At 34.6% G+C, this 72,089-nt stretch overlaps 2 protein-coding genes and 1 long non-coding RNA gene across 5 annotated transcripts; all 3 read right to left on the reverse strand.

The window, feature by feature from the left end:
- Positions 1-12,286: 12,286 nt before the first annotated feature.
- LOC110804579 (purple acid phosphatase 3) lies at positions 12,287-19,408 on the reverse strand. Its single transcript, XM_022010184.2, has 7 exons — positions 19,140-19,408; positions 16,900-17,056; positions 16,011-16,118; positions 15,803-15,930; positions 15,036-15,164; positions 14,564-14,631; positions 12,287-12,735 (listed from the first exon to the last, which is right to left on the reverse strand). The coding sequence occupies exons 1-7, from the start codon at positions 19,314-19,316 to the stop codon at positions 12,522-12,524; spliced, it is 981 nt and encodes a 326-aa protein (XP_021865876.1). The 5' UTR covers positions 19,317-19,408; the 3' UTR covers positions 12,287-12,521.
- A 17,040-nt stretch (positions 19,409-36,448) lies between these two features.
- Positions 36,449-46,124, reverse strand: LOC110804578 (double-stranded RNA-binding protein 3). The gene is made up of 4 exons (XM_022010183.2): positions 45,852-46,124; positions 44,140-44,399; positions 43,021-43,240; positions 36,449-37,783 (listed from the first exon to the last, which is right to left on the reverse strand). Exons 2-4 carry the CDS (start codon positions 44,383-44,385, stop codon positions 36,642-36,644), a joined length of 1,608 nt encoding a protein of 535 aa, XP_021865875.1. The 5' UTR covers positions 44,386-44,399; positions 45,852-46,124; the 3' UTR covers positions 36,449-36,641.
- A 3,338-nt stretch (positions 46,125-49,462) lies between these two features.
- On the reverse strand, positions 49,463-52,220 carry LOC110804580 (uncharacterized). Of its 3 annotated transcripts, XR_008918926.1 has the most exons (4): positions 52,095-52,220; positions 51,823-51,934; positions 51,638-51,705; positions 49,463-50,202 (listed from the first exon to the last, which is right to left on the reverse strand). It is a non-coding gene; the product is annotated as an uncharacterized lncRNA (long non-coding RNA). The 3 variants fall into 3 exon arrangements; XR_008918925.1 differs by lacking the exon at positions 51,823-51,934; XR_008918924.1 differs by having other exon boundaries at positions 51,823-52,220.
- Positions 52,221-72,089: the final 19,869 nt, after the last annotated feature.

Consider the following 72,089-nt stretch of genomic DNA (forward strand, 5'->3'; position numbering starts at 1 on the left):
GCCCTAATTTTATATGGTTATACAAGCACCTTGCGGCAAAAAACACAATAAAAATAAACAAGTAAAAAACTCAATCTTTTACGTTTGTCTTAGTTAATTTGTTATTACATTAATTCCTAAATAGATTTTGTTACATATAAATATGGTTTTTTTTCTTTAGTTTTAAATAATTTTTCTTGCATGTTTTATCAAATGTGCATACTAATCACGTGTAGCGTGTATATAGGATTATGTTTTAATTAACAAATTAGAGAAGAAGGTCATTGAAGTACACTACTACATTTTTGACATTATGCAACGGCTGAACAATGGCTAATGCAACGCCAACCTTCTTACCGTTGCAATAGACGGGGCTAATGCAACAGCTTTTAACTAATGCAACAGCTTCTTTGAACCCGCTGCATTAGATGTAGCTAATGCGACGGTCTTTGCAACGGCCACTATCTAATGCGACGGTCCTTGCATTTTGGCGCAAACATTTTTAATTATGAGTTCCCTCCTCATTTTACCTCAAAATTTAAAACACAGCCAAAAGTATTGAATAACTTTTCCGAAAATTTTAAAATGCCGCCAACTATACCTTTTTCTAGAACATTAGAATTAAAAAAAAATTAAAAAAGAAAATGAGCATACAGATGAGTACTCACACTCACGGACAAAAGAAAAACACAAACCCAATTTCACCTAACCCCCATTCACTCTCAACTCTTAACTCCCAATTTCACCTATACCACCATTCAATTTCACTCTCAACTCTCAAAAGAACCGAAGGCGGCATAGGAAAGAAGGCGGCCGGCGAATTGAAGGAAGGAGAAGGTCGGATCGAACATCACTCAAACGGTAATCTTATAAACTTAAGCCTTATTTAGGGTTTGCTATTTTGGTTCAATTTCATGCCCAATACGTTGAATGGCATGTAATTAGTGTCATGAACTTAATCTTGTTGGTTTTTTCACCTGGGTAGTTTTTAATTGTTGTTTTTAGGTTTTGATTTAATATATGATGTTTGTTTGATATAATTGTTGATGTGGTATAAGCAAAAGGGGGGAAGTTTGATCTTTTAGCCTCTTGATATTTTAGGTTGAATTGCAGTTTAATACTAAATTTGCAAAAGGAATTGCAACGATAAGTACTTAAGTAGTTAAGTACTGGTATTCGTTTTGTGATAATGTCTTTAGGTTCTTCGATTCTAGTTCAAGCCTGCCCAAGGGGAAAGAAAACTTTCTCTTTTTTCGTGTGTGTTTGAGCTTAAGATGTATAATTAATTGGAAATATGAATGAGAAGTTAGGACTTCTTTTTGAAATCTCTAGTTGAAGATCGTCCTTTTAAATATGCTTATAAGGGTTTTGTTAGTGGAGCATAAAGTATAATTTAAGGTTGGGGTGCAAATATACAAATGGTAGTAGGGTCCAACTGGTTTCACATGTTTTGTGTTCAATCAATTAAGTACTCCAAACCTGCTCTAGAGCTGAGGAAGTACTATTAGGTTGCAACAATTATTAGACTAATATGAGTTTCCAACTAGTGGATAGGCTGCCATAAGACCAGATTCATTGCATACTAGTTCCAGGGAGATTTAACAATTCTACAATAGCTGATACAAATCAAAACTTTACAAACCACAAACTAATCTAGGAAACTTACATCTTCTTGAGGCTAATCCAGAAGAAGCGGTTCTATAATAGAAGAAAAATAAGAGGTACATTTTTTTTTGCTTTCGTATGGGTGAACTGGTGATGCAAGCCTGTAGCCTCCTGAACTTTTTATTGTATTTCTTTCGTGTTTTCTTACTCTGGTTGTTATGTGAACTGTTAGTTTGAGCTGAACCTTGGTTTATGAATATTTGTTCATAAATTACCTACTATTGGATAGTGGGACTCATGAGAGTATATATCATATTATTATTTGTTATTATATACTTGGTATATAGAAAAAGCCATTGTTAAACATGTTATTCTAACCTGTACCAGATTGTTTCATGGTTAGTGATTAGTTTTTCTATGTATGTAATTTTGTTATAGGGAAGACAAATTAGATGCATAAGAATAAGAAAAGATGTAAAACACATTCGTTGGGAATCGAACGTGGGACATTTGCCTGTCCCGATTACTTGTATAATCACAAGTACCATTGCATCAGTGGCTTACTTGTGCAATATAAATGCACAGAATATTATATATCAAATAATAAAAGCGACAGTACACTGTGTATATATACACTGTATATATATATATAGTGTATATATATATATATATATATATATATATATATATATATATATATATATATATATATATATATATATATATATATATATATATATATATATATAATGCATTTGTCTGATTTATTTTATGCAACCTGTGACGCAATGTAATTTATTTATTTATTTTGAGTACTTGTTTTAAGGCTACTTCAAATAATGTGACACGGACTTTCAATGTAGATTATCTTATGATTAGAGGCTTTTTTTAACCTGCACAGTACTTACTTAGGTGTATTATATATTACTTTTCTCCATGTCTAAAGCTGACAACATGTTACTGCATCTTAAATTTGTAGGCTATTGTTGGGGTAGCTAGAGTGTCATTTTTCCGCAGAGCTGATTCTTAGTTTGAGGAGATATATGTTTTCTATCTTATAGTGTGGGTATATACATTTGATCATCTTGTGTTGGTTTCCTCCGAAAATTATTGGCTGCTTTTTTGTCGTGTTGGCCTTCTGTTAAAAAGAAAAAAGAAAAAAAATGAGATGTTGTTTGACTACTTCTGTAGATCATGTTTGTGTTTTATGGTTTTGGTAGGATGGTTTTATTGGTTGTTTTTTTGGTGTATGTGTGCATTTTATACTTTACCTTAATTTGTCATGTAGTATAGTAGTATAACTACTACATAGAGTGATACAAATGCACTAATGATCGTTTATAAATTCCCATGTGACTGAAATTCTTTTTGTTGTAGCTTTTGATTAGATTAACTATCTTGATTCTTCCTTTCGGAAAGGGGTGATATAATGAAGGATTGGTGGTTGTTTCCCAAATGGAGTAATGAATATGAGAAAGGAGTAGACCAATACATTGAAAAGGCTTTTGCTACCAAGTCTCAAGGGAACCAAATTTGTTGTCCGTGTGACAGTTGTCATTATCGTTATTGGCGCTATGAGAATGATGTGAGAGATCACCTAGTTTGTAATGGTTTTGTGCCAAGGATGGACAAGTTGTCAGAGTTAGGGACCAACATCGAAACTGAAGGAACGATATTTGATCATGAAGAACAATCGAATACGAATGATTTGAATGACGATGTAGCAGGAATGTTGCATGATGCACAAGATGCTTTTAGAGAGGGGCCAAATGATAAGGCCAAACAGTTTTTTAAGTTGGTAGAAGAAGGCCAGGAGGAATTGTATCCTGGTTGCAAGAAACATTCCAAACTCTCCTTCATGATCCGGCTTTTTATTTATAAGTGTGATGTTCGGTTAAATAATTTTGCTTTTAATTTGTTATTGGAGATTTTTAAGGAGGTGTTGCCTGATGCATCAAAAGTCCCTGCCTCTTTTAATGAAGCAAGCAGAGTTCTTAAAGTTTTGGGCTTGGATTACACTAAGATAGATGCATGCCCCAATGATTGCATGTTGTATTGGGAGGAGCATGCAAATGCAACATGTTGTCATGTTTGTGAGACGCCTAGATGGAAATCGAATGACAAAGAGAATGATGCACAAAAAGAAAATGGAAAGACTCATAAGATTCCTAGAAAGATTCTTAGATACTTTCCGATAAAAAAGCGGTTGCAAAGGTTATTTATGTGTGAAGAAACAGCAAGATATATGACATGGCATGCTAATGGGCGTGAAACGGTTGAGCTTTTACAACATCCATCAGATGGCCAAGCTTGGAAAGACTTTGATTCTGAGTACAAACAGTTTGCTAAGGATCCACGTAATGTCAGGTTGGGGTTAGCCACTGATGGGTTTAGCCCGTTCAATTCAATGAGCATTGTACATAGTACATGGCCAGTTATCTTGATAAATTATAATTTGCCACCATGGATGCTTATGAAGCCTGAGTTTTTGATGCTATCCTTGCTTATTCCCGGCCCTACTTCCCCGGGCAACGATATTGATATATATTTGCAGCTCTTGATCAAAGATTTAAAGGATTTGTGGGAGTATGGGATAGAAACTTATGATGCTTCAAGCAATCAAAGGTTTGACATGCGTGTAGCTTTGATGACTACTGTGAGCGATTTTCCTGCTTATGCAATGTTGTCTGGGTGGAGTACAAAGGGGTATTTTGCATGCCCTTTATGTCATTATGAAACTGATGGTCAGTGGTTAGATTATACTAAAAAGCTTTGCTACAAGCATTTTCGTAGATTTTTGGAATCGACTCACCCTTGGCGTCAAAACAAGAGGGATTTTGATGGAAAGATCGAGGAAAGAAATGAACCTGTTCCTTTGAAGGGAACTGATATTGTGAATCTGTTGCGTGATTTTCCAAATAATTTTGGAAAGAAGGGAGTGAGACAGAGGCGTGATGAAGAAGATCCAAACCCATGGAGAAAGATATCCATATTATTCAAGTTGCCATATTGGAAGCATTGCTCTAATCAACATAATCTTGACGTAATGCATATAGAAAAAAATGTGTTTGATAATGTTATTGGGACATTGTTAGACATCCCCGGAAAGAGCAGGGATCATAAAAATGCTCGTCGAGATTTGTTAGAACTTAAAGTGATGCCAGAGCTTCAACCTATAGTATATGATGACGGCAACAAAGAATTTCCAAGGTCTAGATTCTGGATGTCAGTGGAACAAAAACGTAAGTTCTGCCAGGTTATTAAAAATTTTAAGTTACCTCAAGGGTATGCTTCTAATATTTCTCGGTGTGTGCAAGTTGGAGAAAGAAAAATCACAGGCTACAAGAGCCATGATGCTCATTTTATGATGAATTATCTGCTCCCTATTGCTGTTAAGACAACATTACCAAAAGATGTTGCAGCTCCTTTGATAAGACTTAGTACATTTTTTAAGGGAATTTGGAGTAAAGCCGTAGATCCTCGACATCTTAACAAACTCCATTCTGATATAGTCGAAACTCTTTGTCTGTTAGAAGGTATTTTCCCACCTGCCTTTTTTGATATAATGGTTCATTTACCTGTACATTTGGTGGAACAAATTAAGCTAGGTGGTCCTGTTGGAAATAGGTGTATGTATGGAATTGAGAAGTATCTTTGGCAACTAAAACAGGATGTTCGAAATAAGGGTCGTCCGGAAGGCTCAATGGCAGAGGGATACCGAGCTAAAGAATGTATTGCTTTCATTGCTAGATATTTTAAAAAGGCAAACAATCCTACACATAGAGTTGATAATCATAGCAAATCAAAGTCATTTTTCCCTAAGGTAGGACGTCCTATCAAGGGAAAAGGACGAACCTCCAAGAAAAAGAAGCATCCTGGTTTTATGATTGATCGTACCGTATTGGCTCAAGCGCATCGATATGTCTTATTTAATTGTGATTGTGAAGAAGTCGAGAAATACATCAAGTAAGATAACTAACTTAATGTAGTATCCCCCCCCCTAGTATTTTTTGTCTATTATAGCACCTTATTATGCTAGTATAACATTCTGTTTATGATTACAGCGAGCACCAGATTTCTGTTAGCACTCAACGGAAAAGAAAATGGAATAGTGCTCAGGATCATAGCAAGGATTTCATGGAATGGTTTAGAGATCAAATTGATTTGAAGCTTCGAGAAGGTCAAGACATTATCCCAGACCATATCAAATGGCTTTCGAAAGGGTCTTCTTACGTTGCTAAAAAGTATACGGGGTACTCTGTTAATGGTTATACATTCCATACCATGAAACGCGATGCAAACTGCGTGACTTAGAATTTTGGAGTTACTCTAACTGCTTTAACACATAGCTTTGCGAGTACCAAGGACCAAAATCCTATAGTGGGAGATGTCATTTATTATGGTTCTATACAAGACATAATAGAGATATCTTATCATGGTAATTTCAGTGTAGTCTTGTTTAAATGTGTGTGGTTCCACTCAGAAAATGACGAAGAGCTTATTATGGTTAATATGAATAGGACCATTTACAAAGATGAACCATTTATCTTGGCATCTCAGGCACACCAAGTATTTTTTGTAGAAAATTTAAATAGAGAGGGTTGGCATTATGCTGTCCAAGTCCCTCCTAGAGAACTTCTTGATGGTAATTAAAATATTCTTTCCCTAATACAGGTTCTGATAGATTTCGTGCTCTAACTTAATTTGCATTCTCATTTTGCGCTGTGTTTTTTATATCATGTTCTTATATTTCTATATATTTTTTATAATGTTATGTATATTATTTTATAATGTTCTAACATGTTTTTTTTAATTTGTTTTTGATGTAAAGATGAAAGTGAATAAGCCCAAAGATCGTGTTGCACAGATTCCAGAATATGAGCGACAAAGGCTTGAGAAAATAAGATTTAATGCCGAAAGAATGCAAGCTAAAGGTATAGGATTCTTGGCTAACAAAATACTGGAGAAAAGTCAAGGTTTCAACTTCCCAAGTGGAAAGCTCAATGAAATGATGGAAGAAAATGATGATGAGTCCACATCTGAATATGATGGCAACAATGAAGAGGATGAAAACACTAGCAACACAGAAGCTGAAAATGTCGTTTCTAGAAAGAAAAAGGCCACTAGACAGGTCTGCATTGTTTTTTTTTCTTTTTATTTTAGACTTCCATAGTTTAGACTTCCATGTTTTAGAGAATTACCTTCCATTATATCTTGTCTGTCTATTCCTATTGGTTCTTGATCTTAGGGTTTACATGATGATTTTTATATTCTAGGTTTCAAAGCCCATGACTCGTTCATCAGCTCAGAAACAGAGTATGGCTGAATTTGTGAAGATGAACAATCCAAAACAGCAGCACCAAGTGGAACAAGTTGATGATTCTAACATAAATGGTTCTGTTAGAAAGGTTCAAGAAAAGTATAAGCAGAAGAAGTATCAACAGTGCGACCTCCCTAATTGTGAGAAAGATCAACAAGTTCTCATGTTGAAAAAGAAGCAGAAAAAGGTATATTGTACTCCAGGTTCCATGTCACAATACCTTAAATATAGAAAAAAGAATCCAGAACACAATGAAGTGGATGTAGAGAGTAATCTGGTTTCAAGTAATCTTATTACCACGCCAATGAGAGATGTTGATGATGACTTAGAACTGGATGAAAATGAAAATGATGTTGGATATGTGTCTGAGCGTGACTTTGAGATGGAAATGGAAGCATTGGCTGAGTACGAAAATAAAGGTAAATGTTTCATTTGTATATATGAAATCAATTCCATATTTTTTTTATCCTTGATACAATGAGCTTATAGGATTAATTAAAACTTGAACTGAAAAAGGTAATAAAAGCAAGAAGCATCGAGGTCCAACAAAGCTTACAAAGGTTCATGCACGGACAAGAGAGGAGCGCCAAGCTATTATCTTAAACTCGCTTGGCCAGCCAATTGGACCTACACCTGAAATCGTTGGCGAATTTAAGCTTTTCTTGGGAACTGTGGCGAAGGATCCTGAGCTTGCACCACTTAATTATTGTAGCTTCCCAAGTCTGCCCACACTTGACAGAATATGGGATTATGTCTTGGTATGTTGTAATATTATTCTTTTGCATTAGTATCGTTACTCATACGTACTTTACCTCAATATATTCCTAATTTATTAATTGTTTGTAAAGGAAAAGTATATGGTTCCTACTGCTGGAAAAAAATGGGTAATGGATGCTATCAATAGAAGTTGGTGTTGTTATAAATGCATATTTAAGAAGATCCACTACTATGCATATGACAATGATGAGTTAAAATGGAAATGGAAACCTGACACCATTTCTGTGCCTCAATTTAGAGATCTCTTGAAGTATTGGGAGTGTGAAAAGATTGAGGTATTTAAAGAAGTTTTCTTTTATTAACATGTGTTTCGTGCGAATTATCTTATGTAATTGTAACTTAACTGTTTTTATCACATAGGAGGAAAGTACCATCAATAGAGCAAACCGTCTACTGTTAGATGATATGCACAATTTGGGACGTAAATCATATGCATCTTTACGTTATGAGTTGGTAAATATTGCCCTGATTTCAGATTACTTATATTTCTTGTTTGTTAGCTACATTCATTACATTGACCTGGCTGTGGTTTTAATAGCAACAAGAGGATCCGAATAAGCAAGAACCCTCCCAAGCAAAGGTCTACATAGAATCAAGGAAAAGAACTCATGGAAGAACTTATCTTACAGACAATGAGAAAACTCGACAGTATATTGTGAGTTAATACATTACATTAATATTTATTATGTATTTACTAAGACGATGACTTTATTTTCATGAAATAGGAAAAGATGAATGCCTTGGAGTCTGCACAACATGGAGAAGGTGATAACTCAAAGGATCCTTACTCTCAAGTGATTCCAGAGCCTAAGCGCAAAAGTCGTGTAAGACTTGTTGGAAGTGGTGTAACCAAGAATGATTTGAAAAAGAGAGACAAGGGGTCAAGTCTCATATTTCCAGAGAAGATGAAAGATGTTTTGGTGAAGCAACTTTTACCGAGTTTGGCTACTGCAATTCTATCTCAACTTCAAGAAGCTAATCCCGGAATGAATATTGTGATTCCAGAATCTCTGACTCCGTCGACTCCTAGGGATGCGTCTAGTGCACCGCATCATGTCAGTGAGCAAAATGGACAATCTACTAAATCTGGAGCGACAGTTAGTCAGGTACTAAATTTTCTTTTGTTTCTTTAGCTACTTTTTTATTATAAAATGATTAGTAGTGTCTTATTTGAATAATTAGTAGTATCATAACTTGTGTCAATTTGCCAGAGTATTTTTATGGTTTCATTCAAGTTATTTGGGAGCCTTAGTGACAAATGTTGTCAAACCAAGTTTTATCCTGAGCACTAATCCTAGAATTTTTTAACAGTAATTCTATATGTAATATCATGCTTTACATTCTTTACAGCCTTAGTGACGAATGTTGATCCCAAAGAACAATATTCCTGGTTTTCGATAGCTGATAAATCCCAGCTATGAAACAAGCTTTAAAGACATCCTTCCTGAATTTTGAAACAAGCTTTAAAGACGTCTTTCCTGAATTTTGACCACTTAACTCTCTTCATGTCTTTGATCAGACCACCGAGGTTCCTGAAATTGTACCTAAAACCAATCCAGTTTTGCACCGCTTCAATATATTTCTTGCTATAAACACAATCAAGGAAGTTGTAACCGTGAGACGCAGTCTGCAGCTCTTTATGTTGACTTCTCGAGTTGTACCAATCACCAATAGCTGAAGTATACTTTGAAATTTTGATTCATGGGTGCCTTATGATGTGTTTTTGAGATCATTAATGTGGGGAGTCATATTAACATGCTAACTGGGAGCACTAGGGCTGTATGATCTTAGGCATAGAAGATTTTCATTATGGATTTGTTTCTAGGATCGGAAGGGACTGATATAGTTACGATCAGAAGGTTGTGAAGATTTCTTTTGGCAACCAACATACAAAGAAGCCAAACCTACGCCCTTGCTGCAGTGGCAATATTATGGGCCTCTAACACTAGAAATCACATACCTTTTTACAATAACCAAAGCTAGATTGCAAATATAAAATATCCTGAAATATAGTGGCAATATCTGTTAGGAGGCTTGTAGGCGATTTTAGGCAATTTTAGAGATGTGATTAGAGTAGCGCAATTTGTGATAACTTGTATGCGGTAACAATAATAAAGTTTGAATGAAACTAGCAAGGTAACACCAACTTCGGTTAATTTTTAATTAATTTTGCCTTGTTTTATTGACATTTGTCACTCTTATTGTCTAACTTGTTTACTTCTATGGTGAGAAAGAGGCAAGTAAAGCAGTAATGGCTGTTAATATAGCATGCTAGTGTTAAGCTCTTCATTCTTCCTAGAAATGAATCAGCTAAACGACCATATATTGTTTATCTTGCATTGGGAATTATAAGAATTGGATTGGGTTTCAAATATATGAATTGTGTATGATAGTCTAAATGTATAGTGTTAACTGGAGGCATAGCCCATTTGGTGAAAATCTACCATTGTGGTTATAGAAGGATAATTATTGCATTGTCACAGCTACCCTTGCAGTTTTGTTTTCACATATGATTATGGAAGGTTAAGGCGTAGAATCAAGTCAAAATAGTATACTCTCACATGTTTTGGGAGTTCAACACTTTGTCCTTGTTCAGCTAAGCTAGCTATTCTAGATCTCTAGTTGCTGTTAATGGTTTGTTGTTTTGGTAGCTATTAGCTGTTTTAGTAGTTATTACTGGTTTGTTGTTAGTTGTTGATAATTACTGGTTTGAAAGTATATAAGCTAATTAACATATAATGAACTTTATATGAAAGTCAGTCCATACGTTGCTAAAAAGTACACAGGATACTAGATTTCATGTCATATGGATGTCAGTTCATGATTTTCATGTGTTTATATCTGGTTTATTATGTGACTAGGGAAACAATGTTCATTGCTTTCCTGATGAATGATGAAAACGGAAAATGTACGTCGTGGATATAATACTCACAATAGTGTACTTTTGCTATTAAACTAGTTATAAAAAATAAAACTCACCCTAACACTAACTCACCCTAATGAATTTTTTTTACTTGCAGGTGCAAGGTGAACTAAGTGGAGAAGAAATATAGCTATTTATCAAATGATATAAACAAGGACTCCGTGGCAACTTTCCTTTAGCTAATGTCTGCTAGCTTTAGATGGTTTCAAAAATGTTAAGCTTTTTAATTATATCTTGTTACGAACGCTTGCTAATTTCAGTATTTTGTATTATACCCTTTGGGAAACAAAATATTGTATTACAGATGTTATATCAATGAAGTTCTTTTTGCATTTATAATATGATTCATTTAAATGTGTATATGTCGTTGCATTAGGGGATTGAAGCTTTATTAATTAGTAACAGTATATAATATACCGTTGCAATAGTGTACAGGCGTTGCAATACCTATTGATTAACTTTCCATGATAGACCGTTGCATTAGATGTGACACTAATACAACGGCACTCTTAAATTATAAGAAACCGTTGTAATAGGGCCAAAAGTCGTTGCATTAGACCTTTTGCAACGCCAGCGGATGCAACGGTAGCCAGCCGTTGCAATAGGTCTTATGCAACGGTATTTTAGCCCTATTGCAACGGATTTGAGCGTTGCATAAGCACCAAAATGTAGTAGTGGTATTATTTTAGTTCAGTATGGTCAAACTTTAGTTTAGTAACTTAGCACTTAGGTGTCCAAGTAAGATATCGATAATACCCTTACAAAAATTGTTTAAAAAAATTATAAAACGTTGGAACATTATTTGTGCATATATCAAATCAGGTTTTTGAAAATAACAGCACGCATCGTGTGCATAGAATACTACTCCCTCCGTCCCGGAATACTTGAAACGCTTTCCTTATCGGGCCGTCCCGGATTACTTGAAATGCTTCTAAAAATGGAAACTTTACATAATATTTTATTATTTTCTCACCTTACCTAAGGGCCCACCAACAATCCTACTACCCAAAATAAACATCAAAAAAATTCATGACCCCCACAACATCCCACTATCTATATATATTAAAAAAAATACCCCACTACTAACTACCTTTTAATTAAATAAAAAGTCAATTATAATGAATTAAACTCCGTGCCGGTCAAATGGTTTCAAGTATTCCCGGACGGAGGGAGTAATAAATATATAATGCAGGAATGTTCTAATCTGCCTTAATCAGTTTACATATGGATGATTTAGGATGTTAAGTTGTGTTATACTCATCTTATTAGAATGAAGACATTCTCCATTTTTGCATCGACGCGGCAATTGTTAGGCAAAGAGGAGAGATCATGAATTTGGTTTAAATATCGAACAAACCAATAAGATCTTGACCAGTGGTTAAGACCGAGAATTTGTGTACGATATGTCATATTCGGATTTTTTCTCCCTATTTGTAATTTATATGGCTATGTATCACATTCGCACCAGAAAATAATTATTGAACGACATTGGGCCGAGTGCTTGACTTGAGCAGACATTATCTTTATCATGGGGCAACAAATGAACAAAGTAGTCTTTTTTAAGTAGGGGTGGGGTTTTGCAACATAGTATACTACGGAGTATAATCAAACTTTGGCTAATAAACATCAAATTTACATGTACATCATAATATGATTTGTTACAACACCATCTACAACAATAATGAGAAAATACAGAGGATAGTTTTATTTGCTTTCTTACAACAACAAAACTCAAGACATTACGCATACTTGGGAAAAGAAACTAAACAAGTACATAGTACAATATAATTACATAAGTTTGCTCAATTAAGTTCTCAATTATGTGATACTTACCATCATATTAATTAATCTTATAAAAATGATAGCAGATTAAAGGCACTTCATTTTTGCTCTTAGAGTTAAAATAGATTGATGTTGCTAATATGTGTAGAAGTTCGAGTTTCCCCTGCCCCATTTGTGTAGTACGTTGCCAAATGCGTCGTAAAACGCAACGTCTACTCGAGATCGAGTCACTTCCATTGACATAAAACCTTGGCCATCATAATACAACTTCAATTCCTCTTCATTCCATTGCTTTTCATCGCCTCTCCATGCCTTTGAGCCTCCTCCGCTAGTCAAAAATTGAAGTTTGCTGCATATAGATAAAATAAAAAGGCAAGTTCATTACTGTTTTCCTTTCATTTTCTTAAGGTTTTCAATTGTCCCAAACATGAATAACAAAAAATGGATCACGTATGAAAACCTAACTTATATTTAATTTTAGGTATGTAAGAAGAAATATTATCGAACCAATACTTCTTTTAAGTTAAACCAATCTAGTTTTGCCAGTGCCCGGGGCTACAATGACGTCATGGCAATGGGACATGTGTAGATTCTCAAATGCCCGGGGCTATAATGACGTCATGACAATGGGGCATGTGTAGATTCTCAAACTTGTTAAGAATGGAACCTAAGACCTTGGGTATATAATATGGCCTTAACCACTACTCCAATTTGTTTTTTGTTTATTTTTAGAAACTAGTTATAATATAATTCCTCCATCCCTTAATACTCGTCTCAGTTTGACCGGTACAAAGTTTTAGACAATTTAATTGACTTATTAATTTATTAGGTGGTAATTGGTAGTGAATTATTTTTTTAATATAGTTAGTGGAAAATGTGTCAAATAAAGGGGTGGGGTGTGTTAATTTTTTAATGTTTTTTGATGAAATAAGAATATATGTGGGTCATGGTTAAGTGAGAGACATGATAAAATATTAGTAAAGGTATGTCATTTATAGAAATGGTGCGAGTATTAAGGGACAGCTTTATAAGGAAAGCGAGACGAGTATTAAGGGACGGCTTTATAAGGAAAGCGAGACGAGTATTAAGGGACGGAGGGAGTATCTGAAATTTAGGGGCCTTGTTCCGTCGCTCACCCTGCGCGACCTCAAAACCGCCCCTGAGTTTTGCAAGTCTAATTCATTGAGAATAAATGGAAAAGTAAGAGAAATATCACTAAGCTCCTCGAATCTCGTATTGTACTATCTATAACAGACATACACCAGAGTGACACATGTCACTTCATGGTGCAATATTTTCCCGCCAAAAAACGTTTTTTCTAAAAATATATATATACTCCGTATCAATTCCTTTCTTTTTTATTTTCTATACTTTTTTATAAACGGTTTATTTATGGAAAAAAAAATTAGAATATAAAATATGAAAACTAATAAGTACCACGTAATAATAATTTGCTTAAAATGATTTTGGTAATATTTTAGTCAAATAGATATATTAAATGGAAAAGGTAGCATATTAAATATGTAATACGTATAGGATGAATATTGCATATTAAATGATTAAATGAGTATGTTCAAAATATTATTTATGCATTTGCTTTATGATGAGAAATATACTTCGTATCAGTTAAATAGTCATTTTATAAAAAAAATTAAAAAAAAAAAAACTTTAGAAATCCGGGTGTGCCCATCGATCATCTTTTTTTAAAAAAAAAAAAAAAAATCAAATTCAAATCATTCAATATTTTGAGCTAATAATTTTGTCATTCAAGATATCCCGGAAATAATCAAAAGTTTCGACACTTGGAATATCAAGCACGTATACAGAGAAGCTAATCGAGCAGCAGATTGGATAGCAAATATGGGTCACCTAGTTAGCAGCACCATGTGTATTGAAGCTTGTAATAGTCCCCAGTTAATTTCCATTTTAGATAGTGATTACTTAGGAGAACTCCTCGTGCGGAGGGGCTCCTAATGTACTATTTTTCTTACCTTGTAAAAAAAAAAAAAAAGTTAAGTTTGTCATATAGGTTCAATCAATTTCAAATTGTTTGACATAAAATTAAACTTAGGGCCATTATCTTTCAGATCAAATTTGTCATCGATAGTTGTATTGTCGAATTCAAGGCCCTACATATTAAAGATTAAAGATCAAATAATGACATTGTATAGAGTTACCTGACTGGGCTACTAATGTGTTCCAAGCAGTGGTCATGCCCATTGATGTAAAGATCCACCTTGTTTTCCTGACAATTCATACAAATTTTTAGTATCAAGCTCAATCCTTCAAAACTTCAAGAGAAGTATTAGTCCAATGAGACGGATTCTTAATAACTTATTCCAATTCTGAAGTATGGACTCCGCACTCCGTAATTCTTTGTTACAGAGTTTTTTTTTTTTTTTTGACATCGGCTAAAACTTACAGAAAGAGGATAAAAGAACAAAATAAAAAACAAATCTAATCCGGCTCCAAAGGATGTTGTGCCCACGAATTCCTAGTTGAATTGCTGCTTGGGCCAAGTTACAGAGCTTTTAATGTATTACGTATATGTCACAGTAAATTAGTGTGCAACTGTTTTACTGAAGATTGTGTTTGTGGTAAAAACAGAGATTTTGCTAATACTAGTAGTCCATTAGTCATTAGCATTACCTCAAGAATTGGGAGAAGCTGATCCACAAGCTCTTCAGTGTTACCGTGATGTCCAGCACTCAATATTGGATGATGACCAATCACAAACTTCCACTTGGCAGTTGACTTTTTCAACGACTCGTCCAAATCCTGTTACATAACAACATTATCATATTTTTTTTATAACAACATAATTATGTTAGTTAGTTATACAATGCCTCAAATTGATGATCGATATAAAGGGGCACAAATTCTTATTTACATCGGAGAAAAAGTTAACTCAAAAGGCTTAAAAGTTACATTTATATATGTAAAAGTTTTCTATTTTTTTTTAGTGATAAATATTTTTATTTGAATAATATTTATTTATTTATTTAAAATCCCTAATAATATATAAAATTAATTATTTAACCATTTAAAATGTTTATCTATCAACTTTTTTTTAATAACATAAAAGTTATAAAAAACTAGGTTAAAGTTACAAAAAAAACTGCATAAAAACTATCTTGATATATAATAAATTTATTGTACACCTTATGCGCGCAATACTTTTTTATAAAGGGGTTGAAAAACTGTTGTAATATGAAGATTATGTATGCATCAAATTTTCACATCATGAATTTGAAAGATCGGGATATGATCGACAAGGAAAATTCAACTACCTAAAGACGTGCTATGAACCTCAACCTACCTAGAGTTGATCCCTAGGTTTTGTTAAGATATTATATTTCGTATGTATTTTGATTTAATTGTCGCACCAATAATGTGATTTAGGATTAAATAAATACCTGTAAAAGATTAGAAAGATATCGTTTACGAGGTAATACACCTCTCCAGTCATAAGTATGGCCTTCGTCTTCTATAAAGTATTTGTCTTGGAAGGGTGTTGTATCCACAAAAAAGAAGTCCACAATATCTGCTCAATCAACAAAATTAATTTAATTTCTTAATAAAAGTTTAATTAAAAACAATGTGAGTAAGTATTGCTCAATTCACCTGTTTTGACAACATAAGATCTCAAGGAAAACCATCTGCTGTCTCTTTTTCTAAGAACAGGGCTCAAATGTGCTAAGACATCTCCTCTGTAGTCGTGGTTCCCAAGCACTACAATACCATCAATAAAATGTATTATGAGAATCGAATAGTCATGAAATGCCCAGTCATTTTAAAAATTGACCGTTGATTTTCCTCGGTTCTACCTTCGTTTCATAATGATCTTTACCGTTATTATTTGCACAAATATTAAGATAAATGTGATAAATTGTGTAAAAAGATAGATCTATATAACAAAAAAAAAAAGCAAGAGAAAGTGAGTGGAAATATATAAATTTTGTGGGAGTAAAGGGTAATATGATACATTTTCATGTCCAAAAATAGAATAAATCATAAAGTAAATAACGTTATGAAATAAGATAAAACGGAAAGTGCAAATATCATTTCGAAATGGGAGGTAACAAAAAAAAACATACCCCATTTGTCCCTTAATACTCGCACCGTTTTGACTTTTTCCACTATTCACATAATTCACTTTGACCCTATTTTATTTCTAGTATATGAAAACAAATGTTAGTATATAATATATTGTTGGATTCATCTTAATATATATTTGCAAAATATTAATATTTTTAGAAGTTTTTATAATATGTAGTTAAAGATATTGGTGGTCAAAGTTGTGCATTGACAAGCGTGTACAGTCAAAACGGTGCAAGTATTAAGGGACGGAGGGAGTTAAAATAGTGTAAGATATTGGTAGTCAAAGTTGTACATTGACCCTATGTTGTTCAAGTATTAAGGGACGGGGGGAGTACTTATTTTATTTCATTTTTTTTAGTAAGTACACACAATATTCCATAGTTTAAAGGTAAAGAAAAAAAAAGAAACATACCAGTGTACCAACGCTTCTGTAAGCTGGGGGCAGTATAGACATCGGTAAAGGAGTGTTTAAAAGCTGGATCATGAACTCCAGTAAGCCCATTGTCGTAGAAATTGTCTCCTGTTGATATCATGAAATCCACTTCCAATTTCTCCCCTACTATCCCCATCTGCATGTCAACAATTTTCTTTTAATTAAGCTTGATTTTGTAATAATAATTAAATTATATACCGATATACCATAGCATGTGTGAAAATATGAGATGTACGTGGTATACCAATCAATGAGGTGTTGACCTAGAAATTAAAACCAAGAGTCTAGGTCACTGGTTCAAATTAACATATTCCATTTTAGATGTAAGCTTAAGACATTGTAGATTTGTAGTTATCACATTTTAAAACAGATAATAATGGTTAATTTGTCACATGGGCCGACATGGCCAAGAAGGATTATGCTCTAAGCGTGTGCCCAAGTTTTGGCAAAGGGGAGATAAGGCAAAAAGCTTTTCAGATTAGATGACAACCATTTTGGATTAGATTTGGAATTCTTTATGCCTTGTTTCTCTTCACCTATTTTTTTTATGAAACTTTCTAAAACGTGGAAAATCAACTCCTACTAATACACATGAAACACACTGCGGTCTTACGGATGAAATTTTAATCTATTTATTAAGATCGAGAATTTGTGTATAATATGTCTCAATTTTAAATCCTCGTCCCCTATTTATAATTTAAGTTGAATTTATATCCTCGTACCTTAAAAACCACATGAAACAGGAAAGAAGGCATTTTTAACAATCAACAACATCAATTTATTTTTGGAAAATTTGTCATAAATGACCTTTTAAAACACAAAAATTGTGAGAAATGACCTTTTAAAATAAAGTTGTAAAAGAAGGCCCAATTGAATTTTTTTTGTTGTGAATAAGGACCATAAGCCATATTCCGGTGGGCAACGACTGTTTTCCGGCATTGACCATCACGTGACACGCACGTGTATAACATTTTTTTTTAAAAAAAAGTTTCCCTCCAAGTTTCCCCCACCCCCAACTAACTTATTCAGATCTTTAAAAAAAAAATCGATTTTCTCTCTCCTGCTCTGCTGCTCCTCCACCATTTTCTTCTCCCTTCCAACCACGAATTTCTTCTCCCCAGTTGAAATCAACCAAATTCGCGCAACCCAATTGCTTGTCGGTCATTTTCGTACGAGATAACACTAAAAGCCCTAATTTTTCCCTCAAATTTCTCCAATTTTTTGGTTCTTGAAATTAGGGTTCTTAGTGTTACCTAATTTCAAGAATCGATTTTTTTTTTTTTTTTAAAGATCTGAATAAGTTAGGTGGGGGGTGGGGGAAACATGGAGGGAAACTTTTAAAAAAAATTGTAAAAATTTAAGACACGTGATGGTAACGCCGAAAAACAGTCGTTGACCACCGGAATATGGCTTATAGTCCTTATTCACAACAAAAAAAACCCAATTGGGCCTTCTTTCACAACTTTTTTTTTAAAAGGTCATTTCTCACAATTTTTGTGTTTTAAAAGGTACTTTCTGACAAATTTTCCTTTATTTTTTTAGGTAATCAAAGCACCACCTATTATGGACTCATATAAACATTATTTTGCTTTGAAAAATCACGACCAAATAATTTAATGAATAAATTATTGACAAGTGTAAAGCATGAATAGGGATATAAAACAGTTGGAAAGATATGCAGAAAATGAGATTTAGCTTCTTCTTCCACCCTATAAAACGGTCCATTTTCATTAAATTATTATTCTTACAATAAGATCTGATGTAAATACCACGATATTATGTGGACAAAAAGTTAAATTTACGATTGGAGTTGTTCCATACGCATAAGCAACAAATAGCATCAAGGAATCTACCTTTCAATTATTCTCCTAATTATCCCATTCCATTTAATTAATTATCACTACAATATTAGAAAGAAAAATTCTTCAAAAATATTAAAAATAAATGTACGTACAATATGTTAGAAAGAAAAACCAACCATGAAGATCTTTAAATGGTGGATCGAACCATGAAGATTATTACATAAAAAAATCTATTAATATACGAGTAATCTTCAATTAAACCAAAACAATATTAAATTTTATGAAATTAAAATTGAAATATACGTAGTACAGATTAAGAAATAACATCGAACAAGGTATGAAATAAATTAGTTTGTGTTATTTAAATGTACGCGAAATGACGAATAATCATATATATTAATAAATGAATGTAATTACCTGAGTAGCAACGAGAGATTGATTAAAGGCACCATGTCTTCCCCAATCTCCAATAACCAACAAACTCAGTGACCCATCTTCTTTGGTTGCTTGTTTAAACTTTGGAAGATTAGCGTTAATCACTTCTACATTAAACACCATTAAAATACTAAGTACAATTAACATTAACTTCAACATTTTGTTAAGCTTCTCTCTCTCTCTCCAGAAATGATAGGAGAGAGAAAGAAGATATGTAGTAAGCTTGTTTGCCAAAGAGGAAGGTGAGATGTCTTCCTTTTATAGTCAGCTCCTTGTTTTGTTTAAACTTAATTACTCACTTTGTACTTTAGTAACTTATTAGTCGATATGTTGAGTCGACCAACTTGCTTGTACGTCTTCTTTATGGATTTCTAATGGGAATTAATTTGGGTATTGCCAACTTTATAATATAATTCCTCGGCAAGTTTTATTATACAACTGGTACAATTAGTACTACCTCCATTTCGCAATAGATGTATCATTTATTTTTTTTCACGTATCCCAACATACTTCTTTGAACATTAGTATCTCTAATTGCGTGTAAGTAAAAATTATAAAAAAAATTGATATTTGGAATCTTCACATTGATACGAATTTAACAAGATCTCACTTGACTATGTTTGTTTTTACATAATGTGAAAAAATAATTGTCAAAGTTAGTTAATGAATAGTGTCCAAAAGAGAAACGATGCATCTATTGCGAAACGGATCGAGGAAGTAATATACTTCCTTTGTTCTTATTTACATATAATATAATTGAGTTTCTGAAAGTATTCACACAATCTCTTTTGACTTCATTTTGTGTATACATAAGAAAAAATATAGTCTTGTGGAGTTTTATTAGATCCGTCTAAATAAATATATTTTGAATATAACTTTTTATAATTTTTTCTTATCCATAATGGAAGATATTAATGTTTGAAATCGTGCATTGGTAAACGTGCTTAAATAATTGTGTTATTTAAAAAAACAGAGGAAATATATTTTTTGCTTATTTGAAGGGAAAATGATAAAGAAATTACTCTCTATTGTACCGGCCAACATGCATAAACTCTAATTTCTCCATCTGTCGCCCTACATGTGTTAGGTTATGATACATATGACAAAACATAAATCATGCGGAAAAACCATAAAGCCAGGAAACATATTATTTACACATAATCATTTAGCATAATTCAGATGCATACACTTTGTAGCGTGCCCTCCCTAGCTGCGCCCGAACCGAACAAGAACAAGTCTTTAGGACTCCAAGTGTCGTCCCTCCGTAGATAGTCCACAGCACGTCCGGATCCGCCTTAAGCTTGACCAACTAGAATCGCCCTTAAGGTTACTAGGATTTTCGGCTAATAGGTTGCAAGTGTTTGGCTGATTTTTTGCTTCAAAATCTTACCTTTAGAATACTTCAAATCTCGATGTAAATATGTGACCCTAGGCACCTATTTATAGAGTTTATGGAAAGGAATTATAATCCTACTAGGATATGGATTTATTAATTAGAATCCTATATATTAGAACTCTAAATAATAAATTTAATCTTTTAGGATTAGGATTTAATCAATGCACGAATTCCGATAGGATTAGGATTCGTTACGAACACGAGCGTCGTATGGCCACGAGCATCGCACCACCAGCGCAGGCCTTGCGGCCCACACGAGCAGTCGCTGCTCGCAGCCCATGAGCACGCTCAGCGCGCACGCGCCAAGGCCTTGCTGGGCCTGGCCTTGCGCTGGGCCTGGCGAGGCTGTGGCAGCTCCGTGTTTAGGCGCTCGGCTTGCTGGGCGCGGGTCTGGCTTCGTGATGGGCCTTCGTCTAGCAAGCCTCGTCCGATGCTAATTCGTACGATGCGCTTCCGATTAAATTCCCGGTTCCGAAATTCATTTCCGATACGAACAATATTTAATATTTCCGATTCCGGAATTAATTTCCGTTTCGAACAAATATTTAATATTTCCGTTTCCGAAATTATTTTCCGATACCGATAATATTTCCGATTTTGACAATATTTCCGTTTCCGGCAATATTTCCGATTCCGGTAATATTTCCATTTCCAATAATATTTTCCGATACGTACCATGTTTCCGTTTCCGGCAACATCTACGACTTGGATAATATTTATATTTCCGATACGATCCATATTTCCGTTTCCGGCAATATCATCGTTTCCGGAGTATTCATTTCTTGCTTGTGACGATCTCAGCTCCCACTGAAACCAAGATCCGTCGATTCCGAATATCCATAGATGGAGTATTTAATGCCATTAAATACTTGATCCGTTTACGTACTATTTGTGTGACCCTACGGGTTCAGTCAAGAGTAAGTTGTGGATTAATATCATTAATTCCACTTGAACTGAAGCGGCCTCTAGCTAGGCATTCAGCTCACTTGATCTCACTGAATTATTAACTTGTTAATTAATACTGAACCGCATTTATTAGACTTATTATTATATGCATACTTGGACCAAGGGCACTATTTCCTTCAGTCCCCCACTTGTCCTTAGGGACAAGTGTGCATTTCCTAATTCCTTTGTCGCTCGATGCTTGCTTTTGAACATAAGGTAAGAGTTGTCATCCTTATTATGTCCAGAGGTGTTTCTCGGTTTCAGAGTTCAACTGATCAAATAAACAGATAATCATAGCCTATGATTCATCCGAGCACGGCCATGCATTTTACAGTTTCTAGCTCTCCGAGTGGCCTTGTACGACTTTTAAGCATCTCATCCCGATTTATGGGAGGACAATCCCAATCTTGCGATCTTGAGATTAGACTTCGTTTGATAGGTGATTACCTGAGCGTTGCCTTTATAGCCTCCTTTTACGGTGCGACGGTTGGTCAACGTCAAAGTAACCAGTTCTCAAACAAGTAATCTCAAATCACTCAGGTATTGAGGATTTAGTGTCTAATAATTTTAATGAAATTTACTTATGACAGATTTTCATCTCTTACAGTAAAGTTTCATAGGTCTGTCCGATACTAGTCTTCCCAAAGTAAGTATCTATGCAAATGATTATGACATTGTCATGTCCACATAGTTCAAGAAACAGAACTACTAGTCATCTTGCATTCTAGTCGTCTAACGTTTTCTATGCGTCCAATTTTATAGAAAACTCCGACCAGGGACCATTTTCAACTTTTGACATTCAAGTTCACTTGATAGACATCTCTTAGTCACAGGACTGGTCCTGACAGTCTATCTTGAATATATCGTCAAATTGAAGGGACTCATCATTTAATACTAAACCAAGATTAAATGGAATATGAAAATACATTTCATATATGATAAATGTTCAACCCCAACGTTTTACATCCATGGGACTCAAACCCATCTTTAAAACAGTTCATGGAATTCAAAGCTATGCTTGATTTCCAGTGTTACAATGTGAGTGTTGCTTCTCACTTGTTGCATAGGTTTAGTTATTATGCTTTGCCAATCTTAATATCCTTTTCATCGAATGTTCTTCGAGATAGATGAGAAGATCTTTTGAGTATGTTTATTTTGTTGATCTAGTCTTTCTTGCTACATCAGTGGTTCTACACATTTTTCAATGAAGAACCATCAAGTCAGCAGACATCTTTCTTGCTTCAAGAGTGGTTCTACGCATTTTGCAATGAAGAACCATCAAGCCAGAAGATATGTGATCTACTCAAGGTCGGTGAAGAACTCTTTAACATAAACAACCCTGTTTTATTGCCTTTTAGGCAATAATTACTTTTACTTCAACTGTTTAGGTTGCTAGTGATGCTCTGTTTGTATTTACTTATCCAAGCAGTTCACAGATATGCGGAAGACTTTCCAACTATATCTTGAACATAGAAATTATTATTTTTTAATTTCTCACGCAACAACTCATGGTCTTCAATCCATGTTGCCATTTCAAAACCACGATGCTTTTTAGCTCGTCCTTGTCAATGGTTAACTCCAAAGGAATCTTGCTTGATCCTTTGCCATTGTTTATGCGTGTAGCATCAATATTTAGCATATCTTTATTTCCTTGAATCAAGAACTATTCCTATGTACCTTTTCAAGTACCATAAGTATTCTTGATCTCAATCTAGTTGATCTTCACTTAGATCAATAGAGATTGGTATATGTTCGTCATGCCTAAAGTCATACGATACGTTTTGGCGATCCTCATATTATATCATACATGATAAATTCTTTTGCAGAATAATTCCCAATTGAATTTTATTCATGTAACTTTAGCTCATTCTAGTTTCGGTTGATACTAAATCCAGCTAAATTCTTTGACATATAATATAGGTTAAGAATCTTACTTAGATCCTTTGATGTTTAACTTAGTAAATGCTTATACATAGTTCAAACATCTTTTACTTAGATTTATTCATATGGGTCGAATATCTCCAATGGAGTCTTTCGTGTTTGATTTAGTAAATGCCATTACTTAATCCAGAACAATATTATAAGATCTTTGTGAATGGATCTTAATACTCAGTATGCACTAAGTTTCGCCTTGGTCCGTCATTGATGAATAATTTTCAAATCTAAGTCATTAGCATTTGAATGTTATTTCACAATAGAGAGATGTGTGTATGACACACATAGGACAAATTAAGTTTTATGTACTCCCACTAAACTTCTTATATATCTATAAAAATCATGTATATTTTATGAAACTAAAATACTTATTAGCTTCACTAAAATACAGTTTTAATTCCCAATTTGCTTGCTTAAATATGTACTTAGATTTCATAAGCTAGCATTCATTTCAAGCATTATTTGGATCCACAAAACCTATGACATGCCATGTACATAGTTATTTTTTCAACATTTGATTGAGGAATACGTTTTATCATCCAATTGCCATATGTACCAATATGCAATCATTGCTTGATTTATAGACTTGAGCATTACGATTATGCATGAGGTTTCAACACAATCCATGCCATGAATTTTCTTGTAACCTTTAGCAACTAATCTAGCTTTGTGTGTGAACACAATTCCATGTTTGATGGTTTTTATCCTTAAAACCAATTTTCAACCAACAGGTGTTAACCTATTCTTGCAAATCAACAAAATTTCAATTTTGTCATCAAAACATTGGTTATGTTTTATGGCCTTTAACCAATTAAACATATAGTCTATATATGGCCTCTAACCATTTTAGGGAATCTATATTTCGCCATAGCTTTCTTACAAGTCACAAACTCATTAATCTTTGTGATAATAGTTTGACTGCAAGTTGTAGGTTTCTTCACTATCTAATAGAAGAATCGCATAGTTTCAGTGACTTGAACTCTATGCCTACTTGGGTATAGAACATCAAACAATAGAATATGAATAGTCACTTAAAAGTCCTTTGAATATTCTGTTCTCCTTGAAGCACTTGTAAAGTCTTCTAAGAGATGTCTATTCTTTAAAAGCTACTTCTAAAGTCCTTAAAGAATACGTGTTCGGATTTTCTAAAGAACTTCGAAAAGCCTCCGGATTGTCCGTTTATGTTTGTTGTTCGCCTCGAAGACTTTCGAGGTCTATTTTCTCCTACTTGTCATTTTGGAAACGAATCTCCAAAAGGACATTATTTCGAGCAAACAAACATTATGTTCTCAAAAATTCGTGGTAGAAACAATACCCTTGTGTCTCATTTGAATAAATCACAATGAAACATATATCTATACTTGGGCCTCAGTTTGTTGAATAACAAACGCTAAGCTCCCACTGAGTTTGGCAACTCTCTAGATATATATTATGAAAAGATATTCTGAAATTACTTTTCAATAGCTTTGACGAATTTGGTTTAGTTTGGTGGTAGTTGAGCATTTTGTTTAGAAATTATAGGAAAAGTCTTTATGATCCATCATTGATCGAATCAAGTACTAATCGACTTCGATCATTCCAACTTAGATATACCATATCTTATGGAGCTAGATCGTGAAATTACAACACACAATCATTGATGATCATTCTTGGTATAAGTAATCAACAACATGATCTAACCTAGATCTTTATGATTTCTTGCCAAGTGGATTTTATACTTCTGAATCTTTGAATTAGCCAAACAGATTCAACTTATATCACATTTGAGTAAATAAACCTATATTCACTCAAATCCATGTGAAATAATGAAGTCATAAAATCTTTCTTTAGCTTTGAACTCTATTGTCTAGGCGTTCTAACAATAGTTCATATCTTTTGTTACTTTCAACAAGTAAGACTAGTTGCCTTAAATTGATCTAGAAATCAATCAACTTTCAAAAGTCCATCAAAATAGAGCTTTTGAATGTTAACTTGTTGATATGGTCTAAGCAACAATGCTAAAGGTTAGTGGAACTCAAATCAAGAGATTGATTTGAACCTAGTAAAGTTTTATTGTTAAAGATTTGTTTGTTCTAATCAAGCATATTGACTCAACCCGTAAATGACCATTTCATTCAAATAAACAAACAAACATTGTTTTTGTTCTTCTGAATGTGAGTCTTTCTGTGTTTGAAAACAGAAATTTAGGTATGCTGATTGTGGAACAAAATAGCCATTAAGTTCCAGCCTTTGAAAGGACTTAAAACAAACTAGATGACCCTACAACTAATGTAGCATTGCCATGCTTCATTTCCTACTTGTAGGCCATTAGTGTACACTAGCTTCCATTGTTTGAGTTATTACCGAAGTAAGAACCTCAAGCGGTATATGATACCAAGGAAGTTTGATTGCTAGGTCACTTCTCTTTAAACATTAACTTTTAGGTAGAAACAGAATTGTAAATTGCTTTCATTTGTTCCTTTGTTTTCCTATTTCTTGTACCCTTTCTTATAGTCTTAAGAATTGAATTCTTTCGTGTTGACTTTTATACTTTGTTAGACATGTCCAATGTTACTCCAACAAGGTTCTTACCATTTTAATTTATGTTGAACATTTTGTTTTAACTAGATGATCTTACCAGAAGCTTCTAAAGTTCTCTAAGCATCGATCTATTCGAATGTCTAGGGACTAGACTCATTCGAGAATTAAATGGAAAAAGATATTAGGTTGTTAACCATTGGTTAAGCTGAGCGTTTAAACTCAATGCTTTATGATATCAAAACTACATTTTATTTTGAATGCACAAGCACCAATCGGTTCGCCATTCAATTTTGATACTCGAAAACAACCATAAAAGTCACTAAAAGAAACATACATTTAAGTTGCTCATTTTCTCTCATTTCCGTGAATCGTTTCTTGGATTCATTACCAATCGAGGAAATTTACTGTTACCTTTCTAAAAGGATTTACCGCAGTGCAAGATATTTAATTATAAACAATAATTAAAACATACATTGAAGCATGCAAAGTCTAAACATTTATCATGAATAATAACTTGAAATTAAAGCAATCATGCAATTCAAACAAGTTATTAGCATTTTATTCGAATTTATTGTTCCGGCGGGTGTGAATAAAATGATTCCAAGACCCTAAAACCATTGAAGAATTAAGCACATTATGTATTTTGACTCAATTCTAAAACATTTTAGGTAAGCAAAAGCCTTTTGCTAATAGTCTAGAAACTACTCTTGGTTGATAGGTCTAAGAACTTATTAGGTAAACCTATCGATTTTTCCACGACATAAAAGGGCTCCTTACTTATATCGTTGAGTTTCACCAAAACTAACATGTACTCACAATTATTTGTGTACCTTACCCCTTTAGGACCAATAAGTAACACCTCGCTTAGCGAAAACTATTACTAGATTGATGTAAAGGATATCCAAGTAAGTGTTTATTTTGGCATGGCACCTTTTAACTCAATTTTTAAGTTTGGAACTTAAGGCTCTTACTATGTTGGTTAGATTTTAAGTGAACTAAAATCCTTAATCATGCAACATAATCAAGCCACAATCTCATGCATAATTAAGACATATTTAAAGCAATAAATAACTTAAAGCATGCATAAGATAAATGTGATCTAGTATGGCCCGACTTCATCTTGAAGCTTCAACTTCAAAGTTCGTCATGAAAATGGATTGAAAACTCCGTCTTGAATTTCACCGTGGGAGGCGCCATTTTCTTCAAATAGGATAAGCTATAATTAAACTAATTACAACTATTTGATGGTACGCTGACCATATTTAAATTGAAAAACAAATTTGGTGCATTAGACCAATTACATTCAAATTAATGGTACGCAGACCATATTTTCTATCCTATTTGGGCCATACTAGTCACTCCATAACCTGCAAAACAGTACATATACAATATATACCATTCATCCATTCATTATCATGAATGGCCCACATAGCTGGTTAGTGCATCACATAAATATTTGCAGCAATTAATTAAGGGCACCAATAATCTACCAATTATTCAGTCCTTATTAATTCTAATCAAGTTGTTTAACCTTAAAGGATTTGTAGACCTAATCAAAAGTTTATGACTAAAAATGCTCCCACTTAAACCAATAAATTCATATGCTTTACTAATTTTAAACATAAAAATGTATTTCTAGTCTAACCGGAAACATACAAATTTAATTAAAATTTAAAGCTCATATAAATTTATAATCGAATCCATTAATTTAATTTATTTCAGTTGAATTAAACGAATTTAAATTAATTCAAGATTTAATTTTAGTAAAATAATTAGTATAAATAAAATTTATAATAATTATAATATTCAAAATTAAAATCCGAGAAAACAATTTAAATTACGAATTTTAAAATTAATTAAAATCGTTTCCGAACTGAAAATTAAAATTAAATTCAAAGCGCATCAATCGGGTCAAGATGAGGCCATGGGCTCGCGCCCATGCCCCGTCGAGTCCATGAGGCAGCATCGCCCTTCACGAGTGATCGCACAGCAAGGCACGAGCAGAAGCCACGCGCAAACGCAGCAAGCCGAGCCACGCTTGCGCGCAGCATCGCTCGCTGGCTTCGTAGCGCAACAGCTGCTTGGCGAGGCTGGGCGAGGCAGCGCTCGTTGCTGCGAGGCACCCCTCGCTGCCCGCGCGCGCGCCTGCCACTACTCGCTCGCCTTGCTTCTTCTCCCATCCGCCCATGCATCATCGCAGCACTCGACGCAAGGCAGGGCCATTGCCTTGTGCTCGCGTGCCACTCGTCTTGCTCGCTGCATTCGTACCGCATGGGCGACGAGCTCCCTTGCTCGTTGTCGCATGCCCGCACTATACAACACCCCTTAAGGGTAACATGTAGCTTCCATTGCTTTGTGCGTGCAAGTTTTATGAGCGAATCGCATAAAAAAAAACTTTTATTTCCAAAATTAATGACAAATTAATAAATCATATTAATTTCATAATTTTAGGGCGAAAAATCGAAAATTTATTAATCAATTAATTTCCGATTATCATGGATTCATATCTAGGTCATAATAATTTAAAATTTAACACAAATTAACAATTTTTATGGTGGTTTTTAATCATTGGTACCTAATTAAAATATTAATTAATTATGAAAATCAAATTAATTCTAAATTATTCGAATTTCAACAAATTAATCATAATTACAAATTAGGTTGTATAATTAACAAGGCTAGGCATTCAAACTTGTTAAACATATACAGTAGGTCAATCAAAGATTCAAGATTTATCAACAAGAATCGCAAATATTTAATTTAACATCTTAAATTTACAAACTTTTGCGTTCGAAAAACTAAAACCTCCGAAAAGTCATAGTTAGGCTTCGAATTTGGGAATGCTGGGCCTGGCCTTGCGCTGGGCCTGGCGAGGCTGTGGCAGCTCCGTGTTTGGGCGCTCGGCTTGCTGGGCGCGGGCCTGGCTTCGTGCTGGGCCTTCGTCTAGCAAGCCTCGTCCGATGCTAATTCGTACGATGCGCTTCCGATTAAATTCCCGGTTCCGGAATTCATTTCCGATACGAACAATATTTAATATTTCCGATTCCGAAATTAATTTCCGTTTCGAACAAATATTTAATATTTCCGTTTCCGGAATTATTTTTCAATTCCGATAATATTTCCGATTCTGACAATATTTCCGTTTCCGGCAATATTTCCGATTCCGGTAATATTTCCATTTCCAATAATATTTTCCGATACGTACCATGTTTCCGTTTCCGGCAACATCTACGACTTGGATAATATTTATATTTCCGATACGATCCATATTTTCGTTTCCGACAATATCATCGTTTCCGGAGTATTCATTTCTTGCTTGTGACGATCTCAGCTCCCACTGAAACCAAGATCCGTCGATTCCGAATATCCATAGGTGGAGTATTTAATGCCATTAAATACTTGATCCGTTTACGTACTATTTGTGTGACCCTACGGGTTCAGTCAAGAGTAAGCTGTGGATTAATATCATTAATTCCACTTGAACTGAAGCGGCCTCTAGCTAGGCATTCAGCTCACTTGATCTCACTGAATTATTAACTTGTTAATTAATACTGAACCGCATTTATTAGACTTATTATTATATGCATACTTGGACCAAGGGCACTATTTCCTTCAACATGTTCATCTTATTTCACTAGATGCGCGTTATTCACCTGGACAATTTAAACTTATCTGAAGGTAATTGAATTTAAAAAAACTTAATTACTATAATTATCTGAACTTATTTTATTTATACGTTGTACTACTTAGATAACCCATATTTTCCTAAAATGCGTAGTAATAAGGTGAAAAAATCACACCTTCATAAGCTCATACTACCACCGTTTTAAAATGATCTTTACCCTTCCAGTTTTAGTCTATTTCATAATGATTTTTACATTTGTGCTTTATACTATTTCTGTAGATGAAAATTTACTATCTTACTCTTCTTAGCTCACACCATTTACAAATTTTCACTCAACTTCTCTTACTTAATTTATTAAAAAATTTCTTACACCCACTCACCTTTTCCCACATTTCTCTTACTTTTATCCATACTAGTTGTTGGCCGGCGCGCTAACGCGCGCCGTCCCCCAAGTTAGCAAAAACGAAATTGTGAAAGTATTATTGTCATAATATTTTCGCCTTCTTCGCAAAACAACACAGTTTTGAAATTGTATAAGGCACTAAAGGGAGCGCCATCCTAGTCAAAATAAATATAGGAAACAGTGAAGCTGCCATCTCTTCCAAAGCTGTCATCTCTACTTGATAAGAGGAAACTTGTATGAAACTCTTATCTCTGAAAAACGTTTATAAATAAAAATCTGTCATTATAATTCAGTTAAACTGAAGCACCAGCAAGGATTCTAAACGAATACAACACCAAAAGACCGATCAAAAGTAACAAGCTGGACTGCTGCCCCAATAGCTTATTTTGCAAACCAAAATGCTAACACAATGCCACAACTGGTTCTGGATCTGCCACTGGCTGCAATGAAGTTACTAAATGAGCCTCACTCAGAGCAATGGCCGACATATGACTTGGATGAGTAATTGAATACATCTAAAATTATGGGAGCCCAAATCCCAGCTTCAACTCAATATAGTTTACTCACTGGGTTTTTTTACCAGGACACTAATCTGTATTTGTTCTAGGGGACAACCGATAATGATTGTAGTATCAATCAACATTCAATGCCAATAACAAGGGTTTATCACAAATCTGTTATGCTCAGAGCTTTTAACTATCATATCATGCAACCATAGCTAAGAAAATAGTTGATCCTAAACAAAAGTTCTTGTACACAATGTCAATACTGTTTTATGAGTAACTTGTCATATGTAAGTAACATTATTCCTTAACAATACCAATTGATGAGCACCAAAATTAACAATGTTAATGATAAACTAAAATAATTTTAAAAAAGTAGGACAATTCATTATTCTCTGTACAACAGAAATAGTTATAATTTGGACTGAAACCGTGCATCTGATCATTGCTTCAACTACGAGATCAGTAATGTTATCATTCTAACAAAAAAAAAAGAATTAACTCCAATAAAACTCCAACTGTCATTCAGTAAATCAAATTAAGCAAATAAAACATCCCTCGCATCAAACATTCAACTAACAAAACTTCACCAGCTAAATATAAAACTCTGTATAAATCCTAAATATAAACGTTAAACCTAAAGCTAAACCTAATCTGAAGGAAGCAAGACAAAATGGCTTCAACAGTCCCCTTATAGAATAGAGTATTATAGACTATTCTATAGGGACACCAAAAGGCCATTTACTAAAATGACCTCAACAGTTCCCTAGCTTATAGAATAGAGATGCAAGCAACTGTAGTGTGTCGGAAAAAACATCATACTATATAGCTTCTTGGAATGTGCTTCTCGAAATATTAGTGTAAGCAATTTGTTCCAGAGAATCAAGAAAAATTTTACGGGAGCGTGTGAGGGGACTTAAGTGGTGTATAGAAATAATATTTTTGAAGTTGTAATGAAATCGAAATTGATTAATTATGTAGTGTTGGCTAATGAAATTTTAACTCCCAACTTCCCAATTTTAATAGGGAGTTAAAATTTAATTAGCCAACACTACATAATTAATCAATAATAGTTGTATTACTCCCAACTTTCAAATTTTAATAGGGAGTAATACAACTATTATTGAATTTTTTTTTTTTTTGGGTGTGATTGAACCACACGGGACAATAGAATTACAGATTAATATTGAGGAGGGGATTTCGAGCCTAAGACATATCTTACACATGTTTTTAGTCTTAACCGTTATGTAAAGACCTCATTGGTAATAAAATATTAATTCTTAGTTGTAAAAGAGTTTTATTTCCAAAATTAAAATCCAACCCAATTACCTTATTGTGTGAAAGAGTAGTATTTATTCAAGTTTTTTGTTTTTTTTTAACAATTTTTTTGTTGGTAAATTTCTAATTAATTTTCCTCTTTTGTAACATAAGCCCCCCAGTTAAAATCCGTGAAACAACAAAATGAGTACTTGGATGTAAAAGTTGGTTCTTAGGTTCACTACGTAATTGATAATGAAGTGTGGAGCTCATCACTTCATCAGATGATTCAGATGATAGACTATATCATAATATCAACAATTTCACAATTTCTTTTGGATTGCATGCCTTTTGGCGTATAGTTTCACACATCAAGCAAACCTAACTTGTAATTGAAGCCGCATGTATATGGATCCACCTCTACTCGGACTTTGTAACTTGGATTTAGACTCGGATCGTACTTATGGATTCACTTTAGTTTATTTTGTCTTGGATCGGGTCAACCGGTCAAGCATTTAAACTCACATAAATAGAAGTTTTCAAAAGATTAATACCCCTCCGTCCTACATTACTTATTTTAATAATTTACACTATCGCGCAATTCACTTTGACAATACTTTATTGCTAATATAACAACAAATTTTAGTATGTAATATCTAATATGTTGTTGGCTTTATCTTAATATATATTTTGAAAATATTAACTTTTCTATAATTCTTGCTAATAGGAAGGCAAAATTATTGATAGTCAAAATTATGTATTGACAAGCGTAATCCGCCAAAGTGGTGCAAGAGTATATAAGTACTACTTCCTCCGATTTTTAATACTCGCAACGTTTGGACTTTTAACACTATTCACATATTCTATTTTGACTATTATTAGTGATTTATATGTAAGATAAAATATAGTGTTGTGGGATCTTGTTAAATTCGTCTCAATGTGTATTTTTAAAATATCAACTTTTTGTAATTTTTAATTAAAGAGATTTAAAGATATTAATAATAAAAAATGTGCATCTACATGCGTGAAAATGACAAAAATTACGAGTAAAAATAAACGAAGTAAGTACTCCATATTTAATAATCAAACAATACGAGTATTATATTATAATGTAATTTTATCTAGTATTCCGTTGTTGATGAGATGACAATAGTAAATGGGTTCGAATTGAATTTATTAGATTTACACAAACTCCACCTCTAAAGATTTCCAGTCGAACTTTTTACTTTTTGAATCCGGGTTGAATTCGTCGGACTGAATTGTCATCCATGACTTTTTAAATTATCTTATTTTCACTTTTTTGTTTCGCGAACTTTTGGTATGAGGTACTTCCTTTTTGTTTTAGTCCATCACACTTGGACCGACACAGTTGTCATCTATCATTTGATCATTAAACATCTCTAATTTTCTATTTATAAAAACTATATATGAATAGTTGATATTAAAAAAAAATGTATTATGACAAATTAATCCAGCAAAAGTTTACATGATAACATTTGATATTTATATATTAGTAAAAAATTCAAGTCAAATTTAGTATAAGAATATTGTCAAAGTCAAAATGATGCATATAAACAAAAAAAGGGATTATGAGTTCGAAATGAGTTTATTTAAGAAAAAATTATCAATATCTCAATTCCCTCTTAAACTCATACCTCAAACCTTGACGACTTGTTTGTTTGGAGGGATAATGAGTGGGGATAAGGATTTATTATCTCAATTCCCTCTTACCCCTTGTTTTTTTTTGTAAGGATAAGGGAAAAAACGAAGGATAAGAATGGGGATAAAACCGTCATTTATCCCATCATTTCTATGACTAATGGTGGTATTAGCCTATAACTCTATAAGTAGGGATGTCAGTGGGGCGAGTTTTATAGGAGACCCGCCCCGAATCCGCCCCAAGTAGGCGGTGTTGGAGGGAGGTTTGGCGGGTGATGGGGCGGGGATGGGTATAAAAATCATACCCGCGATGGGTGATGGGGCAGGTGAGGATTTTGTGTTGGACCAGCCCCATCCCCTCCCGCCCCGCCCCGCCCCATCCCCACCCGCCCCGCTTGATACTCGTCAACCCTATCCGAATACCATTCCCTACGTGAATTGAAAAATTTAAAGAACATAAAAAGTTGAACAATTTTTTTTATGTGTTCGGATTGGTTTGTAGTATGTGATATTATGAATTAAGGCAAGACTTTTAATTTAATGTTTTTGAATCTTTTTTTATGGAAGTTACTTTTTTCCATAATGTTGGCGAAATAAGAAAAATAAGGTGGGTATTGACGCGGATATGGGGCGGGGATGAGACGGGGATGGACACCCAGGCGGGTGGTGGGGCGGGGATGGATTTTAGTTTGTACCCGTTGGGGCGGGGATGGGGATGAATTTTGTACCCGCCATGGGTGATGGGGCGGGGATAGGGATAGAAATTTTAGGTGGGGATGGGGATGGAGGGACATACATCAGCATCCGCACCGCCCCGTTGACATCCCTACCTATAAGGGATAGGGTAAGAAAAAAAGATAAAAGACAAATAAATCCTTAATGAAAGATAAAATAGAGGAGATAATAGGAAAGTTAGTAAGGGTATTTTAATAAATTTTCTAGTTATTCCAATTTTATTCCCAACTTATACCAAACAATGGACATGGATTAAAAATGGATGAAATTTCTCCATAATAAATTCCCTATCCTTCACCATATTGTTATCCTTATCTCTATTCCCATCTCATACCAAATGATCAATTAAAGTGTGAGATTTAGAAACTCACACGTTATATTAAGAATCACGTTGGAACACCACTTCATCCTGATTATTCTAATTTTAAACTCATACCACTTAGCGAACATAAATTCCTAATTTAAAACTCATACCACTTAACGAACATAAATCCTAATTTCAAACTTATACCACCTAGCGAACATAATGCTATCTAGATAAGTTAAGAGAAAGGTTATACCATATGAGAAAGAGACAAAATAGAAAGTAAAACACATAGCAAAAGTAGAAAGGTTGGGGATGTGTTGTCAATGTACAAGTATGAGAGACATGTAACATAGAAGCACATGGAGATGGAGTTAGAAAGATATGCTTACTCATTTGATGTTGTCCATGTGATACGTACTCAATTATCCATTTATATCAACTCATTTGGATATTCCATTTAAATTCATGTGAATATACCAATCATTCATTCATGATCTTTCCTGATCCGGACAATTTGGGAATCCTAAAAGGAAATTCAATATTATTGAAAATCACTTATTTGCTTGTTTTTTTTTGAGTGATTTGAGTATGGAGGATTTCTGGAAACTTGTTAAAAAGACAAACTTTCAACTACTTGTTTCAGACATCCAGCTCTGCTTCCCTTTGTCATAGCCTTAATTACCATATTCCTTGTTTGTTTCTCTATTAAGGTCGACGATGGTGTAAGGGGCTAGTCGATATTCAGTTTACTGTTAATACCAAGTATTTGATTAATTAGACTGATTATATTAGTCCAAGATCTTCGAGGTTTCATTCATGGCAATACTCTAATTCGAACAATATTTTCTAGCTATCACTTGTCCCTATTTACTTAAGATGATTAATGATTTGTTTCAAAAGCCAGAGGAAATGTGGAAGTCTTAAGATTTCAAATTGTATTTGTTAGATAATGCCTTGAATCGGTCAAACCCCTTACTGCAACGTCCTAGCACGGGGATCTCGCTGCGCGGTCAGCGAGTCGGTGGGCCTATTTTACGGTATATGTTATTCTGGACTAGGGTTATTTGTTTTAGGTCTATTTTCTGGGCTTTTCCGCATCTGTCTAGAGAGTACTATATAAACTCTTTAGGTCATAACCTAGTAGTATTATGTAACCTGTAATCCTCAAGATCAATAAAACTTTCCTCCCCTCTGCTTGTGGACGTAGCTAACACATTGTTGGTGAACCACGTTAAATTCTCTGCATTTTTTATTACGTTATTTATTCTTTATTTGCATCCGTTATAACAGTATTAATAAAAAATATACGTGAAAATCAACACAACCAAAAGAGTAAACCCGTTTAAATGGTCATTCTTCTTACCCAAAAATAAATAAAATTGTACTTATGACCTTAAAGTCATGAGTTTGATCACTAGCTGTTCGATTTTTGAGGATGATGAATTTCCTTATGGTTCCTCCCTCATTCGCAAGAGTATAGAGCTTTATCTATGTAGTTAGATTGGTTTACTTGTGAGAGTCGCACCACTATACTTAAGTGGATAATAGAAATGAGACGAATGGATAAAATAATAAATATTGGATGATACATGCTTTATTGGTTCCCCTTTGGATAATGTAAATCTTTTACTATCCTTGAAGAAAATAGCCAAGAGTTTTGGAAGAATTTCGATATCTCTTAGATAGACTGGACAACCAAATTTTTAATCAGAACCAAAATAAATTTTGATTTAAAACAAAATTAGAGCCGTCTTGTTTCGAGTGGTTCTGACTCTGAGTAACCGAATACAAGTAAGTTTTGCAAAGCCTCACTAGTTCGATCTTACTCTTCCTACACAACTCATGATTGTTTTCGTGGATCGGTAATGCAGTATCTACAATTTCGTTAGTAATAGATTAACGCTAATTGATCTTCAAAAATCCCCTAATGCAGTAAACAAGATTTTTGAGGCCAATATAACACGAACATATCAAGCAACTGAGAAATAAAAATCACTATTGCAACGAGAGATCGAACACACTGAGCTTCGTTTCTCAGAAACAAAAACAGGGAACAATGATTTGTTTTATTTATCTGAAACATTGCAGTCTCATCGTTTAATCACCAACATACATACATACACAAGTACACTTTCAAAACTGCAAAATTTATAGCAATTCTAACATGCATCTATACTACCTAAATTATATGCCACTATTCTATATTTCGAGATTCTCCAGCTTCGATTTAATAACAGAAACATCACCCGTACTATTATTCCTCATGTCATCACTTGATTCTTCCTTCTGAGGGGAACTTGTCATTCTTCTAGGCGGGGCTGCAGAACATACAGGCACAACTGATCTGATTTGTACAGCAGGTGCAGTAAATGTTGGTCGAAAACCCCCAGCTTGCATTCTTCCATACCTAGGTCTCACCGCAAATGAACCCACACCACCACTTTGCATTCGTGGAGTGGTAATCGGATATCTAAAATTCCTATTGGTAGGTCCCACTGTAACACCTTGTGAGGCTGTTGGCATGGCCATTCCTGTATTTACAGGGTTGTTTGAGGTGGCAGCACGGCTAGATCTAATGTTAGGCGGCATTGAAGATTCAAACATGGGCGGTCCTTTTTCTTGGACTTTCATTGAAGCTGAACTGATGTTTTCAGCTTGAGGCAAACTGTCCTGTTTGGCTTCCTTTTGAAGCTTTTCATCCAATACAAGTTTAGCACCATCATTGCTGAGAACAGGAGATTTTGAGGGCTCAGGTGAACAATGATTAGAAGATTCTTCTTGTTTTTCCTCGTGTAGCTCTTGAACAGCCACCATTGACCTAGCTTTCATAGGATCCCGCACCAAGTGATTCGAGAAATAGAAGGGTGAGTTGGCGGCACACATGGAGATCCCGGGCGAGAGAGGAACGGGTTGTTGTTCCCCAGTCAAGCAGTACGGATGAGGACTTGGCTGCAACATAGAATGCATCCATGGGACAACTTGGTTGGGTGGAGGAAGCCGAGGAACTTGTTGGATAGGAATTTGAAGTGCCATAATACGGCGCTGCTGCTCTGTTGGCTGTCCCTGCAGCCAAATATGATGACTTACCATTTCAGGAGAGATATTGGAAGATATCCAGTTCTGATAACGGATGCCAAACGATGTTGGAGTTGATGGAAATGAATTTCTGCAGGTTGTTGTAGATGCAGGTGACCTATGGTACCCCTTTTGCTGATTACTTTGTGAGGAGTTACTTGGCTCTGCTGGGTTAAGGCTACCAAGAAAGCGAGCAACAACTACTTGTTCCTGCTCTTCGTGACCTCCGGAGATATTGGCAGAAGAAGATGAGCCGCATTGAGACACTGTATAGGAAAATACAAGAGTAAATTCAAGATAAAGAATGTCTACATAATTGTATAATTGCACCAAGTCAAGGTTCAAAACTAAAGAGCAAGGATCCACAACATGTTAATCGAAAACAAATGCCACTCCAATTTTGAAAACAAATGGTGCAAGGATTACCACGTTTTCCGAAAAACAGAAACATCTATCACAGTTTGGACTGAAACAGCACTGAATATATTTCAAGTCAGAACTTGGGATCATTTGACCCTATTTTGGACCGAAACAGCACTGAATATATTACTTACTAGTTCTTCTTATCACAATTTTTGCTGTTGTGGCTTCTCTTTACCTTACCAACGAATGGCTATCACAGTAAAAGAAAACTAGTGATGAAATATCAAGAGCTTCAACGTTGAGAAATAGGATATATCATAATTGAGCAAACTCCAGGGGAGAAGAATGTACAAACGGTTTGCTCCTGGACAAATACATCTCGCAGATCAAAGCATTTGATTCGTACAGAATATCTTAAGCATGTTTCATTTTGTATCTTCTGATAATTTTGAGGCCCAAGTCCATTTTTGTCTGACAGCTCTTAACGCAACCTCAAGTCAGCTACTCGGTTTTCTCACTGTGCCCAATATTTGATTATAAGAAGAGGAAATACCATTAAGACATTAACATGATATCCATCATCAATCATTATGATGGGAAGGAAATCTATATATTACAAATGTGGTGATGACAAATGTCACTCATTGATTGACCTCTCTTTTAATTAAAAAAAATTAATTAAAAAATGTTAATTTAGGTAAAGTATTATTGATTTTATTATACTCCGTAAATCATAATGATTCTTTTGATAATAACATTCTAAAAATGAGCAAAGCTTGTGTAACCTAATCTATACTCTACTACGTAATTCCTTAATCTTTAGATGCAACTCTTTGATTTTTTTAGATGCAAATATTCCATTATTTGGTCGTGGCCTAACCTGAACCCGACTCGACCCACTTCTTGATCATGTATGAAGTATAATATATAGATTTTCAAAGCTTTAAAGCCTACAATCTCAAAATATTAAGACAAAATGTTTGTAGAAGAATATAATCCTAGCAAATATATATGTCTACCATCAATACATTTGACAACTAATGTCACATGTCATATTAAAATATATTTATATCATCGAAAACACAATCAAAAGAATTATTAAAAATTTATGAAAATAACCACAATAAGATAAGTGGTGGGCCGAGAAAGATAAAACGGGTATTAATTATGTGGGTATTGATACCTAAGTGATGGACGAGAATGATAAAGAATAAATTTATATTGTTTCTACTTTTTTTAAGTGTACTAAAAAATCAAAATCCTATAATATGAAAAACAAATAACAAGGTTAGAAATGAGCATATACATACATATAGCTAAGAGAAATTGAAATTTGCATTATAAAACTTATATTAAGTTCGATTTAAAAGTATGTTGATGAATAAGGTAAATTATTGAAAGAGTCGAGTGAGTTAAGAGGGTGGGGTAGAAAATTTTGGAATGAATTTTTGGTCGAATAAAGTGAGTATTTTGGTTTACTAATATACCATATTTGGGGTGGTGGGGCAGAGATGATTTTAGAATTTCTAACTCCATAAGCCATAGACTTTATAATTGTTATACTCCATAAGCCAAATATGATTTTGGAGTATCTTACAAGGGTTTATATTATCATATATTATAAAAAAAATATTATTAATATGTTTGCAAGAACAAAAATGTTTTTTTATAAGTAATTTTAAAGGATTACAATATTAACAAAAGGTATTTTTATAAGTTATCTTACAAGGAGTATATATAAAATTTGTGTAAAATTAAAATTTTAATAAATAATTGTGCATCACACGTGATGATAGGACGAGTTTGGATTTTATATTGGGTTGATGATAAAGATAAACATAGATGATTGACAAATATTGACTAATAAATAGAGATTTGATGTTGGTGACCGGAATAAGGATAACATGAACCTAGATCTTGAATTTATTGGATCGATTTGAGAACACTCACCTATCCTAATTATACTTTTAAATATTTTTATCAATAGTATAACTAATAGAATAAATTTTAACAATAAACTTATGTCAATGTATTCAAAAGTTGGTTTAAAGGCAAAGTGAATTATTAACCGAATATAGGGATGTCATATTGTCAGTTGGGCTGCTTTTTGGGGAGACCTCCCCCAGGGATCAACTCCAATTGGGTGGGGATGAAGGAAAGTTTAGCGGGTGATGGGGATAAAAATGAATTCGCCGTGACGGTGCGATGATGGATTTTAGATTTAACCGTTCACCTCTCTTATCTTTCATCTAATTGATTATGAATATATCAATATTTTTTTTTACTACTAGCCTACATTTACTCCGTATAATGTTTTTCTTATTTACCCAATTATTCTCATCAGACAACCGAATTGTCGAAGACTTTATGATAGTGTTTTAAAATTAAAAACCCTTTTACCGAAAAAAATGTGTTTAGGGGTGGGTTTGAGGCGGATATAGATACACGGGTGGGTAATAAATGGAGCGGGGATGAATTATAGTTCTTATCGTGGGTGGCGAGGATGGGGATGCGAATTTTAGGTGTACGTGTACGGGTACGGTATGGAGGCTCTGCCCCTCCCCATAGTCATATCTAGCTGAATAAAGTAAATACATGAGGTGTGTGTGAAGTGATCAGGTAATGAGGTAGATGTGGCGACCCTATCAAGGTGAAGGGTGAATGGGAATAACTTTACACTTGATACAGGTGATGAACGGGGATAAAAACAATTTTACTTATGTACCCTTATTCGTTTTAATTTTGTTAATAAGTAAAACATCGAATATGGAAATAACAAATGTATCCATCATTAATTTTAATTAGGATAATATTTATAAGCTTTATTTTCATAATAATTGACTACGACTGTAGTTTAGATTTCATATAAATTTATATTTTAGATTATAAATCGTGCATCGCACGGCTACTATACTAGTTATTAACCTAAATGAAGAGTAAACAACAAATTAATCCCCCGCTCCACATGTTCACCACTTGACCCGCAGCTGATTCAGAAATACAAGAGTTTCTAGGCTCTTAACAAGGAGGTACTTGGGAGTTAGGACATTGTACTTGATAACGCCAGCAAGGATGTATTTTTCTCATTTTCTGTACTGAGATTACACTATTTTTGGATAAGCAAAAATGGGAGAAAGTGAGGGGAACAAGCTCCCTTGTTTGGATAAAAGGTTGGGTGAAGAAAGGGGAGAGAGAGGGAGGGGATCGGTTTTCCCTTCCTATTTATTTAACAAACATCATCCCTTCACAATTGGAGAGATTTGGAGGCAAAATAGAACTCACCTTTCCCCTCCCCTTCCTTTCCCTTCTATCTTACTATCCAAACACACTGTTAAGGGTCTGTCTGTTTTTTATATTCACTATAACTGTTATCTTCGTACACATTTCTCAACAGCGCTGCATGTTTAACTATGTGTGGAGAAATAGAAGGGATTGGAAGGGAAGGGGAAGAGGAGGAAGAGGAGGGGAAAGAAAGGGAGGGGGAAGGTGAGCTTCATTTTCCATCCAAATCTCTCCAACTTTGGAGGGAAAATGGATCCCTTCCTCTCCTTCCCTTTCCTTTCCCCAATCTTATATCCAAACGCTTGTTCACCTCCATTTCCCTTTCCTCCCTTTCGTTTTCCCTCCATTTTTGCTTATCCAAACATAAAAGTGATCAGAAGAAAATGTGCACGTGAGTACCCAAAAAAGGGACATCTGATTTATATTTTGTTCGGATAAAGCTCACTTGTTTGGGTATAAAGTGGGAGAACGAAAGGGATGGACCCATTTTCCCTCCAAAATTGGAGAGAATTGGAGGGGAAATGGAGCTCAACTCCCCTCCCCTTCCTCCTCTTTTCCTCCCCTTCTTTCCCTTCTATCTTACTAATTAAACACACTGTTAGGTACTTCAAAGATACATTTTCGTAAAAAATAACCCATTATCTAGACAAATGCAACCCACACCCACTATGAAGTTTGCGATTGTTCCACTCGGGCTGCCTAGTCTATTCGCTACCCCATACTTCTAGTTATAGACAGGGATACTGAGAATCTAATCAATCAGGGAGTGAGAATCACATTAATCCATATACTTAACCACTGATATACAATAGCCCCGCCAATTAGATAACAATGCCTTTTGATACCTTAAGATAGTTACAATTACTCCCCTTTCTTTATCTGTTTTTCTTGGCCAGAATTCTTTACTTTAAATACAAAGCACAGGTATTAGAATCTTCCCTGTTCACCTAGAGTGGAACTGTTTAGCCTGTTTCATTAATACACCTCGTACTTGTTGGGTACTTCCCGTGCATTGACCCTTTGGCATGGCTTAGTTTAAATATCCAGTACAAGGATTGTGTTGCTTTGCACATTTTTACAAAAACGGATAAAATCAAATAAGCCTCTCTGCAGGGATACTGAAAATCCGGTTTAAGCATTTACTAGCACGGGTGTCCGTAGATTTTTGATCTATTTAATTCGGCTCAAGAGTTAATTCAACATATGTTTCTTTTAGTAGTTGCCTAGATATATTCAGAAAATGGTAATCATTCAACTGGACAAGTGAGTTAATTCAACATCGTTTCTTTTAATAATCACCTAGATCGGCTATATGTATTCAACATACATCTTGTGAGCTTCCAAACATCCCTCTCATTCAGGCATTCTCTCAATTACGTATTTAAGCACCCTCAAAGAGTCAAAGTCACATCTCTTGCACTAAGAGACAAGTGTGCCCCATGTTACAACCCTTGAGTAGGCCATGACCAATGCTCTCAAAATAGAGCAGATTCCCCAAAATAAACTAAATCCTTTTCTTGTCTTCTTTTATAAGGTAATAGTAAGCAGCCTTACTCACCTTGGGTACAAGGATCAGAAATGTGTATAATAAAGGTCCATAAGCAGTTATTCGTGCAGCATTTTCCCTATTTACTGAACTTTGAAGCAATCAAGTTATGTATCTTAGTTACATACACTAGTGGAGGAGATATGTACTTTGATTAAAGTGAGGATTCTAAGATAATTAGTAGTAATCCACGCTCCAAAAAATGTTATCAAGAAAGAAACAACAGAGTATAACCATTAAAATTGTACGTAATGAGTGATTGAGTAATGACCAAATGCAAGGAATTCGAGATGGGAAGGAAGTCATACACACTTTGTTTCAAGGAAGACCAAGCAGCAATAGCTGCGTTTTTCTGAGCTTGTTTCTTTGTTTTAGCTGCCTCTCCCGTGAAAGTCATTCCTGCCAACTCAACTGTGCATGAGAAAATAGGAACATGTCCTGGCCCTGAACGAATAGTGGTGTAAACAGGGAGATTCAGGCCGGCTCTATGAGCTGTCTCTTGAAGCAAGTTTTTATAAACTCCAGTTTCATCCTGCACGCAGAAAATAAGACATGCCTTCAAGTTTACAACATATTTGCGAAAATCACTGAATGCAACTCAAAATAACTGTAAGCAGAAGCCATGACAATGTGCAGACAAGCAAGATATTTAAAACAATATGCAGCTAATATGTGGGTGACATGGTGCCCATGGAATATGATATGCTCTTTACTCTACCTTTTTTACGTTCACTTATATTAAAGTCTGTTACTTGTTATATAAAATCAGATGAAGAGCTGTCACTAAAGGTAATATCAAATTATCGATAACCCACTTATTATGTTACAGATTGATTTAAAAAGATAGTTTGCGCTCCATTGCATTAATCAACATATTATAGACTGTTATTCTTTAACCTTGCCAGCTTACAATCCTTAACCTATCAATTAATCACTAAAATGTCAACAAATATACTATTAAAAACAGAAACTCAAGTGGGTAGGAACTCATCGAAGTATTCAAGGTACTCAGAATATGACAGGCAATAGAACCACTTTTGTACTCTACCCTTAATGCCCCCATCAACTATCCCCAACCCTGGAACACCAGAGTACCAGAGTCTTCTCAACTAGTCTTCCCAACTACTTCTCTCAGAACAGCTGTATGTGTCATATTGCTCCAGAGTAACCAGCAGAATTAGAAAAATCATCCAGCAGCAAAATATAAAGGAAATAACTTATTAAAAGAAAATTATACTTTTCGCACATATCTTAGATCAGAGTCACTATTTTACAAGAATATCGTAGTCGAGAATATTCTTCAATAGTACCTATACAAATTTGGATAAGAATAAATGACTGATACAAGGAGTGAAGGATCAAAGAGATCAATTCTTCATATAAAATATTGAAGACAATTAAGGTAAAAAGGCATAACAAATGGGTACCTACCAAAACTTTAGCCGCAAGTGTTTTTGACGGACCTCTATCTGCCAGTGTGTTTAAAGCTACTTCTGCAGCTGAATGCTCAGCCTGCCTCAAAGTAGAGAAGAAGGCTGGGCTATCAAATATCTCTCCATTAAAGTTAACAGAAGCCTTGAAACGTGGGGCGTGGTCTGGTCCTTCACGGATACAGGCATAAGATGGCAGGTTGAAACAGCTGCGCTGAGCTAACTCTTGCAATTGGTTTTTATACATAACTAGATCTGGAGCTGTGGAAATACATATGATCCTCTATTCAATGAACATTCAGTGACACGTTTACAGGCATAAAATCTCATATGGTCTATACTGATAGCTACATTAAAGAACCAAGATAGGGAATGGGGAAGGACATGAAGGAGGTGATTGAAAACCCGTGATAGTAGCTCCACACAAACAGCTAAGAACTAAGCTAGACCAAAACAGGAATAGATGCCCATTAGTTAAATCCTATGTTACTTGGAATCTTCATTTTACCTCAAGTACACACTTGGGCCGCGTCGGATCCTCGAAACTCGGACATGGACACCGGACACTTCACTTTGGACCAAAATCATGATTTTTTTTCACAAAATAGCTGAGTCTGACACGTGGATACGTACCTGTGCCCGACATGGGTACCCGAGTCCAAGTAAAACCTAATGCCAATTCCCCAATGATAATGGTCAACAAAACCTGGGCGGGGGAAGGTAATACAACGTTTCATCCAAGAGAAACAAAATTCTTTATGCTTTCCCTTCATAATGTAACAGCATGTTCCTAATCGAAGAATGATTCATCACCCCTTAGGATCAGAAACCCTCGTGAGGGAGATAGAGAGAAAGTGCCTATGTGCCTTACATGCAATAGATAATGTAGCATATCCTCCCTCAAACTTTTCCATTAATAGCAATTCCTATGTACCTCTCTCTCAAGGTTTGTCAACTGCAACGTCTGTAACGATCAATCTACCATTTTCCCACAAACAGAAGCCACACTCTCACACACACAACTAATGTGGAGCTATCAACTATCACCCCTGACATAGATGTCATGTAAAGATTAGCAATTTCTCCTAATACGTCTCTTAGTTCGCTTCATTTGACCCGCCAAAGGAGGGTTACATTCAGTATCCAAAGACGCAAATTCCTTGCACAACTCAGGACAAGCCACTAATACAACATCAAGAATCACCAGAATGTCATTGCATTTCATTTGCACATTCCATTTCAGATATCCCACTAACTCAAACAGCAATCGCTGCCGCCCGGAGAAATAACACAAACAGCAATGAAACAGTATATTTCATATGCAGCAGAAGTGCAGAACCCCCCCCCCCCCCCCTTCTCCTACCCCTTATCTCAATCTCATCATATTAGAAAAGCTAAGAAATTACATATACTTTCTTCATTCCGATACCCACAAAAAAGGATTAAACAAGCAAAATTAGCAACATTTTCAAACCAAAATTATGACAATCAACTTACAGACTACTCAAACAATCCTTAAATGCTTCAAATCATAGACTAAAACCCATCATTTAACCACATAATCAAACAAACACTTCTAATAATCACCCATTTTGTTCAAACTAAAAAAACCCAAATTCTAAACTCAACTATCGGATCAATCAATACAGAAATCAACCAAGAACTTTAAAGCAAAGACAGAAACAAAAATAGCAAAAAGAGAAGAAGGTTTACCTTCAAATTATTGGGAAATCCTGTGTAAGAATGAAATTGGATGATACAAAAGCTGGCGATATTAAGCGAAATAGAATAAAAAGGAGATTAACCCAGAAAGCATAATCAATTTGAGCAGGAGGTTGTTGAAGGTGTACGTCATTCTATTTGTGAATCCATCACTTCTTCACTCTCACATTTTTCACTTTCGTATCAATTTCACAAAGCAAGCATACACTCGCTATCACTTTGGAAGTTTTGATATTATAGCAACATCTATTTTGGGGGTTTTCTTTTCTTTTACTTCCCCTTTTTATGTCTTTCTCCTTTCCTTTCTCTTTTTTCTTTCTAACTAGTTGTTTGAACGTGCGCGCTAATTACTCATACAAATCATAAGCCTAATTACTCTATAGAAATAATTGAAATCATGAAAAGAAACACCGATAATTACTTGATGTAGGTTACATATATAGAAATCATAGCTAAGCATAAAAAAATACATGACTAAGTATAGAGAAATTAAACACGACCGACATAATAGCATAAAGAACAGTCGTGATAGTTCCTCGCCCAACTTTGTGGCAACGTAGAACTCTGCAAGAAAAGATACATTATTACTTAGTTGATCAATGATGAAGCAAGAAAGCAAGAAACTTGTTTGTCATGCAGTTATTGATTATAATTATAATTATACACAGCCTATTGTCGTACTCAATCACCTGATTTAAGGCCTTATGCATAATAATATTTTACAGTTGGATAACTACGCTTATTTGCGCTGATGAAATTTCAATTGCACCATGAATATTTGTTTACATTTATATTTACCAGAAAATCCAAGTAGAATTAGCTCTTCATGTTCATTTATCAAGTTCACTTATGTTGTGGTGTACTCTAAATTGTAATTTTGAGAGAGAGAGCTGTAGAAATTTGTTGATTGATTATATGTAAGTTTAAGATATCATGTTCTATATTTGTTGCACTGAGACTTCATTTGTAGATTATACGTTGCTCCCGAGATAAGGAGGGATTTAAAAAAATGAGCTAACTTTTTTTTTTTAAAATGACAAAAATTTAACAAACCATCCTTTCTAATGTGACAGACACAATGTTGAGTATCCTCGACGACAACATTTCCATATATTTCCAATACGTACTGCTAAATAATGAAACAAAAGCAATGCTAAGAATTTCTAATAAACTTCCCTCTTTGCTTATGACTCTTACTTGTCAGCGAAAAACTGATAACCCCAAACAAGATATTACATATTAGAGTTGAACAGAAATGCCGCTAGGTGTAACTTATGCCTATAGCGGCTGCGGCTAAACGACTGAAGAAATAAACACGCATAACCCTGGTGAAATAACTAAATCCTCTTTATTAGGCATGTTCATTACACTTACTGCTAAAAATATTTCTGAAGTTTTCTTAGGTGTTAAAGGAGTTGCACTATACAAAATATATCGATTTAAGGGGTCTGTAACTCCTATTAAGCTAACAAGGCCACTTGCGACATTCACCAATAAAAATAATTGTTCTGCTTAGTTTTTTTTCTCGTAGGATTAAACAAATTATAGTTCCAGTAAAATATGATATTGGACAGTGGAGAAAAAAATGAGTTGGGAAATTTCCATATCTCTGTACTCAGAACTCCCAGATATACATTTGATAACTCCATTAACTTCACAGAAAGTTACATTAAAAAAAAGCTCCAATTCTTCAAGAAAAACCCAAAATGGAATAACATAAAAGTACATCTCATTTAGCTTTAGGAAACTTGGGTCATTAAAAGTTAAGAAACATGAGATACATCAAGTACATAAAATGGAGAATGCTTCCTTTAAGTAAGAAGGCGAATTTTGAGTTGAACTTTGAGTATCATGCATGATTAAAGTTCAACGGTTATAATCTAGCCTATACTATTGCTGAAATTTCCTTGTATAGTTGGCTTACTGTCCTCTTAAGAAGGAAATATTGACTGTATTCTGTAAGTTTTCTTCTTTTGTTTTGACTGTATTTATATTTTGCTTGGTTTTATTGATTCCCTAGGCGACATGTGTTATGAGTTAAGTGGAGCTTTGTTCTTTAAGTTCAGTAAGTTTTCGTCTGTTGTTTTGATTGGGTCATTACATTTGAATGACTACAATTGGATGATATGAATTAAAATTGAAAATATTTAGTAACTGAAGGACCAACCCAATACAAAGACCCAAAGAAAATTTTGGAAGAAAAATTATCAAGGATTCTGACAGTTTGGTAAACCTTAAGATCAAACATGTCTGAATAGTGAACACTCTAACATGGTTCTTCAGTAACCATGTACAAATCACAAATAGCTTTCAGTAAATTCAAGTGATACTTCTAGTTAATGTGGAGTTATTCTTCCCAAGACTAATCAACACAGCTAAATTCACACGATGACAAGCGAGTAAATTCAAGTGATACTTCTGGTTAATGTGGAGTTATTCTTCCCAAGACTAATCAACACAGCTAAATTCACACGATGACAAGCGAGTAGTGTGTAAAGTAGTAGTAGTGGTGACATGTTTAACTAAAGGTGTTCATTTAATATACCTTCCAATAATCTAATCAATCCTTAAGAATAAATTTGGAGAAACGCCGCGATTTTACAAGCTATAACTCTAACAAAGCTACATTTATAGATAAATCCCTTCTTAACAATATAAACTTGCTTTACTTAATCGAATTAAGAGTTAGCAAAGAACAAACAATTTTACCTTGTGAATCTTCTCAATCTCGGGACATCATTCTTCAACTTCTTTCCAACAGAAGCTTCAGTTATGTTCTCGCTTGTCATAAGCTTTTCCTGCAGAAAAACACATGGACATTATTTTTCTCATAAACTTGGTGGAAAATCCCAGCCAAAATTCATCGACACTATACATTCATATCAATAATCATGATCCTTCTCAACATGATTATTAGTGTGATGAGTCCACGACATGCATGATTATTAGCGTGATGAGTCCACGACATCCCCCAAGGTACAGAAAAATAATTAGCAAAATGCAATGCAAATCCCGAGCCTATTTAATATATGGAAGTAGTTAAGCAGTGTTCATGCTTAACAATTGAGCAGTTGGATCTCTAATTTATTAGCCTATCATTTTTTGAACCAGAGGATATAAGAAAAACCGTATAACTGGGGAAAAAAAAGGCGAGCAAATTCAGTATAATTTGATCTCCAACTTTTATGTAAAACCGCCTTACCGAAAATACCACTTGCATTACGTAACTAATTGATTCTATTGAAGCTAATTAGTTTCAGTGCTTAACTAATTACTTCCATTGTCTAACTAAGTGTTTCCAATGCTAAACTAATTAGTTCCAGTGCTTAACTAATTAGTTCTAGTGCTTAACTAATTGGTTATATTGCTTAATTTATATGACGCCAAGACGATCTTTTACCGTGTTATATAAAAATCTATATAGATTAGCAGGATCACAAGCATGGGTACAAATTGTATGCTAGTTGGGCTCAAGAGCAACAGCTGAAGCACTCAACTATCACTAATTAGAGTACGTCTTAGCAAGCTATAATGAGTATTACGAGTATTATGTGTACTATAAAGACTGAAAGGTCGAAAACATTTGACAGAAAAACAAAATATTGTAACGAAGAATAGGAAATGAGCTAGTAAACATGGAACCACCAAATGGTAATTATTACCCTTTTGTTTATCCATCATATTCTGTAAAGAATGCAAAACAACATAAAAAAGTTAAATAAACCATTCTAGCTAGGGACTCTCTTGCAGCTTTAGTGACATCCTTCATGTGAACAGTGTTATCTTCTCCATCCTTTTGATGACGAGCTGACTTCTTCTCTTGCCGTCCCTGATATGTAACTGGTCAATATACTTTTCATGTAAAGCCATACTTGACCTTCTTCAGAACTGGAAGACTTGAAAGAGGGCTTGCACTTCTATCGCTAAACCTAGAAAGGTGCTTCTTATGGCCTAAAGAAGATATGTCGCGAGACTTTAAGGACGAATTTGGGCTTCTCAGATTCGGAGTCAATTGTAGAGCATTCAGCTGAAGGGCTTCAACCGAGGGGTTTACTGTTGAGAACATCGAAAAAATCTACTTCATTATCTTGATACGCATGACAATACTTCTGCAATTATTATCTCACAGTTCTACGTGCCACGTGGCTTTTACACTTCTACCCACAAAGCTTTTTGCTCTTTGTTTCAGCAGATTTGAACAATTTACTGCTAGAGACTAAGAAATCCAGTTGGTGACTGGTGAGTTCTGGTTTTTAGAACTTGAAGATGTCTTAGTGCAAAGTGGGTTCTGACTCTCTAAATGAACTTTGTCAAAACATTCTTGAGCAGATTTTCATGGAACCTAAAACAATTGGGTGACAACAACAGTTAGTGAAGTGCATAAGATTGTTCTTTGAAAACAGATGCAACTTCTTAGTGTACTGCATTATCTCATCTACAAAATTAAGGATGAATGATGTTTGAAAAGAAGCTTGACACACACACCACCAAATTGCAAAAGAAATCAGTTTTTCTACACTTTGAAAATACATTCATTCTTTCAACCTTCTCTTCTGTTCCTGCTAGCACTTCTTTGACCTCAAGAGAAGGCAGAATAGAAGAATGAAACCAACAAGCCTCAAACAGAGAGAAACTCAAATGTCACGACAATGCATCTAGGGGAAAAATTAAAATAATCAACTACTGCACACTTCTAACTTCAAGGAAGGAAAAAAAAACCTCCTCCATCATATAAACCAAGCCACTTAATGAAAATGCATCAGCACCAAGTCAATTAGCCTCAAAAGGTTTATAGGAACAAACAATAAAATTCAGTTAATTGATTAAGTATATTACACATATTACTAATATTTATTATGTTGAGGTAATTGACATCCTATACTATCATCAAAAATATCCACAACACCTCCAGCATGTCCAAATCCCAGAGATAAACCAAATCAACCAGTCAATACAGCATCTAGAATTCTGTCAAATATATATTCGGGATATGTAAACTATTCAATATAGCCATTCAATCATAACAACTAAAAGTCGATACAAATCATTCAAAAATCATTTAAGATAACAGCACACTAACCAGTGCATTCAAACATTTGCACCTAAGTTCGACTTGTTCCCATGTACTACGTAGGCCACATTCCCATATTTGCATACACAATATAGATAGCTCACTTTTAATTATTATTATATATCCACCGAAAAATCAGTAGTATGACTTCCCTCTTACTTCACTACTCCTCGATTGTCTTAAATCGTGTCGTTCACACCATCTATGGTAAATAACACCTTTTTCCAGAAAAAATGCAAAAATGATACAATTATCAACCAAGAAGTAAATTAAACCCATGGAAAACATAAAACAGTAACAAGCTTCATTCAAAATAATGATGTTATAAATGAAAGTAGAATGAGGGATAATTCAATTTTTCTTCACTGAAATTAGTACGAATTCACATTAGATATTGAATATTGAATAATTCAATCGCAAAGCAGATTGCATAAGGAAAATGCAAAATTAACACAAAAAATCGTAAGACAGAGAAATTGCATAACACTAACCATTATGATTAAATTCACATTAGATATTGAATATTGAATAATTCAATCGCAAAGCAGATTGCATAAGGAAAATGCAAAATTAACACAAAAAATCGTAAGACAGAAATTGCATAACACTAACCATTATGATTAAATTCACATTAGATATTGAATATTTAATAATTCAATCGCAAAGCAGATTGCATAAGGAAAATGCAAAATTGCATAACACTAACCATTATGATTAAATTCGAGCAAAATAGTGAGTAATTCGACGTCTGAAATTGGTAGTGTAGATCAAACCCTAAATTGTAAAAAGTAGTTCAAATAGTCAGAATTTGTATCCTCAAATTGTTAGAAATAAAAGCGAGAATAATAACTAATTGACAAGCAAAGTGAAATAATTCGTGGTTTGACTTACTCTGGTGAGAGAATGTGGCGGTAAAGACGGCGGTTGGGGTGGTGCGATGCTTCGGGAAGAAGAGGGGTGGTCCCAAAAGTTTATAATCTTAAGGGATGCCTTCTTTCTTCAACTATTATTAACAATTCAGTTCAATAAATGGGTACTTCAGGAACCTATAGATTCTTTTGGCTCTCGTTTTGGGTTGGGACAAGGTTTGGGGCAATCATAAAGAGAAAGACGGCTGAAATTTTGGGACAGCCAGAATGCAGAAAACGAAATAGATTGTTTACCTTTCTGCAATTGCATGTTCCCATGTAGGAGAACCAGCTTTTGCTTGACTGTTGGGGACAACAGGTGGAAGACACAAAATATCTTTAGCTTAGTCTTTACTGGTGTCATGCCATACAGAAGCAATATAAAACGGAGGAACCTACTTGACCCTAATCAAGAAGCACCTCACTACTCTTTTGTATTAATGCAATAACTCTATTACAAATACACTCTTTAACTCGAGTTCGAGAGCAATCCCCTTTGATTACTGTGCTCCTCTTTCTCTCTCTGACTTAACTCTAAGTCGTTCCTTTTCTCTTTGACTTAACTCTAAGTCGCTCTTTTTCTCTTTGACTTAACTCTAAGTCAATTAAGGATCACTCAACCCTTAAACCCAAAATACAATTTGATATAAAACTCTAGTACGTAACAAAGCTTAAAGTAATAAGGAACTCAAGGAACACTCTATTTTGCAAACTGATTCTTTTTAAACGTTTAAGCTCTTTAAGATATATTTTGTAGAAATCAGTTGTATTTTGAAAAGCCAAAACTCTTCTCCTTTTATGGAGGAGTTTTACCTAAGGTTGGATACCCATGTTCTCCTCAACTACCCACTAACTGTTACTGCTCAGTAACATGGGCATAGTTGGAGAGAAACAGGGAGACCAAATCAAAACACTACTTGCACGTTTAAACAGAAATACGTGGGAGAGTTTTAAGGATCATGGAAAATCTTTTGCTTGAGAAACAAGGAGAATGAAAATAGAATCCTATGTTTACATTTATTAATTAAATTCATTTTATTTATTAACAAAGATTTTCCAACTTAAAACTCTTTTATAATTACAGTTAATATATTTCAATTTAAAACGTACCAAAATACTTAGGTTCCTTTCGTTCCAAATTACGTACAAACAATATTAAATACTTACATAAATCCTAAACATAAACTCATATGTTGTAGTCTTCATGTTGCACCTTTAGAAGCTTCACTCGAAGTCTTCCCAATTTGTTCCTTTTCTGGAACATCGAGGATCCACATAATATATGAGGATCTCGCCTAAGGATCTCGCCTTGTAAACTTGCTAGATGATTAATTCTTCAACGTAGTGTCTGACATGGATCAAGTGACTTGCATATATTCCACTTTGCTTAGTTTATCCAACTCAGGATCTCCCTAACTTAGCATTATCCCTCTAAGGATCTCGGAACCTATTATGCAACATAACTGAACCAATAGTCAGGAGTTTTCTTTGTCATCATCAAAACCTTAGGGTCAACAGAAGAGATAAATAGAATTAAAAAAACAAACCTGATTGTTGATGCATTGAATGGGGATATGGAATATGACTACTCCACCGATGTCATAAGTGATAAGGCCTGGTCATAAAATATTATATCAAGGATAAATACCAAGTTTAAGACGGCCTAACACCAATCCAGTTCAACAGGTATTGTGGTACAACTCAAGTCAGTTCAACATTTATTGTGTAAAGCTCACCTGAGATGTAGAAACCTAGTGTATCATTGGCTTAAGTTGTGGATCTCCACCAAATCTTCAGAGCACAACCTAGTAAGAGATAGAATGAGGAATGATAGTAAACATTAGAATGTCAATAATGCTCACAAATTGCGGAAATTAAAGAATGGGCGAACAATAGTAAAACCCCTAAAAGCAAAATTTAAATACCTACCCCTAAAAAATTGAAAATTTGGGAGAAGATAAGACTCTGAACGTACACCAAGAACCCCTAAACCCCCTAAAACTCAAAATACTCTCATCGTCTGTAGAGTATTTTTGCTATGTGCCTTAAATTTAACAGAAAAGAAAGGAAGAACATTGGTCCAGAATCATAAGAACCTGAGCACTTTACCTGAGCCTGCTATATGATCAGGATTCTGTCAAACAGCTGCTATTTGAATATTTTCTGATAATATGCAATTGAAGAACGAACTTGCAACTTAAGGAGCATTGATTTAGACAAAGGAATAACAAGTTTAGATATAAATAGTACAATTAACTACAGTTCCTTTGTTTCAAGATTTTTTTTATCAGCAAAGGCGGCAATGTACTTATCTCTCTGTCTACGTCTCTCTGTCTCTTACAGTTATCTCTGAGTCTTACTATTTACCACTCTCTCCCCCCATCTCCACTATCTTCCTCCTTTTAAATGATGATTTGAATTTTGAAAGGCTAAATGATATGAGATAATCTCGTGGGTAAATCTCCTGATTCCATAAATCAATATAGACTTTTACAAATCATCTTATGAGTAAATCACCGAATTCTATAAATCAACATAGATTTTTACAGTCATCGAACTATTTCTTCACCACAACATAAACTGACGATAAAAATGCAACACAATAACATCACAAAGACAATTTCAAGTGCACAAACGATTCCAATTAAACATGAAAAAATCGCCAGAAATCCTAAGCTAAAATTAACGAAGCGAAGCTCAAACTTCAGGAAAATTAAAGAATATCGTACAAACATAAGGCTAAATGAGAATATGAAATGAGTTATATCGTGAGAAAATCAGTCATGATTCTAACAAAGCAAACAAGTTCGGGATAAATAAAGCAAACAAAATTGAATCCCTAAAATTCATTATACAAAATTGAATACAAGTAATTGAAGCGGGGAATAAAGCAAACCATATCTACAGCAAGCAGAAACCGACAACCTCAAGTTCATCTGGCGAGATACCCTCTGGTGGTATAGCCGAGTATACTTGCACTTCAGGAGAGCCTGCAGTAGCATAGAGTCTTCCTTCGTCAGTGAGAACCCAACGCTCCCTCTAATATCCTGAAAATTGCCAAAAATACATATTCGCTATAAATCACGCAACAAACCCAAGAAAAATTTAATCTAGTATCCTATACAATTACCAAACATGTATTAGAGATAAATAACATAAATACACAATAAAATCCAAGATTTTTTTTTCTCGAAGAGCATAAATCCATAGGCCTAGAAATAAACACCTTTTTCCTTATCCACGCAGTTAAACAAACTGACCTAATTGTACAAATCACAAATGGCTGAAAAAACTATGCAAATTATATTCAGTTAATATAAATGGCTGGACACTACAAGAATGGACAAGTTAATATAATTGACCAAGCTTAATAACATGTACTTGAAGACCAAGCTTAACAATAGCTTATAAAAGATATCAGTGACATTGTGCACAAGTCAAACAAGTCACGGAGACACTCAAGTTATTAAAAATACAAGAATAAGTCTCACTTTATAGGGGAACATTCGGCTAAAAACTCACTGTATAGTCGGATAATTGCTTGTTTATGCCAGCCTTTGGTCTATGATGAATCATATTTGTATAGGGTATTTTAGGCGCATTTAGGTTGCATTATTAGGCATTTATATCATTTTAGTTGCATTTAGGATCACATTTGCATAAGTTATCGTTGTCGTACTCTATTACGCCCCGTTTGTGTTTTCTTAATGTTTCAGGTGATTTTACGGTCATTTGGATGCTTTCGGAGTGTTATGAGTTGATTTGGATGATGAACGGATGGAATGTTGACTCGAGGATCATTGCATGTCTCTAGGGATAATTTTGAGTCAACAACGAAGCTAAACGTTATTTTTCTAAGCATCAAAACGGACAAGCGTTCACTCTTTTGATGATATCTCAAGTTCTACATGTCGGAATGAGATGATTTTGATTGGAATAGAAAGTAGACTTCAAGAGCTTTCCAACGACAGGTCACACGTCCTTATAGGAATTGTAGAACAAGAGTTATGACATAAATAAGATGGCTCGACTATCCGATTCGCCCACGGCCCAAAACGCAGGCCCAACTCTCCTCCTTGGGCGCGAAAACCAGCGACCAACCAGCGGGCCCGCTGGTTTCTGCGCCCAAGTGAATTCCGCGCGTGTTTTGGTCTTCGTGATCGTCCAATTAAATCTTAGCTTATGTAATTGTTATTTATTCCTATTTTGTTTAGAATTTAGGAAGCATATAAATACTTCAAGGGATTGCTTTATTTCCCTTATGCTTTATTTTCCTTTATGCTTTATTTTATCCTTTAGGTTTTAATTCTCCTAGAATTCTAATTCACGTTTCTTTTTTCTCTCTTCTCTTTTTCATGAACCCTAGATTTTCTACATACTCCATGAATGTAATTCTTTGAGGTATTATCGATTTTTCTCTTTATTTTATTTATTGCTTTTAATTATGTTTTCATTCTTAGATTTGATTTTCATTGTTCGTTTCATGATTGAGTAGTTCGCTTTCTAGGGTTTGGGAATCCATGTTTATATTATGAATCCTTATTATTATTGTTGATGGTTTGATTATTCATTGATATTTCTAGTTGATTAGGTCTATATTGTTAATCTTTGCAATCTGATCAATTGTTTGATTAAATCATGCTAATAGGATTTAGAATCGAAAGATCGAATTTTAGAGGCTTACCTACAACTAGCAGTTCTGATTATGTTAGCGATCGTACTGCATATGTTGAATTGAGAGTGTTAAGACCCGACCGTAGGATTAACTTGTGCTCTAGATAATTTAAATATTTGAGTTGTTGTTGATGTTTTGATTGATTCTGAACTATGAACATGGTGAACCGTTGCCCTAGATCTTTTAGTTTATTTTTCTATTTATTTTAGTTTAAACATTCAATCCTAAATTTCGTGACATTGTTAGTTTCGCCATACCTTGAAAGCTAGATTTAAATAGCCATCTCTCTGTGGATTCGACCCTGCTTAACCTACTGCATTGTTAGGAGGATTCGCTAGGATTTTATTTTTGACGGGTGTACGACAGCCTATCAAATTTTGGCGCCGTTGCCGGGGAGACGGTTTTATTTTTCTTTTTAGCTTTTACTTTTGGTGAGGCTACATTGTATATATTTTTTCGTTTGTGTATAAAATTTCCCTTTTTTTTAATATAAAATGGCTTCTATTTGTTTTCCTCAATTTGAGAATGAAGTGTTTTGGAGATATTATTATAGGCTCGGAGATTTTCTTGGTCCAAATCATCTTTTTGAACAACGGGAACTATGTATGGTGATTTATGAGGGATTGAATGAAGATACAAGATTGGTGTTGGATTCCATGAGTAGTTATATATTTGTGGAGAAGACTCCGGAAGAGTGTTGGGATTTGATCGAGCAATTAGCTAGAGATACATATGAGTGGGAGATGACAATGTTTGTTGAACCTACTCTGCAAAATTTCTCTTTTCCTATTCCTCAAACTCACACCCCTCCCCCATATTATTGTTCTTATTGTCATTGTCATGACCATGATACTTCTCTTTGTCCCTATAACGAGTCATACGTTAGTACTGTCAACCCTTTCCTTCGATTTGATATGCAAAATTTCCAACTCGAATCATCTTATTGTGACATGAAAATCCTTTATAATGATGATGATGATGTTGGATTTGTTGAGAATGTTAGTTCACTAGAGGAAGGTTATCATTTGACTTTTGGTACTGATGAGGAAAAGTTGGATATAACGGGGACTTTGGAGGATGAAGAATCATTAATTGTTGTAGAACCGATGGTAGAGAAACCGTTGGTTGCGAAACTTTTGGTTGACGATTTTAGTGACGAGTTTGTTCACGAGGGTGGAATTATAGGTAAAAGCATCAATGTTGAGCCTATATCTCCTCCCGCCTATGTCCCGTTCTCGCGGAGGCTTGATCTTTTTCCTACATCCCCCATGTTAAGTCTTTCGCACTTTATCAATAGGCCTCCATTCCATGATACATTTGACCTTGCCGACCTTGATGTTCATTCTAAAACGTTTACATTGCCCGAGGAGCAATTAGAGGGAAGTTGTAAATATTCTCCTTTTTCTTTTTCTTTTGATTTTTTCTCCACTTTTGATTCTTTTTCTTTTGGTTTTATGTTTTCTGCTTATTTATCTAATACCCTATTTGCGAGGATGAATTTGGTTTTACTCAAGCCATACGTAGTGCTCAATGACATGTTTGCAGGGGCATTTGATAAATTACTCAAGGCGTTGGATTCTTCTGATCAACAATTTGAGTGGAGTCAAGCTAATGACTTAAAACGAGCGCTTATCTGGAGGCAACCCGATTCCTAACTTTCCCTCATTTCAATTATCTTCATTTATTTCCATTTTAATTTAGTATTTTATTTCTATTTGCTTAATTTATTGAAAATAAAAAATAAATAAAAAAAACAACAAAAGCACAAAAATATTTTCCTTTGAGTTCACTTGAATTCATAATTTTAGTTTATTTTTAGATTAGTTTTCGTTAATCGTATTTATTTATTTATTTATTTATTTTGCGTTTTTTTACTAAACATTTTTTTCCTTTGAGTTCGCTTGAATTCTTATTTTTATTTCATTTTTAGATTAATTTTTCGTTAATCGTATTTATTTATTTAATTTTGTGTGTTTTATTTTTACTAACGATTCTAACTTTGAGTTTAGTGGTGCTTGAATTATTATTTTTCAGAATTATATGTGCAAGATCAAGTCCATTCCAAAAATCCGATGCATCGACAAGTTTTGTAAGCCACAATTATGCAGCGAGCAAGCGACTCGCGCCCAGCGAGGGAGTTCATTATGCGCGCATGTCCCAGCGCTGGCGCAGCAGGCCCGCTGGCCTGTAAGCATCCAAATCCGAAGCATTCTGCCTTGCCCGCTGGCGAACCAGCGCTACCGCTGGAAATCCCGCCTTCCCCTTTATTCAAAAATCGAAACCAACCTCCCTCACCACTGCACCACCTGCACCCAGCCTCTTCCCTCGCCCACCGACACCAGCATCCCCGTTGCACCTCAACCAAAACCACCGCCCACGTGCCACACCGGTGGTCGGCGTGTCACCCCAGCAACCACCAGTCGCCCTCCTCTAACGCAAAACACCCCTTCCCTCGCCCACCGATGCCAGTCTTTCCTCTCCATTCGCACTACCCTTCGACGACGGCCACCATCAACCCGCCACCTTCCCCTCTCACCCATGCAACAAACACCACCCCCCGCGCAACCAGTTCGTGAAACCCCACCCGCTTCCTTCGCACTTCGCCTCTCCCTCTCCCTCGTTCGAACCCACAGCACCAGCCCGCCACTCTCTCACCACCGCCGACCACCTGCACACGGTCGGTCGGCGCACCACCTCCTGTCACCTTCCCCTACACCTTTCAAATCTCCCTCCTTCACCATTATTTGGTTCATGAATTAAAACCCTAACTTTTAAAATCAATTTGGGGGTTTTTGATTCTTTGTGGGCATTGATAATTTGTGTAGTATTGTGGCTCGTTTGCGGAATTCACGTGAATTCGCAACTAAATTATGGTCTTTGTGGTGCATAAAATATATTAGAATTTCAATTTTTCTAACGTTTATTCACTTGAATCATATTTTGAAAAGAAAATTGAAATTTTGATGACAATATTGGTTGTTGAATTCAAATGGTTGTCGTTGTTGTGAATATTATATGAATTATTTGTTGAGATTGATTAACGTTCGTTGGTTGCTGAGTTTGAATTATTAGCATTGGGCGAATATTGTCATTTGCTTGGATTGCTTGTTGGGATTGATCGTGGAATCTTGAATTATGAACCATCTTGGTTGATTGGAGTATTTTAAATTGCGGTTGTTGTATCATGAAAGCAACTAAACCAACTAGCTATCACCCAAATCCACCACATCTTTGGAGATTGGCTCTTTGCGTTGTCAGTTTGAAGCTTCTGGCCACACCGCTTCTACTGTCGACAGTCCTACCTAGTCATACTCGGCCGACGAGGCTCATCACGAGTGAGTACTTTCCATCTCTCCCTCTTGTTTGAGTTATTTTGTTGCTATTTTCACAGTGAGGGCACTGTGTTTTGTTTAGCTTGGGGGAGGGATATCTATCTTTATTGCTTTCTAGTATAGTTTTATTGCTTTTTTAGGTGTTGTACGCTTTGTACCATCCATTAGGGGTGGGAGTTTACGTGCATCGAAAAACAATGTACTGCTTTCCTAGTGTTATTGTTCAATTTAGTTGCATTTTTTGCATCCATATGTCTTTATACCCTGCATTGTGCAATTGACTTTCAAACTAGGTTCGGGCTTTATTTGACTCTTTTGAGCTTCTTTTGAACTTAGTTATGATTCTGAAATTAAGTCGGTCATGCTATACATTGATAACTGCTTGGCATTGTGTGAACCAATTGAATGGTATGCCGTAAGATGTGGGTCTCGTGTCAAGAATAGCTAGCCAATTATCTTGTAGGTCACCTTACTATGTGTTTGTGTGATTGATGTGACTAGTTATCGTATGACTTTGGATTGAGATTCATTAGTAGCTTAGTTACAACTCACGCATGCCGCGTATGACAGAGGCCATTCTCTTAGGAAGCCTTTAGACGAATTTAGAAACATCAGTTCCTGCCTTTCTTACCCATGTTGTAGCCTTGTCCGTTTATTGTTTTAACTCCACAAAATTGAGCCCTATTAGCCCCGTTGGTCACTTGTCCCAAGTCTAGCTTGGGGGAGCTTCGGTGTTCGTAATGGTTTCATTGATGTTGATTGATTGGCATACTAAGCCAATAGTTCGTGGTTCGAGGCTATGGTTGGATATGTGGTTTAGAGATGGTGTATATTATTGTTGGCACCCAAGCTTGTAACAGTTAGCATTAGTATTTATTTTTGTACTTTCATTTTCATCAATTTATTTCATCTCAAATTTGAAAAAAAAATAGAAAAAAAAGGAAAAAGAAAAAAAAAGAAAAATCAAAGAAAAATCAAAAATATGTTTTTCGTTTTTGCATATAGTTTGAAGGCAAGGAAAGGGGATTGAACAAAGATCATTGACATTATATTATGTTCTTCCCCTTGGTTATAACTTGGTTGATTGTTCGGGTTTCATGGTTCGATGGAGTTGGATCCTCGGCATTATCACGCCGGCACGTATAGTTCACCTTTGCTCCCCAAGTTGGACCTTACTCTCACTTTTTCCCAAATTATATCTTACCTTTTCTCTTCACCTAGCCCCATTACAAGCTTATTATAAAGACCTCTTGATCGGCATGTTTGTTTTGTGATTGAATGAAAATCGTTTCTTGCTATTGTCATCTTACCCCATGTTGCATCATATATTTATATTCTACAAGGTATGCGGCGACGACTAGCTTGATTGAGAACAGTTTGCGGCTAAGCTTGGTTGTTTCGATTGTGGATCATGATGCTTTGTGGTTCTATTTGTATCCGAGCTAGATTTCTGTCTCAATAACTCTGTTTGATTGTTTGCTCTAGAGTTGGGTTGGTCTTACCATGGTTTTATGAAAGTCATATGCGTCTTGTTTCTCTATCTTTGGTTTAGTGTTGCTTGGGGACAAGCAACAGTCTAGCTTGGGGGAATTTGATGAATCATATTTGTATAGGGTATTTTAGGCGCATTTAGGTTGCATTATTAGGCATTTATATCATTTTAGTTGCATTTAGGATCACATTTGCATAAGTTATCGTTGTCGTACTCTATTACGCCCCGTTTGTGTTTTCTTAATGTTTCAGGTGATTTTACAGTCATTTGGATGCTTTCGGAGTGTTATGAGTTGATTTGGATGATGAACGGATGGAATGTTAACTCGAGGATCATTGCATGTCTCTAGGGATAATTTTGAGTCAACAACGAAGCTAAACGCTATTTTTCTAAGCATCAAAACGGACAAGCGTTCACTCTTTTGATGATATCTCAAGTTCTACATGTCGGAATGAGACTATTTTGATTGGAATAGAAAGTAGACTTCAAGAGCTTTCCAACGACAGGTCACACGTCCTTATAGGCATTGTAGAACAAGAGTTATGACATAAACAAGATGGCTCGACTATCCGATTCGCCCACGGCCCAAAACGCAGACCCAGCTCTCCTCCTTGGGCGCGAAAACCAGCGACCAACCAGCGGGCCCGCTGGTTTCTGCGCCCAAGTGAATTCCGCGCGTGTTTTGGTCTTCGTGATCGTCCAATTAAATCTTAGCTTATGTAATTGTTATTTATTCCTATTTTGTTTAGAATTTAGGAAGCATATAAATACTTCAAGGGATTGCTTTATTTCCCTTATGCTTTATTTTCCTTTATGCTTTATTTTATCCTTTAGGTTTTAATTCTCCTAGAATTCTAATTGACGTTCTTTTTCTCTCTTTTCTTTTTCATGAACCCTAGTTTTTCTACATACTCCATCAATGTAATTCTTTGAGGTATTATTGATTTGTCTCTTTATTTTATTTATTTCTTTTAATTATGTTTTCATTCTTAGATTTGATTTTCATTGTTCGTTTCATGATTGAGTAGTTCACTTTCTAGGGTTTGGGAATCCATGTTTATATTATGAATCCTTATTATTATTGTTGATGGTTTGATTATTCATTGATATTTCTAGTTGATTAGGTTTATATTGTTAATCTTTGCAATCTGATCAATTGTTTGATTAAATCATGCTAATAGGATTTAGAATCGAAAGATCGAATTTTAGAGGCTTACCTACAACTAGCAATTCTGATTATGTTAGCGATCGTACTGCATATGTTGAATTGAGAGTGTTAAGACCCGACCGTAGGATTAACTTGTGCTCTAGATAATTTGAATATTTGAGTTGTTGATGATGTTTTGATTGATTCTGAACTATGAACATGGTGAACCGTTGCCCTAGATCTTTTAGTTTATTTTTCTATTTATTTTAGTTTAAACATTGAATCCTAAATTTCGTGACATTGTTAGTTTCGCCATACCTTGAAAGCTAGATTTAAATAGCCATCTCTCTGTGGATTCGACCCTACTTACCCTACTACATTGTTAGGAATATTCGTTAGGATTTTATTTTTGACGGGTGTACGACAGCCTATCAGTCTAGCTTTTGGATTTTCATTTATCAAATCAACTATTGAGTTCTGAAATAAGAATTTGGAGGTGAAATGTGATCAATAAAGAGATCACTTGTTAATTATATACATCACTCAAAGTAGCAAGAACTATTACGGACAAAAAAATACAAGAGTGAGTGAGCTTAACTATTAGTCACATTAGACTCAAGAACCTTGTTTCAAGCAACCCTCAAAGTGTAACCAAAATCATTTTAGGCAGCTTACACAAATTCAAGTGCCTATAAAGTGTAACTAAAATATATCACTCAACCATACTTCCCTGCCACTTACTTCCAAAACATTAAACCTAATTAACTCATCAAAGTTCCACTCTTTCCTCTTTTGGCGATATCTATTTAAGAATGATTCCCAATATTTGTGTCCTGGATATACCTCATATCTCCCCATACCCTCCTAGAGCTAATAGAATTGCTTCAACCTGCGATAATCAAATACTCAAATAAAATAATTATTCCTTGTGTTTGATAATCTAAAATATCTAAAATTAAAGGCATTTGAACAACATATAATTCAGATAAAACAACAGTGGACGGAAATTAATTTACTATCTCACTTGAGGGTTAGCCTCTCAAGTCTTAATTACATCAAACACGGATGAATGAAGTAATCAAGCTTACTATCACACTCTTATTCCTAAAAGAAGTAGGTCAAGCTGATCTAAAGATAAATGAAGTTATCTTGAAAAAGGAAAATTTTCCAAATACAACCCTAAAAACTTAACATTTTACGGGTTTACAACCTCAAACTCTCATTTTTGTTATTTACAACCCAAAACTTAAGCTCCCTTATTAAATTAAAACCCCGGGTCACATTCCTGCTAACTTAATCGGAATGTGATGTCATAATTATAATTTCAACCAATTTAACCCCAATTAAATGAAATTGAAAAAAAAATCATTAACAAAAGGATAAAAATTAACAAAAAGAAATTTACTCCCTCAAATTAGTCCATATTCTTCTCAACTTTGTCCCTCGATTACTCCCTTCCTCAATTACTCCATCTTCTCACTCCCATAATTCTCAAATTGCTTCCCACAAAATCAGTTGTTCATCCATGGAGCTCAACACACACATCCTCAGTATCAAAATACACATATGAGTGCCGCTGCGCACCTCAACACAAAAACACAACTCCAGCAAAGACCGGTAAGAACAACACCAATAGGATGACCACGCAACTACAGTAAATTTGAACATAAAGAACATCAAATTTCTTAGTTGGATCAACAATAGTTATTCTCCAATAGCAAAATACCCATACGAGGGGGCACTTTGCACCTGCACAGGGATATACTCGTATGAACCAATTCAACAGAGAGATACGAGAGATACTCGTATGAACCAATTCAACTAAATTGTAGATCCAAAACACAAAATCCTAATACAAAATCAGCCATATGAGGGATATTCTCAAACCTCAGTCCAAAAAAAGCACAAACCCAGTAAAGAAATAGTCAAATGAGTATTCTATTCTTCAAAATATTAGCAGCTAATCATAAAAAAAGTTTTCTTTGAGTTTTCTTTGTTTGTTTTATTGAGTTTTCTTTGTTTCATAATCGGAGTCCACCTTCGCTCGGATTGATAATTGGCTCTTATATTTTGTGTTTATACTATGCTTTGAGTCGCAGATAGGATGATCTACTCACTTAAAATCAGGTAAACAAATCCAACACCAATATAAACAGAACACGAATTATGCCAAATTAAAATGACACATATTTTCAACTCAGAGATTAAAATTACAATTAGAATGACGTAGATTAAAACGAAATAGAATGACATTGATTAAACTGAAAATTAAAATGGCATAGATTTTCAACGAATCAACATCATTTTTCTGAACCTTGATGACTCCAAAATTTCATTCAACAAATCAAACTAAACAAGTAAATCGATTATGTTCACATCCAAATTTCATTCAACCAATTAATTAATTAATCAATTAATCAAACACTCTGCAAAAATCCTTGCGGGAAACAACCCAGAAAATTTAAACAAAACCAGACCTGAGAGTCGCGGGTCTAAACGATTTTGGCAGCGGAGAATTTGTTTGAGAGAGGAGAATCATGAAGAACCTGGGTGCCAATTGTTGAAGAGGAAAATTATGAAGCAACCAATTCGACGCAGGAGAGCGGATAGGCAGGGTTGAAAATGGAAGGAGGTAGTGAGTTAAACTAACCTAAAATAAAATCAAGAAGAAAACCACCGAAAAAAATCAATTTTTACCTTCCGATGTATCAATGTTGTACTCCTTCTCATAATCTTCGAACGTGGCCTTCTATCACCATAAAACAACACCCTCTTGAAGAATAACAAACATTGACGATCTGAAAATCTAGGGTGATGGAAGGAGATGTGTGAAGGGGCGGATGAGATTGTAGAGAGGAGAGATAGGGTTTCTTGAAAATGGAAGGGGATGAAGATCCCAGTGTCGAGGAAAAGGAAAGGGGAAACAAGGAGGAACAAAGAAGGCAGATGGTTGATGGGAACACGTGGCATCATCTAACATCATGGAGAAATTAAGTAATTAAGGTTGAAAGGTAGGGGCAAAATAGGCAGCACACTATTGCTGCAATAGTAACTTGAAGTTTACATGTTTTAAAGTGTTAGGATTTGATTTGATTTGAGAAAAAAGTGGAGTAGTGAACTAGTGATTCTAAGACTTGGGTGATACCATAGTTTTAAGGTGAGGTCTCGAGTTTAAGTCTTGGGATAATGTGGTAAAAGACACTGTAAGTGTTGAAGTGAGTTTGAAAATTCAAAATTCACTTAAGACTCCAATTTTCTTTAACCAAATCAAAGTATAGCACATCATCATACATTATCCTATTTAATTATAGTTTTTTAGGAGCTTAGTTAAGCATGAGGTGAGTCTGGAGATAATGTGTAAAAATAGGGAGAGTCTTGTGTGAGTCTGAATAATGAAAAAATATGTAAAAATTAGTGAAAATCTGATGTGGCAGAGTCTGAATATAGGGGTTGAGTCTGAGGGATAAACTCATCCTTATTATAATATTTTTGGTTTTTTCAACGTTATTCCTTTATGGAGTTATGGTTCTTCGATTTCTACATTATACCCAAACGTTTTAAATTTTATACATTGTACCTTGTAGTTGTAAAATTTAATCATTTTTATCCTTGCCGCCAAGTCGCCAACCCAATGATATCAAGTTCAGTTATTTTTTCAAAAATCAAGATTTTTCTGCATTAATGTTTGATTAATAACAAACATAAGGTTGATTATAATATAGAAAAATCTTACTCCCTCCGTTTCTTTATGTTTGTTACGTATTCCTTTTAGGGTGTTTCACAATTTTTGTTACGTGGGAGAATCTTTCCTTTTATAAACTTATTATACTATCATTTTTGTGCCATCTTTTAATTTTAATTGGTCCAATTTTTCCAACTCATTAAATTTCTTTACAATTTCCCAAGTATGTTAAGTTATCAATTTTTGTATTTTTCCATCATTGGTTCATTTTGATAAATAAAATAATCTTATTGGTTGTTGTAATGATTAGTGGATTTAGGTTTTACTTGGGGTTATTTTTTTAATAAAAAAGAAACGTTAATAAACATACAAAGTCCAAACGTAACAAACAAAAAGAAACGGAGGGAGTACTTTGTTTAAAAAGTAACGGAATTTGTAAACGTTGGATTAAGATCAAGGATAAGGTTAACTATATTTTACAATTACAGGGATAAAACGTAGAAGATTTCAAATGCATGGGTACAAACTAGAAATTAAAGAAACACAATGCCACAATATAGGAAAACCCTAATTTTTTTTGGGTGTGTAGAAAGAAACAGAGGGCAAAGCCACATAGGGTGCAGGCGGGATTAGGATTGCAAAGGGCAGGATCTGGGTAAGGTCTAGGAATAATCGGACTCCGGATCCTAATTTTTTTGACCTATACCCTTACCCTATAAGGTCTAAAACTACAAGACTCTTGTCCCGACCCTATGGGTCGCACAGGGTATGGCCATGTGGGTAGGGTCTTGGCTGTGGAGCGGGTCCGTCTTGCCTATTTTTTCTATAACTTTTATCGACTTTTTTATACCCAACATATGTAATGCGCAAAAAGAAAATACAAGGCAAACGATCAATTTGACATTTTAAAACAAATATCCTAGTACCCAAAATCATACATATCTTTCCTTAAACACATTATAATGTAAAGTACTAAGGTCACAAATTTAAAATCTCAAGTTCTCAATTACACAACGTCAATGTTAAAGGTTTCTTTGACTTAGTGAGTGGTAGTGTCAGATTATTGTTAGAGGAGAAGATGTGTTTTTGTGGATTGCTTTGGGGGTTTGCGTTATTTTTATATTTTAATTTGAGCGGGTTTAGTTTAGGGTTTGGGTAGGGTATGAATCTTAAGGATCTATGGATAGGGTTCGACTCTAAAAAAGTTAGACTCTTACCCTGCCCTATCCGATAATCATAGGGTAAAAAAAATTAAGACCATCCCAAATTTTAGAGTAGGGTCCAATAGGATATCGGTAGGATCCTGGATCCGCTGCCATCTCTAAACGGGATCTAATCACAGGTCTAGCTTGAATATCATCTACCGTATCCTACGAAGGTGAAGATTTTAGTACTACTCCCTCCGTCTCTTTTTGTTTTTTACGTTTGGTATTTTGCACGCGTTTTAACGACTAATTAATGTGCATTAAGATTCTTCTAAGTTTTTCATGTAAACGAGAAAAATTACGTTTATTTGTAATGTTTTCACTCTTATCAAAATTTTGATATTGGGAAAATGAGAAAAAATTAATGTCCCCATGGAAAAGTGTGAGGTATTAAATGACCCAATTGATTTAATTGGTTAATATAATAGTTGGACACAAATTTTGATAGAATATTAAATCATTTATGTGATAATATAAAAGGAAATGTAAAGAACATTTTGGGACACCCAAAAAGGAAAACGTAAACAACAAAAAGAGACGGAGGGAGTAGTACAAATCACAGAAGAAGAATTCTTAATAATTGAAAAAAAAAATCTTGGAAAAGAAGTTTTTGTGGATTCTAAGTTGTTACACCAAATACGAAGTACTTATTACTCCCTCTATTTCTAAATAAGTGTCACATTTGGGCTCGGGTACGGTAATTAATAAAATTGTAAAGTGTGTAAGGGTTAATGATTGAGAATGTGTTTTTTTGGGGAAAGGATAAAGTAGATACTTGTTTAATTGAATAAAGTACAAATAAAAGTGTGTGGGGATTGAAAAGTGGAAAAGTGTAGAATGTGTAAGTAAAAGTAATTATGATTTATAGAAAAGTGGGAAAAGTGTATGAAAAAGTGTGAAAAGTGTATGGAAAAGTGGGAAAAGTACATGTTCAAAACTAGAAATGTGACACTTATAAGGGAACACCAAAAATGGAAATGTGACACTTATTTAGGAACGGAAGGAGTAGTAGAATTTGGTCTTATTTCTAATTAAAGTGGTGAGTATGTAAGACTTATTGAGTAATTTCTATAAATTTTTGGGTGTGTTTAATTTAACATTTTTAAGATTATAATACCTCTGTTTTTAAAAGTTTACTACGCCTTGAAATATGTGTCTAAAGTATATTTTAGTCTCAATTTATTTGATCCAGTTGACCAATTTTTGTAAGAGTTTTTTGGTCAAAATGAGGCAAGTAAAATGAGACGGGGGAGTATAAAAATATTGACCGTAAATTCCCAATATTATTTACGTCAAAAAGTAATCATGTAAGATCTTGTTAGATTGATATCGGTGTATATTTTCAGAATATTAACTTTTTATCATTTTTCACATATTGGATTGGATATATTAGTGGTTAAATATTGCATTGAAATCCATTAAAATAATAAGTGCAAAAAACGTTGAGGAACGAAGGTAGTAATTGATTCATTAATTCAAAGTCATACGATACCTATAGTAAAAGTCAAATTTAACAAAGACGTTGCAAGAAACATCCGAAAACTCAATATTTTCTTGGAAAACAAATATTTTCTTGGAAAACAAATATTTTGCTTTCCTTCTAATCTTCTATTTTACGGCAAGAATCTTAAACAATGCAAAATATTTATGAAAAAGTTCATCAAACTCTTGACCTAGTTTATGATAGTTTATGAATTTTAACAATCACTGCACTAGTAAAAAGAACCGTACATGATATTATTATATGTCCATACCGCTATGGCCTATATACAAAATTTATCTAAAATTAATACTCATATGATTATATCACCTTTATGCGGGAATATTACTCGCACATCTTTTACTACTGAAGTTAGATAAATACAAAATATTAATAATTACTTCGCAATTTCACCTGTAACAATAGAGTAGGAAACTATTAGAGTCGCAAGCTTGTTGTAGTAGGCCTTAAACTCATGGATGAGTTGATGAGATATATAATAAATCATGAACATAGTTTTATTATGAAAAAACCTACCCTGTACTATTTTACTAAAATAATAATCTGTAAATAAAGTTTTAGTCGAATAAATAGTTCCTTTGAAAATTTTGAATAAATGTAAGTAAATATTTTTTATTTTGTTTATCAATAATCAATAATTATATACTAAAAGACACACCAAGAATGGCACGTGTCATCTCCTGACGAGTCCTTTGTAATTTTTTATGTTTTCTCATTTTTTTAAATGTATATAAATAAAAATTATTAAAATGAAAAAAAAAATTCCTTAGTTGTATATCCTTACTAGATTAGGTCCCATGCGCGCACAAATATTTTAAAATTGGATTTTGACATATTTTCAAAAGATTAATAAAGTTATGATATTATTTTATGATTTTACAATACTATACTTTGATAAAATAAAATAATTACAACTGAAAATTTATGTTGAAGATCAAATAAACAAATAGGAAATGATAAATTTTAGTCAAAAGTGTACTGAAAGTTTTCCATAAGGCACTAAAATAAATAAATGAATAAAAAGGAAACAAAAGTTTTGGCGGAAATTTTTTCTCCAGGAAGTGACATGTATCATTTCTGTTATCTGTTTTAGTAGAAAGTAATAGAACTAATAGATTGTCGTAGAAAATTAAATGTAGCCCATATATCTCATATGTATTATGTAATACCCTGTATTTTTATTAAATTATAAACATATTTATTATATTTATAAAGCATTTTTGAAGAGTTTTTAAATTAAAGTTGAATTTAAATGTTTATTTAAATGCATTTTATTAATTAGAAATAATCTATACTAATATATTAAAAGGCGTTTCTAACAAATTATATGTGCCACATGGAACCCTCTCACAAAAAAACATGGCATGTCATCAAATTAGGAGAAATATGCATACAAAAATTTTTCATAGTAAGTCTTGAATACGAGACCAACAAGATGTATAGTAGAAGTTTTACCATCTTAGCCAACTATTTGTTATAATTTTTACTCTATGTACGTAAATATATATAACTTGGAATAATGAATGTTTATTACAGAGTATATGTACTACCTCTTAAAATTATTTTATACTTTCACTAGATGTTGATGGACAAAACATAATAATTTGATACCAAATAATTTTGATGTAAAGAAAATAATTCAAAGTAACAATTATTCACGCTAAAATCAAATGATATTATTTACAGTAGAAGGCGGGGTATCTCCCCGGGCTACACACTAGTTTATTTCTAATCTGGGGAGAATAATAATTTAAATTTAGTTGGAGGAATTAATTGGGTTTTAGAAAAGAAAAAGATTTTAAAAACGAGCCAAGCCCAGAGGAGTTTTAAATTAAGTCCAAAGGTTTAAAGCAAGCCCGAAAAGAATTTTAATGAAACTCGAAAGGGATTTCAAAAACCTAGCCCTCACGGGAATCCTAAACCTATAAATACCAAGCTTTGCACCCCAAATCCCCACAAATTTTCATTAAGCCCTAAACCTATTTTCTCTCTCCTCTCGTCCGACTCTCTCTTTCCCTTGGGTTCCCGCGCCACATCGCTGCAGAGCAGCAGCAACAACAGTGTCGCTCGCAAGCTCACTTTCTCTCCCGCGTTTGCTCTCGCGCCCTCGCTCACCCTCACTTGCCTGCCCATGCACAAAAGTGACGCACCCTTGTCGTCCCTTCCTCTCGCCGCCTAAGCCGTTCCCCTTTATTGTTGGTCGGTCAGTGTGTTTTTGTTCTTATTTTTTTTGGTAAAAGGTAAGTATTAAACCAATAATATCAAAAAAACATGACAAGTCCAAAGGCCAAAGCCCAAAGGACAAGCAAAATCAGTTTACAACGAAACCAAACAACAATAAACCATTACAAAGAATCAATCCAAACTCTATCTATAGCAGAAATTTTAATGGGCATAACAAATCGAACTCTTCCCTTCACCATGTCTTTGATGCATTTAACCGTAGTCTCCACTGTAGGAATTCAAGACTCTTAGAACCCTTCATTCCTGACTTTCCAAATCTGATATAAGCAAGTAGTAGCAGCTACAAAGCAAACTTTTTTCCTGAAGTTAGAACATCTACTCCTGGAAACCCATACACACCACGGTACCAAATGCTCATTAGCCTGGGTAACATCCAACTAAGAACATATACTGGAAAAAAAATACTGGAAAGAGCAACACTACTAAATCGACATTGAAAAAAAGGTGATTGTGAGTCTCGGGACCTTGGCCACATATGTTGCAACGAACATCAGTACATACTCCAAAGGTAGCAAGAAGAGAGGCAGTCCTCAACCTACCTTGCACGGCTAACCATGATATGAAGCTGTGCTTCGAGATTTCATCTTATTCCACACCCATCTTTGCCAAAAAACCGTATCAAGATTGAAGGAAAAAATGCCATTGGTCCAAGTATTCATATAATGTTAAGTCTAATAAATGCGGTTCAGTATTAATTAACAAGTTAATAATTCAGTGAGATCTAGTGAGCTGAATGCCTAGCTAGAGGCCGCTTGAGTTCAAGTGGAATTAATGATATTAATCCACAGCTTACTCTTGACTGAACCCGTAGAGTCACACAAATAGTACGTAAACGGATCAAGTATTTAATGGCATTAAATACTCCATCTATGGATATTCGGAATCGACGGATCTTGGTTCCAGTGGGAGCTGAGATCGTCAAAGGCAAGCAAATGAATACTCCGGAAAACGATGATATTGCCGGAAACGGAA

This window comes from Spinacia oleracea, chromosome 4, assembly GCF_020520425.1.
Source record: "Spinacia oleracea cultivar Varoflay chromosome 4, BTI_SOV_V1, whole genome shotgun sequence".
NCBI lineage: Eukaryota > Viridiplantae > Streptophyta > Magnoliopsida > Caryophyllales > Amaranthaceae > Spinacia > Spinacia oleracea.

What these genes read in the sequence shown, in the direction of transcription:
- LOC110804579 (XM_022010184.2), bottom strand. Translation starts at nt 19,316, where the DNA reads ATGTTGAAGTTAATGTTAATTGTACTTAGTATTTTAATGGTGTTTAAT. An exon ending in AATCTCTCGTTGCTACTCAG is followed by an intron (nt 17,057 to 19,139) that starts GTAATTACATTC and finishes GTTGACATGCAG; the next exon opens with ATGGGGATAGTAGGGGAGAA. An exon ending in ATCTTATGTTGTCAAAACAG is followed by an intron (nt 15,931 to 16,010) that starts GTGAATTGAGCA and finishes TTGATTGAGCAG; the next exon opens with ATATTGTGGACTTCTTTTTT.
- LOC110804578 (XM_022010183.2), bottom strand. Translation starts at nt 44,385, where the DNA reads ATGTATAAAAACCAATTGCAAGAGTTAGCTCAGCGCAGCTGTTTCAAC. An exon ending in CACTTGCGGCTAAAGTTTTG is followed by an intron (nt 43,241 to 44,139) that starts GTAGGTACCCAT and finishes TTCTGCGTGCAG; the next exon opens with GATGAAACTGGAGTTTATAA. An exon ending in TTGGTCTTCCTTGAAACAAA is followed by an intron (nt 37,784 to 43,020) that starts GTGTGTATGACT and finishes TTTCCTATACAG; the next exon opens with TGTCTCAATGCGGCTCATCT.